This window comes from Brachionichthys hirsutus, chromosome 11, assembly GCF_040956055.1.
Source record: "Brachionichthys hirsutus isolate HB-005 chromosome 11, CSIRO-AGI_Bhir_v1, whole genome shotgun sequence".
Classification (NCBI taxonomy): Eukaryota; Metazoa; Chordata; class Actinopteri; order Lophiiformes; family Brachionichthyidae; genus Brachionichthys; species Brachionichthys hirsutus.
Window position 1 is genome coordinate 3,150,997 of NC_090907.1, and position 68,688 is coordinate 3,219,684.

General features: G+C 46.2%; 8 protein-coding genes across 8 annotated transcripts in view; 3 read left to right on the forward strand and 5 right to left on the reverse strand.

Annotated features, from left to right (window-relative positions):
• Positions 1-226: 226 nt before the first annotated feature.
• Positions 227-7,261, forward strand: rinl (Ras and Rab interactor-like). Its single transcript, XM_068745718.1, has 11 exons — positions 227-231; positions 635-800; positions 2,758-2,869; positions 3,337-3,409; positions 3,670-3,758; positions 3,845-3,927; positions 4,389-4,620; positions 4,972-5,658; positions 5,780-6,097; positions 6,205-6,336; positions 6,849-7,261. Exons 1-11 carry the CDS (start codon positions 227-229, stop codon positions 7,259-7,261), a joined length of 2,310 nt encoding a protein of 769 aa, XP_068601819.1.
• A 7,136-nt stretch (positions 7,262-14,397) lies between these two features.
• On the reverse strand, positions 14,398-21,343 carry meis3 (myeloid ecotropic viral integration site 3). The gene is made up of 12 exons (XM_068745239.1): positions 21,332-21,343; positions 18,644-18,783; positions 18,285-18,444; positions 18,152-18,202; positions 18,001-18,051; positions 17,523-17,672; positions 17,258-17,366; positions 16,505-16,650; positions 15,931-16,007; positions 14,913-14,971; positions 14,687-14,773; positions 14,398-14,597 (listed from the first exon to the last, which is right to left on the reverse strand). The coding sequence occupies exons 1-12, from the start codon at positions 21,341-21,343 to the stop codon at positions 14,398-14,400; spliced, it is 1,242 nt and encodes a 413-aa protein (XP_068601340.1).
• An 8,174-nt stretch (positions 21,344-29,517) lies between these two features.
• On the reverse strand, positions 29,518-33,222 carry itm2ca (integral membrane protein 2Ca). The gene is made up of 6 exons (XM_068745301.1): positions 33,130-33,222; positions 31,895-32,038; positions 31,556-31,744; positions 31,241-31,351; positions 30,498-30,648; positions 29,518-30,393 (listed from the first exon to the last, which is right to left on the reverse strand). Exons 1-6 carry the CDS (start codon positions 33,220-33,222, stop codon positions 30,302-30,304), a joined length of 780 nt encoding a protein of 259 aa, XP_068601402.1. The 3' UTR covers positions 29,518-30,301.
• Positions 33,223-35,129: 1,907 nt separating this feature from the next.
• cab39 (calcium binding protein 39) lies at positions 35,130-41,515 on the reverse strand. Its single transcript, XM_068745221.1, has 9 exons — positions 41,422-41,515; positions 38,909-39,064; positions 38,592-38,756; positions 38,270-38,388; positions 37,846-38,014; positions 36,992-37,051; positions 36,416-36,481; positions 35,985-36,128; positions 35,130-35,903 (listed from the first exon to the last, which is right to left on the reverse strand). The coding sequence occupies exons 2-9, from the start codon at positions 39,020-39,022 to the stop codon at positions 35,715-35,717; spliced, it is 1,026 nt and encodes a 341-aa protein (XP_068601322.1). The 5' UTR covers positions 39,023-39,064; positions 41,422-41,515; the 3' UTR covers positions 35,130-35,714.
• Positions 41,516-43,270: 1,755 nt separating this feature from the next.
• Positions 43,271-44,178, forward strand: her8.2 (hairy-related 8.2). Its single transcript, XM_068745596.1, has 4 exons — positions 43,271-43,389; positions 43,486-43,581; positions 43,669-43,747; positions 43,841-44,178. The coding sequence occupies exons 1-4, from the start codon at positions 43,339-43,341 to the stop codon at positions 44,176-44,178; spliced, it is 564 nt and encodes a 187-aa protein (XP_068601697.1). The 5' UTR covers positions 43,271-43,338.
• A 2,727-nt stretch (positions 44,179-46,905) lies between these two features.
• her13 (hairy-related 13) lies at positions 46,906-48,156 on the forward strand. The gene is made up of 4 exons (XM_068745504.1): positions 46,906-46,953; positions 47,070-47,156; positions 47,282-47,363; positions 47,750-48,156. Exons 1-4 carry the CDS (start codon positions 46,906-46,908, stop codon positions 48,154-48,156), a joined length of 624 nt encoding a protein of 207 aa, XP_068601605.1.
• A 5,101-nt stretch (positions 48,157-53,257) lies between these two features.
• On the reverse strand, positions 53,258-63,146 carry per2 (period circadian clock 2). Its single transcript, XM_068745319.1, has 21 exons — positions 62,740-63,146; positions 62,399-62,491; positions 61,968-62,122; positions 61,717-61,838; positions 61,394-61,595; positions 59,678-59,729; positions 59,163-59,305; positions 58,997-59,075; positions 58,781-58,887; positions 58,507-58,660; positions 58,291-58,399; positions 57,916-58,192; positions 57,670-57,829; positions 57,448-57,581; positions 57,200-57,382; positions 56,919-57,125; positions 55,750-56,804; positions 55,403-55,619; positions 55,014-55,251; positions 54,733-54,883; positions 53,258-54,516 (listed from the first exon to the last, which is right to left on the reverse strand). The coding sequence occupies exons 1-21, from the start codon at positions 63,144-63,146 to the stop codon at positions 54,367-54,369; spliced, it is 4,395 nt and encodes a 1,464-aa protein (XP_068601420.1). The 3' UTR covers positions 53,258-54,366.
• Positions 63,147-67,978: 4,832 nt separating this feature from the next.
• Positions 67,979-68,688, reverse strand: part of pik3cb (phosphatidylinositol-4,5-bisphosphate 3-kinase, catalytic subunit beta) — a 15,166-nt gene continuing 14,456 nt past the window's right edge. The window contains exon 22 of the mRNA XM_068745086.1: positions 67,979-68,688. This exon is cut by the window's right edge and continues 856 nt beyond it. The gene's annotated coding sequence lies outside the window, so the exon portion shown is untranslated.

Here is a 68,688-nt window from a genome sequence, read left to right on the forward strand (position 1 = left end):
CATCATTTCTGAGCAGAGGAGAGAGTGCTGCAGGGAACACACGCAGCGTATCTGCCTGTGCGGTAGGTTGAAAACCACATGTAGACAGACGCGGAGGGCAAAGGTGACGCTGTGATGAAAAATCATTTGAATATTTTAAAACCAAAAGCACGAGAAGTGTGGCAAACAAGAGAATTGTATTTTGGAATGCATGTTGGTTCTGCTTGATGCTCCAGGAAATGTGTCAATGATGTAAGTGAGCTCCCTTTTTAAGCTTCATTCGGGTTTTTTAGCTCTTGAGCAACAGCTTGCCGTTAAGTAAAGCGAAGAAAGGAAGAATTCAAGCGTGAGAGAGAAGATTGCAAAATTTGGATATATGTGCTAATAGAGTAGAGTCGGGAAGAAACATGATCTGGAGCAACACATGTAAGTATCCACAGTATCTTTACGTCATTAATAAGCTTGTGATTAAATGTTCTTAAAAATATCTGATTTGTTTTTAAACCTTTTTAAAATACATTTTCCAAAATCCATTGTGCATTAAACTCTACACTTCCACAAACATCTGAGAATTTTAATCCTAATTTTGTCTCGATCTGGCATGAGAGCATCGACTGCCTCGTTTTATTTTGTTGCCATATCTGTTTGCACACAGGGCGGTTCACAGTTCAGTAAACGGGGCGACAGCCATTCCGTGGAGGAGCAGCAGGAAGAGGCTGTCGCTGCTGGAGCAGCTGAGGGTCTGCCAGGATGCCTGGTGCCCCGGGGCCCGCTGGGATAGAGAGGGGGCCCACTCTGCTCTCCGTGGAACACCTGCGGGGGTGAGTTTCCTCCTCTTCAGCGCACACTTACCTTCGTTGCACTCATTCAGGGGTTCAGTTGCTGTAAATCAACACATTCAACGTTTTCTCAGTTAAATCCAGCAGCAATTAAGTGACAAACAGAATACAAATCCGATGTAGTGCAAAACTCCCAGAAAAATGAAGATGATTGTTATATGTTGCATGGCTCAGAGTAGATGGCTTTTTCCTGACGCATAGATAATTATTTAAAGGACATCCAAATCTTTGTAATGTCTATTATATTGTCACTCGTCTCATAAACAAACAAAACATTAATTTGGAGCGGCGGTGGTTTATTTCTGTTTTCTTGAGAGGGCTTTTTTGTATTGTATCTTGCTTTTTTCATCACTCTTTGTTTCCTCAATCGGATGTTCTCATGCATCACATCACCGTTCCCCTCATTTCTAAGTTGCTCCTGTTGTTAAACTAAGTAGTTTCAGCTTCGGTTTCAAACAGGAACAACAGATATGCTGTAGTGCATTTACTTTGACATCTACATCTCTGCGGCATGACAGCAGTTCCCTTTTTGTGGGAGCAGCCCTCCTGAATGCAGAAGTGAGGCTGAATAAAACCTCCTGCATGTCAGAGAACGGGTAAAAGTGAGGACATCCTACTTTCATTGTCATTTCTACTGATTATTCCATATGCAGAATTCAAACTAGCTTCAAAAAGGTGAGTATTTGTGGATATATAATATCGATTGTTTGTTTTTAATGCAAACACATTTTTATGAATATTAACTATCAGAGTCCTTTGAAACACTTTGGTTGGAGGTTAGCTCATTTAGTTTAGTTGGTTTCCAGTATTTAAACTGACACAAATTAGCATTGACGTTATGAGTCATCTGAATTTAAAGCAGTATTTTCTTCATGTAAAGTCTTCACTTCCCTGCTGCGTGCATTGAAATTTTAGTGACTTCCATAGAACTTGTCTCTATTTCTGTGTGCACAGAGCATGAAAGCCACATCCTGCGTGCGAGACGCTCTGTGCTGGTGCTTGTTAGCACCTCTGAATGGTAGTTGTGGTGAGGTAATCGAATGGCCGAGAGGCTGGTTTGCATCTGCTTAGTTTTACCCGCAATCATTATGTCTCAGCAAACTGCCTGTTCTGTTTTAGTCACGGTTTCCAAAGGAGACGTGATCCAACACCGAGACTTCACCAACAGAACACCGACACGGCTGCACAGATAAAGCAAATGTAGCAAGAGACAAACAGCGAACACAGAAATGCAGAAAAACATTTTGCTCACATTGTTTTTGACATTGTTTGCAATCTTTAATGTTTGTGTCCATTTCACATGAGCTGCATTCGACTTTCACGCTGCATCAACGTTGTCCCCTCTTTACATCCTCTGAAGTTTGAGGAACTGCCTTCCAATCGTATGAGGAGGACAGCGTGCAGGGCCTTAATAACCCTCAGTCGGGCAGAATCAGAGGAGTTTATGTGGTCACTCATGTTTGTGATTGTCCACAAGATGCCTCAGAAGGTTCTGATGAAAGGTTGCATAGGAAGGAAGACTTTAAGGTGGATCCACGAGAGATTCTGGATCATTCCTTATGTGGACAGCTCATGATGGAACCCCACTGTTGGTACAGTAACTGGATCCAGCGGAGGTAGAGACATGGGACGGCCACCGATACGAAGCTGATGGATTTCATGTATCTGTAGCTACATCAAAACAAAACAAAATAGATCTGGATGTGTCATTATAGAAAATCTCTATATATATATATATTTTATAAATCCTGAACTCTGAATGTTAGAAGTATTTTTTTTTTAATCATCAGAGGTATCCTCACGTTAACAGTGGGCACAGGAGTTTTGACATAGCTGAGCCTGATCTTGTACACAGTTCAGAAGAGTTCTGAAAAATCCTGCTCAGCCAGCTTCTGTACGTCTTCAGGTCGACTAATGACTCACTGCCTGTCTCCTCAAGAGTTTCCTGCTTGTTCGGGACTCTGCCACATCTCAGCCCAGCCTGCTGTGTGTGTCTGCTGGAGAAAACGATGACGCGGTCCTTGATTATGATATCAGAAGCACAGACACAGGTATGCACCACCGGACGACTGTCTGTCATCTCTCTTTCATCTGCCCGAACGTGTTAAGAGCTGCAGAAACCCAATAACGGCGTGTAGTATAGTCGGTACTTTCTGCTGTCAAACCTGTGCGTGCATGCAGTACAAACACAGCAGAGTGGTTGCATCATCGGATTCACACGTCTATTTCTGCACTCAAACTGCACATTCTGGTTCCCCAAACTCCTTTTCCAGTGACTAATTAGGTCAACACCTATCATCACTTTGGTTATAATGCAGATGAATGATTATAGCTGAAGCCGCAGGCTTGAAGACAGAAGTGAGTCTTGAAAGCACACTGTGGGGAAAACAATGAGTGCACAAAATAAACTTGAAAAGCAGTCAAACTTTCCTTCCGACACTTAATTACATTTCCAGGCATGCATGTTGTTGACTGAAGATGATATTAATTCTTTCCACTTTCCGTTTCCATGTATCAGTCTTCCAACTGTCAGAGTCTCGTCTCTCATTCTCCGACTTGGCTCAGTTGGTTCTCTTCTATTCTCTGACCAGGTAAGAACCTTTTTGCTTGATGTGTGTTATTCAGCTAGCAAATAAAATACATACAAACTACTGCATGTGCTAACATGCACGTACAGTGACCCTGCATTAAAAAAGAATGTGGCATTGATGCTTATGTGATTATCTCTACATGTTGTCCTGATTATTCTAACTCATTTTCACATTACTTGACGAGACTGCATCCATTTGAAGGCCTGTCTATTAATGTCCTTGCATGTTCTTTTGATTTCTGCTTTCTTGTCCTCTTTCAGGGATGTATTGGCGCTTTGTCTCTCCATTCCTCACTGGATCTGCAGCGTGACTGAAAGGAACAAAGACTATTTTTCACCGCTTAAACCCAGTGAGTCCTTTCATCTCTGCATCTTAAATACTAACAGAAAGATAAATACTTTAACTGCCTTAGTGATGATAACCTCTCTCGTGTAGAAACCTGGCTCTGCACACCACTTCCCCAACGAACAGAGAAAATGACCCAGAGAGAGCCGAGCAGTGTTTTGTGGTCCATACAGGTGATTAGTGATGGTTTTGTATTTTGGCCCACGTTCTCCAACCGCATGATCCTCATTTCCACCAAGGCAGCTGTAACTAGAAAAACAGTCGGAGAGCGCAGACCTCCGCCAAGCAGCTCATTCACCTCCTAATTGGATTTACATTGACTACATGGTGATCTGGATCAACATTAAGTTTCTAAATTGTTCTTTAGACACCAACCATGAAAAATAAAAGTGAATCAGAGTTGATGTGTATTTCTTACTGATTTTGGAATCCATAAATGGGTTTCAATGTAAAATGTAGTATTTTTCCTGACCTCATTCTGGATCAGAACCAGAAGACATTTTGCATGATAGTGCATATCGGACTCCTTTAAGACTGTGATATTTGGTGAATGAATTGAATGCATATTTTACAAGATATTTTTATGTGAACACATGTTCCCAGTACTTCACTGTGTGTCTGCGTGTTCCCGTAGATGACCTCCACCACCGGCGCCCTGTGTGTCATCAACCCTCTCTATCTTCATGAACATGGAGATGATTGGTTGACGCACAGGACATCGGCTGCTTGCTGCACCAATCAGCCACCAAATTACAGACGGGAGCGACGCCTCAGCTCCTCCAGAATGTGGGCAGGGGCGGGGTTACAACGCAAACGAGCCATTTCATTGGATGAAGAACAACCTTCTTCTAGTCAGGAAAGTTCTGGTGAGGGCTCGTTTTAATGTTTGAAATAAGATTTTTTTTTTTTTTTTTTGAGAATGTTACGAATACAAAATGTTGTCTTATTAGCAAATCTGAAGATTAACAGGTTATGTTTAATTCACTTAATCCATCCAGAAATCAAGTTACATATCTCTTTTTTGGAAAATATCTAAGTTGCGTGTGAATTAAAGAAATTATATGAAACCTGTTGACTCATAAACTCTGCTGGCCTAGCCTTAGTTTTTTTTTTTTTAACAGAGAGGGCTTGCAATTTCCCTCTGCCTCTAACTTTTATGCAAAGCTACATACTGTAAATTCCATTCAGTGTTCAACATTCATTTTTTCCTCGTCTAGGTCCAATCAGAGCCAAGTCAAGTCATGATTTACCAAGCGCGCCCCTGACGCCGGCCACACCAAACCCTCCGGATGGGGTGCTTCTCAGGGAGACCAGCAGAAACTCTGCCTCTAGAAACCTTCACAGAACAAGCACAGGGTCCCTTCATCCATCTTCTCACGCTACCCCCGGGCTACAGCCCCAGGTATGCCCGGTTCTTCAGTCTCCACACAGAGTGTCCTGGATCGAAGACGGCGTTTGGTTGCCTCCACCCAGGCCTTCTTCGGTGCTCGAGCCACCATTGCTGGAGCTCGACTCATTTTCCCTCAGCAGTGTGGAGGATGAGCAGGATTCCCAGCTGCACGGCCCGAGCCTGCAGCACTCGTGCGCACAAACGTTGGCAGATAAAGTCAAACACAGACTCTCGGCTGTGGGTCAGGCTCTCAGTGGGCTGCTGAGTCAGAGGAAAAGGCTGACCAATCGTGTGCAGGAGCTGAGCGAGCGTAAAGGGGAAAGGTTTTGCGAGGCTGCGAAAGGATTTGTGGAGATGGCGCTAAAGAGAGGGGCAGATCTCGACGGGGTCATCTTGGCTGAGTTCTTACAAGAAGTGAGGCTGGCGTTCACTTCACTGATGGAGACGCTGTTGGACTCCCAGGAAATCCAGGCATTGTTGGACAGCCTCACGGACATAGAAGGCTCAGAGATGGGTGAGTTAAGTCTAATAGCAGACCAGGCATTTCTCAGCATGCATTCTGGGGATTTAGCAGTTAGGATCAATATTTAGTATTCCTGTAATTTATTTCTGTGCACCTTTTGACACTCCTGCAGACTTGCTGGTCGAGCTTTCCCTCCAAAAGGTGGCTCTGAAGCCTGTCTCTGCACACCTCTACTCCTGCATTCATGCCTTACGCACTGATGATGGTACCGTCAGCCGTCTCCAGAGCAACCTGTGTGTGCTGGAAAAGAAAGGGATTGACGAGTTAGGGGGTTCAGGAGGTGTTGGAGTCCCCGACCCTGTCAACATGAAGATGATCCAGCAGAACTGGACTAGTCTGCATGAGGCATATTCCCCAAACAAGAAGGTCCAGATCCTTCTTGATGTCTGCAAGATCATCAGTGACAGCATGAGCGCTAATGCTAACTCAGGTAACCAGGTGTTTTTCGTTTGGTTTGTTTCTGGGTGTGTCTGGATTGCCACTTTGCTTGCATGTTTTTTTTTTTTTTAAGCCACATGCTCCTCTTCTCTCCTGCAGGTACAGTGTACGGAGCAGATCATTTCCTGCCCTGCCTGACGTGGGTCCTGGTACGTAGTGATGTGGTTACCTTACAGGTAGACACAGACTACATGATGGAGCTGCTGGATCCCGTACAGCTGCAAGGGGAGGGTAAGGCCGATGCAAGCTAACACACCGGAGCGGACAGAGTGGCTGATTGGTTAGTTGTCAGTGTTTGCTGGTACCAGTTGCACCAGGACTTCATAATTTAGTCTAGTTTTAATATATTTGGACTGCTCTAAATGAAGGTTGCGCCGCAAAACCTCATTTTCACACAGCGATTAAACAACGTATTTTATTGCCTTCCACAATTAACTTTATTCCTTCATCATTTCTCTTTTTTTTTTACAGTAGAAGTTCCCTAAATCACGTTTCCTTGCTCTGATTATTATTGTATTAATGTTATACAGCTGCATGTTAGGGCCTCCATTGGCACAATTAACCCCTTAAAAATCCCGCCTTTGCCTCCCATAGTCTGAGCACCACTATATAGCCACGTGGCTACAAGCAGCTGGTGTAACTCGGTCCTCACAAGATTATTTCCAGCTGATCTTAAAGATATTTGCACTTTTCTGTTACAAGTCACGGATCATTTCCCTTTCTGCACCCCCTCGTGTCAACAGGTGGCTACTACCTTACATCTTTATACGCCTCTCTTTACTACATCAGCAGCTTCCAGCCCCGACAGGCCGCCCGTCAGCTCAGCGTAGAAGCCGAACAGTCCATTAACCAATGGCATCGCAGGCGCACTCAGCACTGCAGGCAGTCACGGTGCAGCGTGCGCAAACCGTCCACTCGCAGGCAGCTGCGTTGTGATGAAGGGATGCAGAACCCAGAAACTAGAAGCAAGGAGGAAAGAGAGAAAAGGTCTGATTGTGTTTCAGACGATGAGGGTGGATCCCAGACGGCCACTCCAGTGTCAGACTGGGACAGAACAGATATGAGGAGGGGAGAGGAGGAAGAGAAACAGGCTCTATGGACAGTAGACGAAGAGGACAACAAAGGAACGCAACACCGAGAAGAAATACGGACGTGAGAGGAAAGGATCTGTCGGTCGGTCGGTCTTCACAGATTATATATTTTCATTGATGTCCGCTAGGTGACATTTAGCAATGATAGCACTATTTATTTATGGTGATAAAATAGAATGAAATGTGGGTCATGCAAATAAAATTGATTATAATCAAGACAACCGCCCCATCCCATAATGGGAGATGATCTTTTAAATTAGTTAACCTACTGTTGGAGCTTAATATTTTTATTAATGGAGTTTATCCATAATTTCCATTTATATTTGGAAGGTATTGGATTTCAAAATAAAACTCAATCGGAATCATAGTTTAATATTTTTTTATTGCATAAATGAATAATACATGAATTAAAAATGTTGGTTGTACAGTTTGCATCTGTCCTCATCAGTTCCAGCACCAGCAGCTGCTGTGACTCATGTATTATTAATACAGTAGGTCAATAAATGACCTACTGTAGACAGACATATCCAACTCCAGCCACTAGAAGGGGCTATCAAACCTTCGGTGAGATTTTGCTGCAACTTGCAGTTTGCATCATCAGATCCTTCCTGACGCTGTAGCTTTTGTATGGGATGTATGAAACATTCCACATGCAGAAACGTCAGCACATGATTGGCACACGCGTTGAATATATTACTCTCATGTCATGAAAAAGTGGAGTCACAAATACCAAATACTTTTGAACAATGAATGCTATTAGGCTTATTATTGTCTTTTGTAGTGTTAAAACAAGACAGAAAATATTGATTAAACAATAAATATTTCTTGTAAATTTTGATGTGAAAATAAATTGTCAAATTACACTTTAATAAAGTAATGGTAAAGACCAACCATGCAACCGCCGCACTGAGGCTCTGATATCCACTAGAATATTTATATCTTATGTGCATAAATCATTGACTGAGTTTCCAATCATGAAAATGCATATTAATGCATGTATTTTTCGATTTTTTTACCTTCTTTTTAAATATAATATTTAATATTTCAGTTTTTCTTTCTGCATTTTTTTTTAATCCCTTTGATTTCAGTTTCACATAAGATGCTGTGTAAATTCATTTTACATCAAGTCTATGCTGATACATTAAAAAACTGAAATGGAGGTGAAGATAAAGATATTTAAGCTCTGATGGGCACATGGAACACAATTAACCCTACATATGAACATGAAATGCTTTAAAAAAAATAAAAATAATACCAGCTGATTAATAAGCATCAAAAGTTTCAGTGCCACCTAAAGTTTAAGGCTGATCTTTAAAGTTGAAGCCCCAAAAGGGCTGGTCAGCCATTTAGTAATAAAACAGGGAAGCTGTATAGAGGATCCACATGAGAACATTATTAAAACATTCCATTCATCATTAAAAATATGCATTAATGGATTAGTTGAGTAAACCTTTAATTAGATTAGTTGAGTAAACCTTTAAAGACTAGTAGCAGATTAGGATTTTGAAGGGCACACAGTAGGTAGCATCAGAAACAGATTTCTGAAAACCGCTCAAGGAGCTGCTGGAGTGCTTTTAAAACACTGATGCTAAAACGAGCTAAATTTGAAGGCCATGAAGTAAATGTTAATGTTAATGCAGTGGACAATAAAAGACGAAGCAGGATCTGAAGACGTTCAAGCACGAAACACTCGAAGAGGATGAAGGGTTTGTAGAAAGGAAGCAACAAGTTCCTCTCACGTCTGTGGTTCCTTGTTTTTCCTGTGATTGTACAAACGGTTTCTTCTCTACCTCATTACATGTGACTCAACATATTTAACGAATGCACATACATCAAACACATACATGCGTACATACACACACACACACACAGAGCTGCATGTACACACACACACATATGGCATTGTATCATCGCTGCATTTCAAATGACTGAGCCAATCAAATTTGCCTAATGAGACATCTGGCATTCTGCCTGCATGTGAATGTCAAACCCAGAAACAGCTGGGCCTTTCCCCCCCCCCCCCCCCCCCACACACACACACAATCATTTTCTTTTCTCACACTTTATCTCTGCAGTCAGATCTGGTGAAGACATACTTACTGGAAACACTGCGGACGCGGTCATGATCAAAACTCTCCCGACCAATAGGAAGTGTCACAGGCTTGTCCGCTCACACACACACCGCTTTCACACATGTGATATATTATGCATGCATGAGTGAATAAAACGCACTTGGTATGGTCATAAATTAGATATATCACAGTGGTCCGGAGAGAATGGGAGTGTGTGTGTGTGTTTGTGTGTGTGGCTTGATAAGGGGGGCACAGATGGTTGTAGCCTCAGGCGGTTGAAGTACTGCAGCTAAACACACACGCACACACACGCACACACACACACTGAATATCAAGAGTGGGAGGAGGACACTCACACACTGTATACTAACACTAGACATAGACTGTAACAGTATATAGACAACACTTCCTACATTTATTTGACATTTATAATTATATACTTCCTTACTATTACAGGCTGAGACTTTATATGCTAAACATGCTGCATGCATGAATGCATCTGTAATAGCGCAACATTCCAAAATAAAAGCTAGTAGCTGAATTTGAAATGCCTTTACTTCTGATTCTTCCTGTACCAACATGATGCATCGATAATGGAAATGTATTCATACTCAGAATATAATTCACATTCCCCTTTAGATATTGATAGAGCACTGTTGTTGTCCTAACGGAAGCATATATTAAAATACTTTCTCCACCCCTTATATTATTTCATGTTAACACATTAATTTCTTTTAAACAAACTGCAGTAAAAGATAATCTCGTTGACAAAAATATTTTGTTTTATTGTAGTTAAATTAATTTATTTTAACTACATTCGATCTAAATGTGATTGTACTACAGTAATTACCTTTTTCTGAAGCTGTAAAGACACGCAGGCATCACAAACCTCTGCTCTAACGTGAAACAGCTGCATAAATATTCTCCTGTCTGACACATCAAACCTCTGTTTGTGGCATAAATCTGTGCTGATGCTTTGACTTCATCATCCCTGTGCTGGCCTGCCTCCTCCTCCTCCTCCTCTGTCACTCCGTCATCTCCATCACCATCCAGCAGCTTTCCTCTGTCACGCCTCATTCTCACAAAACAACACAATAAAACTTTCACCCATTCATGTTCGCATCTTCTCCTTTTCCATTCCTCGTCTCTCTCATTCAGCTCCTCCTTTCTTCACTGCATTCCTCCATTCCTTTCTCTTTCGCTTGCTCGCCCTCCCTCTGTCTTCCCAGCCCACCACCCCTCCCTCTCTCCCACTTGTCTGAACTCTGACAGGTGTGTAATTGAATGATTAATGACCACCAGAATCCCCCCCCCCCCCCCCTACAGACTCACGATTTATGTTAAAATGGAATTGTGCATATTTATGAACACATATTCATGCACAGACACTCACAGGTGCATGCGTTTTCACATTAAACATGTGTTTTCATTTTTGCTTCAATAGCCCAAATGGTCAAACTCAAACCAGCAGGACTCTGGGAATGATGTGAGCATTGCTCTGAACGCAATGTACGTTATTCTGCACAGTCCGACGCTGTCCAAGAGGTGCAACGGAGGTTGTTTGAAATGTCGCTCACACACGAAACATTTCAACATGTGCGGATTTTATTCAATGCATTTGACAGAAAAATCACTTTTTCAGACCCAACCATCCCTGATTTGTGACGGCCGTGCAGCTGAATCGTCTTCTCACACTCCACCTCGCCACACGACCTTATCTTCTGACCACGGTACACAGACGTGAAACACGATCCATGCAAATGCGTTCAAGCACCGTTTCTTCTCTGCCCGTCATTTGTCAACATAAAGGCAACAGATTTAATGCAGATTTAATCCCCACTGTCTAATAGGGTCGTGTGGTCGGCGAGAAAAAAGGACTGGCATTCTATCCGAGCCAATCATAAGATGAGCCTATGGGCTATAAATTATACTGTGTGAGTTAAAGGGCGTATAAATAAAGGATGTGTTGTAGATTCTCTGATGAGAAACTGACTGAACAAGAACATCCACTATCATTGTTTGAAGCAAGAAAGATGGCGGAGTGTAAGGTGATGAGGGATTTCTGACATTGGCTAAATTGAAGACTAGATCAGAGCACTTCCCAAACGAGTCCGATCCGTGAAGGACTCGCCTCACAATCAACAGGACTTACAGGATCCTTTGCTAACGTCTCACGTCTGGAAGGGTACGACTGTTAAAGCGTGAGATTTAACACACATCTTCATGGTCCCTGTTGGGATAAACGCATCAGCACCATCACTGTGAGTGTGGTAGCATGCTGTCGCTAGCATTTAGCCTTTATCCTGTTTAAACAAAAACAACTTGTAGCGAACGATATAAGGAAATAGACAAATCAATAAGACATCAAAATAGAAAGTCAGTGTCCTTTATATTATAATACTTTACACAAAATTAAAATATTATGATTACTATTCTTTTTTTTTGATCGAGGAATTATTTATTATTTCTGGTTTATTTGAATATGGACAAAGACAAAACATAGACACATGTAGCACAAGTATCTGATGTTTGCATTATAGCGCTTATAGCTGAAGCTAATTTGCAGCACTTGTCCATAGATGATTTCAAGAGACTGATAAGCCAATGGTTAAACATTGATTAGCATTAATTATGTGTGTTTGTAACTTGTGTGTGTGTAATCATTTTGTCAAACCACTAAAAGAGAAACCCCTCCTTGTTTCCTCGTGACTTTGCCTGAACATTCACCCTTGAATGGAAATTTGCACTGAAACAAAGGTTGCTGTGCTGTTTTACACGACGTGCTACATGATGTAAGAGAGGTGGAGAGGTGAAAGAGTAAAAGTGAGGGGCCCCTACTGACCAACATGGACAGAGTGTGTGTGTGTGTGTGGAGTGACAAAGAGAAATGAAAAGTGGAGGGGTGCTGAGGTCAGGACCTGGGGTGCCAGTGAGAACAGCCATTTCCTGTTGACCTCTGTTTGCACTCTGGCCCCTGACCCTCGCCCTGCTCCGGGGCAAATCGGGGCAGGGTGAGGGGTATTCAGGGTTTGTTTAGGGGTTTGAGGGTAAATGTTGGGATCATGTATGGATGTTTGAGCGCTTTAAAGAGATTACGGTTATGAATATGTTGTGTCGATCAGAAGCTGCAATGCCAGGACAAGTAACAAGGAGGTTGTTTCTAATTTATGGTGTTTGCGTTAGCATGTGATACCTCCCTTATTTAACGGATAAACAAGTAAGACGCACGGATGCGATGGCTGCAAGGGAGGAGTCTGTAAGCCAGTAAAGAAAAGACGCCTCTATCTCTCCTGCAGCCTGAGGCCTGTGTCAGAGTTTAACAGATAGTCAGAGGACTGTCCTGAGGAGCGATTGCAATATTTGTCAAAAATGCGGCCCTGCAAATGTTAGAATATTTTATGCGGAGTTTATTTTGAGGGTCTGCGTGTCTCGAGAGGAAGCCGGAATATTCCGTAGCGGTATTGATGATGAGAAATGAATGCAGAAGAAGTTTTAAACTGTCTTTAATCATTTCTCTCTCCTTTTTTTGATGTGTGTCTGAGAGGCCAAGAGTTAGGATAGTGCTTGAAACATGTTGTATGTCTTCACACCTTATCTTACAGATGCACGGGACTGATTTCAAATATAAACAAAAAGCAGTGTTACCCCCCCCCCCCCACAGCAAGATGGGTTCAAATCCCGACCCAAAGGTCTGTGTCCGCGTGGCATCCCTCCAGGTTCAGTCCAAAAACATGCAGTGCAGGTGCATTTTTCTTTGAGGGACACGTTTGCTCATCCTGGGATGGACTAAAATGTTTTGTTTGTAAGGTCTCGATTGAGCATGTATGGATTTTGTCATGGGAAATGGCACAAAGCAGGCTGCAACAGTCAAATGTTTTAGTTCTAGATTGAATAATTTTATTTACAAGATCTCACCATAAAAATGCAATTTATTGTGTTCAGTGAGCAGCTTTGTGTTGACTGCGCACTCAAACATGAAGTACACACGTTGACACGTCGACTGGCCTTCATTATACGTTTCATCATGCTAACGCTCCACGTCTACATGCAACAAACAAATGACTGTTGCTGCTGTCAGACACTTCACGTCTGTCGCACCAGGTCAAAGTAGGCACACACACACACACACACACACACAGATGACCAGTGACAAAACCTAAAAAAAAAAACTTTTAATACTTTTACTGTATTTCTCATCATCACTCAGAAATGCTTCAGCAGTCTGAGCAGGACAGAGAGAGAGAGAGAGAGAGAGCTGAAATGTTTCAAAAGTCCTTTGGCTGCAGCTCCCCTCACGCACTGCTGTGACAGACAAATGTATTAGAAATGCTTACAAAGGATTGTGTGTATATGTTTGTGTGTGTGTGTGTGTGTGTGTGTGCATATGGCTTTCCGTGCAGTGTGTATGTATGTTGCAGGAAAGATCCTAAGGTAATGAGGTCAGCGGTAGGAGAGCGAGGCAGACTGGAAGTCATTCATAGTGTTTAGCTTCATGCTGAGGAAGCGCACTGATATTTCAATAAGCTTGCATGAAGCTGCATCCGCCTGGAGTGGCACACATAAATATAAAAATAGAATTAACAAAACTTTAAATAAAGTGGGTTTGGAAGGTGTGCGTGTGTTTCTTTGACAGTCAACGTGTGAAGGAAGACAGGAGGTGAAGAAGGCGTGTTCGTGGGATCAGGTCCCATCCAGTTACAGTCCACGTGTCATTGCAAAGGGATAAATGTCCGTCTGTCCCTCGGATCTAAGGGACCGTCTTCCTGTGGTTCAGCAGGCATGATGGGAAGTGTAGTTTAAAGCATGTGTCTCACCCACAGGCCACAGTGGAGACCTCGGAGAGGAGGAAGCACTTCTACTCTGAAAGAGGTATGGCTTAAACATGTGGGTCAGACTGTGTGTGTGTGTGTGTGTGTGTGTGTGTGTGTAACTGCTACATTGGGGTCAGTGTCTTTCAGGGGGGAATGTAAACGTGTCTCTTTTTCTTTAAATAGTGTTCTGAATGCGTCGTTACACATACACAGCAGCACACGCAGAAGCACATCCTGTCACACACACAACACACACACACCAGCATACGCACATTCATTCACTAATTTGCGCTAACACCCTCTCCCCCTCCCCCACAGCTAGTGTGCATGTATGTCCAGTCCCTGGGCAAGGAGCGGCTCTGCAGGGTGTGCGTGTGGCGGCGGGTGGAGAAGCATGGCTGCGTGGGGGTGTGGACCCGGGTAGGGGTGGAGGGAGGTTCCTGGGTGGGGAGGGTAGCCTGGTTGGGACAGCAGGGCACCGGGGTAGTCACCCTGAAGAGAAGACATCCCCTGGAGACCTGCAAGGATTCATATTAGCCTATATCGCCAGCTTTATTTATGATTTTCACTGTTGGTTTCTTAATTGTGTCCATGTGGGCCACCGTACCTGCTGTGCGAAGCCCAAGGTGGGGTTGACCGTCAAGCCCATAGCCCCCGAGAGCTGCTCCCTCTGGGCTGTAAGGACCGCATTGTCCTGAGAGACAACAGTCACCATCAGACAAACATACAAGGCACCAACACACACGCACACACACACACGCACACGCACACACACGTGTAGACAGACTTGTTTACCTAGCAACCAAATAGCTGTCTGACTCATAAACACCAACCTGAGCGATTTGACTGGTCAATCATTGGCTGAACTATCCTCCTCCTGGCGTTGATGAACCTGTGCAGGAGTAAAAAAAAAAAAAAAAGTGTGTTCAGAGAGAGAGAGACAAAAAGAAAGAGTGTTCAGAGAGAGAGAGAGAGAAAAAGAAAGGGTGTGTTCAGAGAGAGAGAGAGAGGCGAGGCCACTGTTTAATGGAGAAAAAGCTGACTGGGAGACTATTAACCTTTTCCATTTTACAACCACTTAACCCTTTCAGAGGGCAGAGTAAATCAACATTAGGGCAGAGCAGATATTGGCCACCCTGCGATAATTGATTGATCTGCATTGATCGGGTGACTCCTTGTGTGATGCGGCGGAAGTACACATAATCAGCCTATAAAATCTGTTGATTATCACGTAGCACGCGCTGCATATTTGGTATTTGGAGTGTGTGTTTCTTTATCGGCATCTGAAATACAAATCTTTCACATTATCAAAGAAATTATTGATCGGCAAAACGGAAACCTCTGAGTGTTACGTGAGCGTTTCAATCGAAGCAGCAACCGGTGAAGCCACATGGTCGCCTGGGGAATGAACAGAGGACTTAGAGCAGTAAACCATCTGATTATTGGATATCGATTTGCGATTCTGTTTTATGAACATGGAGCAAATTGATTTTTACCCTCCTGCAGTTTCAGAGAAAAAAATGCTCAGTATGACATTTCTTTTCCCTCTTTAAGCTTCTCTCTAATAAACCAGATTACAGTCCCCTCTCAAAGTCTTATAAATGTGCTTCCTTTCATTCACCTGACATTTATGTGCACAAATGTCCTCAATAAAGAGACACTGAGGAGTGAATGTGACTTTTGTTAGGTGTAAAACGCAGATCGCTGTTCATTCCTGCAGCAGCCGACATGTTATTGATGCCACAACGGCCCCTTCTGCTAAATTGGAAGTTCCACTCAAACATGACAGTTTAACGGCTTATTGACACGCCGCAGAGATAGAATTAACATATTGATCGAGAATGCACTGACCAGTTGTTGACCTGCAGGATGGTCAGTCCTGTGTCCAGCGCCAGCTGCTTCTTCTGCTCCTCGGACGGGTACGGGTGCTGGGAGAGGACATGCGGAGCTTTGGGTGAATGTTTGACGCTAAACAAGGTAAATAACCTTGAGGCTACTGCTAACGTAACATTCTGCAATGAAATAAATGTTTTCATACTGAGGACCTTCCATCTGAATGAGCATCACGATTGCTCCACTCTCACACACTGCCTCATTTAGGAGCTAATTACCTCACCAGCAGTTACCGGCTCATTTCTATCACTTATTCAGCAGTGAACATATTCACATAATCTCCTAATCCCCTGCTTTTTCATTTAATTGAATTCACCTCTATTATATCCTCGCTTCCCCGCTATCTGCTGGCCGGTGGCATTTTGCCTCACATTAAATCCCCTCTGCCAGTAATTATTCTCCCTCACAGCTGAACACAATCATTTGTCTTGCTGCAGCACAAAAGGACGTCTTAAATTATTGTCTAGATTCAATAATTATGTCTATGATAATGTAACGTGACTGCGAGGAGCACGTGAATAAGCTCTCTCACCGACAGATGCTGGAAGAGCCACGCTCTCATGATGTTTGTGGCCACTTTGGGGAAGATTCCTCTCTTCTTGTTGTTCCTCCGATCTCTGTCGGACTCATCCTCCTCTCCTGTGCTCGGGGAGGCCATTCCTCCATCCAGACCATCACCTGCAGGGATACCCGTGTTATATGTCTTTATCAAAATCACTCTGATGATGAATGCATTGCTCTAAAATCTCATACTTCATTTTACACAACTTCCCATCGAGTTGCCATTTCATTTATTCGGCTTTTGGACAATGGCTTTCTTTTATATATCAAATGCATGTTTTGTTTTGTTTTTTTATTCCTGGATCCACATGGTGATCTGGATCATCATCAAAAGATTCTAGCTTGTTCTTTGTATCTTTATACACCAACCATGAAAAATAAAAGTGAATCGGAGTTGATGTGTATTTTTAACTGATTTTTGAATCCATGAATGGGTTTTCAATGTTAAAATTTAATATTGTTTTTCTTGAACGGACTCTGGATCAGATCCAGAAGACATTTTTGGACACATTTATGACTGTGATTTTTTTTGGTGTGTGAATTGAATGCATATTTTACAAGATATGATCTTTTTTTTAAAATTCAATTACAATTGTTGTTTGATTTCAAAATTTTATGGGCTCTAAGTGAGACCAAGACCCATCTTCAGATATTTTTTCCATCACACAAATCATTTGTGTATGTGTGTCTCTCTGTGTGTGTGTGTGTGTGTCCGCGCATGCACCTGTGTCACTGCAGTTGTCTGCTGTGCTGAGTGAAGGCAGGCCACAGGTGCCCGGCGTTCCCAATGGAGTCGTGGCACATTCATCTGGCTCCCGTAACCATGATGCATTCTGCAGGAAAACAGAGAGGAAGGAGGTTGGAAGTAGAGCGATGGGCGGATGAGCGACTGCCCTCAGGGGACCGAACCAGGAATCGGTAAACACATGGTCACTATTCAGACATCAGGGGCGTGCGGCTGGACAGGTGAATGGAGGGTCTCATCTCACCTGCTCCGACAGACTGGAGCAGGATCCAGTGAAGTCCTCCATGTCGGACTTAGAGCCGCCCTCGCGTTCATCCAGGATGAGGTCTGTGGGCATTTTGCCCTTCAGACAGGTGATGTAACGATGGCAGAAGTTATCACACAGGTCGTGCACCTTCAGAAACAGATGTTTTTAACAGTTCATCTCATTAATAGTACCTAAAAAGGTCATGGTGGTGCTGGGAACGTTAAAAGAGAGGCATGCCCATGGCCATTTTTATACAGAAGCTATTTTTGCTTGATGTTATCATTCCTCATGTTCACACTGGCCATTAAAAGAAACAAATGCATGCCTGTCCATAAATATCTTTCAAAATCCGTGCCAACTCTTCACATTGTAGGGCGAGAATTGTCTTAAACCTTCTCAACAGAAGAACGCAAGTGGTCTGGAAACTCTAAACACTGATATGTGACATCTGACATCACGCTTCTCTCCCACCAACCTTCTCTAACTCCAGCAGATGAAAGCGGAGAACCTGTATGGCCTGGATCATCTGTGGGGTTGGAGATCAGGAACATATTATCAACACATTTTCCTCCATGCATGCAAAGAAGTGTGCTTCGATATCAGCGTGCTTCCTGCGTTCGTCATACCAAGTTGTCCAGCTCAGGGTTGGAAGAAAATATCGGCTTCGCCGAACGGATCTGCGAACGAAACGAGCAAGTGATTAGAAATCTGAAATCTTGGAGCGCTGTTCTGGCAGTCGGCCCGGACGCTTTGCCTCACCTGCTTGGCGAACGCGGCAATGTCGTCATTGAAGGATTCTGAGGAGCAGACGTCGCTGTGATTGGTCATGCCGGGGAGGTTGGAGGTGGAATCTCGAGGGGAGCAGGTGGCGAGCTCGCACTTTTCAAACACTAAGGCCAGCAGTGGGAACAGTGGGTGACTGCGCACACACACACACACACGCACACACACACACACAGTTAACATACACTTCACTCACATTTTCACCAAACAAATACATACCGCATGCTAATCTGCTGAACAAGAAGAAATGTTAAATGTTCAACTGTTTTGTCATCACTAAAAAAGCTCCATAAATGATTGTTGGCACCATCGAATGTTTCAAACCAGGCGCTCACCCATAGATCTGGTCTTTGTGGTGTTTGAGGGAGTCGGGCACGGTGGGTCCATACTGTGGGGGAGGAAATGGCCTGACATCGTCCCCGTAACCCCCCACCGACATGCCCTCCGACCCCGAGTAGTGCACCAGCTCTTCATACTGAAACACAATTAGATGGAGAGACAGAAAGCATGAGACACGTTGGACATCTGTGCCCGTCCGACATTAAATCATAGCGTGATTTTATTATGAGGCTGAGCAGTCGGGGGCACACTGAGGACTGGACTGTGGCTTGATTTCTGATTGGCTGTTGAACACTTTTAACAGTTTTACTCAAATGAATATTACCCCTCACCTGCAGTTCTCACAAAGGTTTTAATGGAGCTTTTCTCACGTCCAAGTTTCTAAAGGTTCGAGGATTTTACTCTGTACAGATTGTAAAAGCCCCTCAGAGGTAAATTGTAATTTGGGCTACACAAATAACATTTGATTGATTCAACTACAATGTCGTCTCCTCCCTCCTAAACACCGACCAGAGAGGAGCCGTGCTGAGACTTCCCTCACTGGAGACTCCATCAGTGGATCTCACACACACACGCATGTCACACACACACACACACACACACAGCCAGACTGACGCAACATGTCTGACTCCGTTGTTCCCACCTCTCCTTGTGTTACAGGGATCATTTGTGCTTCACTGCAGAGGAAACATTGTCAAGTCAGCAGATCTTCCGTTTCTCTTTCTGCTGGATTAAAGAAGCTTCTTGGAGAAGTCCCGCGGGCCCAGCGGGATCACAGGCAGCACCTGCTATAGGTGTCCTGGCCCAAAACACCTTTCACTTCTGTGTTCTTTTGACCAAGTCATAAAAATGATGATCTGCTTAGCTATAGTTTCTGTGGAGAGAGACTATTCCCAGCAGGCTTCCTCAAGAGATGATGATTTACTGCAGTGAGGCGAAGGATAACTGTACAAAAAGAGATGCGTCTTTACCTGTTCTTAGCAATGATGAAAGCTTTTTTTTTTTTTTTTTTGCTTTTTGCAATGCTGTCAGACACCAAGATTTATTGTGTCCAATTTGAAATGAGTTTGTTGTCCTTTGCGGAGCACATTAATACCTGAAGTTTAAATTGTGCTTTTAAGAAAACAGACGTGAAAGGAATTCATCTCTCTCAGCATTGAAACTAAATGATCCAGCTTTATACGTACATTCATTGTCTCTTTGAAAACCCATCAGCCCTGGAGGTCTCGTAGTTTGGAACAACTGTCCTAAATAGTTATCAGATTTTTGTATTTCAGAGTCCCATATGGCCACCGGGATCACAGAAAGCACCTGCTCTGAGGCCCTGACAAATTCTACAGTTTTTATGGAGGCCGACTATTAACACAATCACCACTATCAGATTGCGCGTCTCTCTTTACGCACGGCCCCTATCGGGTTTCCGTGCGTCAAGCGGATCAAAGCCTACAAGTCGAGATGACAAATTCCACAAATGTTATATTAAAAGTCACGGATCCAGTAAACAGGCTTCAGAGGACAACATTTCCATTGCAGCTTTTAGTTATTTTAAATGAGACAGACGTGTAAAGGCTGGGAGAGTCGATATTATAACATATCGTGTAAGAATATCATCCTTTTTCTTCATCGACTGGACCCAAAACGAGGTGGAAGGTTGGAGGTTATACGTTTTTAAAAAGAAAAGAAAAGAAAAGAAAGTCTATAGAAACAATGGCTACACAGCCTCGTGTAGGTCAACCCGAAATCAATAAAGCCTCGTTCACAAATAATGAAAAAGGATTATTTAATTTTACATATATACGTTTAGAGTTTAATATATTACAGATTAGTGACAAATAATTCCGAGTTTTCTGTGTTGAACATTTTACTGTAAACTTAGTTGGACTAATATTTTTCTAACTGCGTATTTGTGGAAAATGAAAGTGAAATGAATCTGTTTGAGAATTATTTTTTATTTATATAAAATACTGTTAAACCTAGACACATCTCACAACAATACAACAACAAAAGTCTATTAAAACACTGTGACGTGTCTCCAAACAACAACAATCTTTTTAAAGACGCTTTCTTACATCCATTAATTAAATAACATCTAGAAAAACAACTTGCGTTTTCGCATGAATCTGTGTGCGCGTGTGCGCGTGTACAGTGATTTTCTGTCTGCACATGTCTAATTATTGCTCTCTTTCACCCAGAGGTCTCAGTCCGCCTGCTGCCTGTTTCTCCTCCACCACCATGCCTCTGAATCACTGTAGCAAAAACACTGACCTACTTACAGAGTCCGAGCCGCATCTCCTTCCCCTGACGCTGAATGATAAATCCATATTATTCTGAAGGGGATTAAACATCCCGATAGGAAGTTCTCCTTATATGGGCTGATCGATCGCCGAACACACGCACCACCTCCAGTGAAAAGCGTCGGGAGGTGATCTTGGAACATTTCTGAGCAGCTTTATCGCAGTTCTGATGCTTCTCTGTAAACACCGAGCCCCGTGCCAGACCAGTACGGTCCACTGGTCTGGGTCCAGTTGGCCTTGTGTTTAGTACGGCTGCAAAATCCTTGCCCAAGAGAGCACGCAGAGGATTCCCACCCACCCCATCCGCTCTGTGGCATGGACCACGCGGTCCCACTATAAGCTGCTGGTGTGAAACCATCTCTTTAACACGCACTGACGTGCACCACCTACCCTCTTCTCCATGCGACTCGACAGCCAGTCTCACACCGGAGACGTTGATGCTCGGCTCGGCTATTCCAGCGAGCGTCGCTCCCTCCCTCTGTCCTGGAAAACAAAAGTAAAAATAAAATAATAATCTTTTTTTTTTTTTAGGAGACAAGATGAACATGCAAAAAGCTGTCTGAACAAAAAAAAATTAAAAAAAATGCAAGTCTGTGTACAGAAAACAGCGAGGACCTGCTTGCCTGCGCGTTTTCTCCGCGCGCATCGCGCTTTATGCCAAGACCGGAGATTCTATGGACCTCAGTGCGCGATCAAAGCGTAATGGCTTGTAATACACTTAGCGCTAATAAAGCCTCCATCCTATTAAACGCTATCGGCTGATGACGCGCGGAGGTTCCAGTAAATGGTGTGAAATATCCCACCGAGCCGTATCGATCCGCCGTATCCCGGTCCTGTTCGGGCCGTGTCCGGTGTCGTCCACCAACCAGCCCGGTGAACGGGAGCAGCGGCTTCTCGCAGTGCGTCGCCTCCGCCGCGGGTGCGCCTCCGCCTCGCCGCCGTCGGGATGCTCGGTGATGCGGGAGACAGGGTGAACGCGTCCCCCTCCGCGCAGCGTACGGCGACAGACCGGCAAATGTCAGGAGCGGGATTGAGCGATGATGCTTTCGGTCTCAAGAGGAGAGGAGGAGGAGGAGGAGGAGGAGGAGAGGAGGAGGAGATGGTGCGTGCAGTGTGCGGGGAGGTTTCGGAGGGTCAAAACGCGACGGGGTCTCTTGGCCCCCTCCCTCCCTTCTCTCCTCCTCTTCCTCCTTTAGGCCTTGTCCTCCTTATCACAGACACAAAACGCCAGAGAAGAAGAAGCCCCCCCCCCCTGTTATTTTATCGGGGCGCACCTCGGAGCTGATATCGCTCCTCAATCATCATGTCCTCCTTTCTCCTGACGCTCCAGCGGAGATAGAACGTTGAACTGGGATTAACCCGGACAATCAATTCATGTGATCAGAATACGAATATAGTCTGTATTAAAGAAAGACGCACGTTTCAGCTTGTCAAGAAATATTAAAAAGGGAAGTCAGTTAATTTGCTTCAAATGTGAGATAGAAAAGAAATAGTTACAGATAAACAAGTAACTAAAGTAACGAAACAAAAGTATTGAACAATTTGTTTTGCCTGCTGCTGAGTTCAACGTAACGGAGCCGAGATAAACCGGATCATAAATCCGGATGACAGGAAGGCTGCCGGCTGATAACAGCTTTCAGTGTTTCATTGTTTGCGTTGACGTCCATTGTCGCTCCTTTTACGCGCCCCAAATGGCCCCCCCAAGTTTTACTTTAACGAGCCTTTCACGTGTTGGTGGTGGAATAAAAAAAAAAAAAAAACGAAGTCTTGTTTTGTAAATGACGCCTAAGTAACATAATAATTATTCAGAACGCTCCTCTTCCCCGGGTCCCGCTGAGAGGGGCCAACAGGCGGCTGCACTTCAATCGGCAGCGGCGCGGCGGGGCGGTGCGGGGCGGTGCGGGCGGCAGTGGCGTTTGACCGTGGGGCGGTTTGTGGGGGGGGGGGGGGGGCGCACCGTCCTTCCAGTCTGGGGTCTTTTAACTCCGGACCCCCCCAAGCCGGTATTAGAGCCGTGACGCAACGCGAGAGATGACCTCACGCGTGTTTTCACGTTAACAGGTTAAAAAGGATTAACGGCGAAACGCTGCTTCCACTGTGCTCTTATACATGCTGACTTCTGGAGGCCATTTCAGTGCAAGGACTCCTCTACCTATAAATCATATTTATCTGTACCATATATAGCTAAAATACTCTTAACATGTAGATTACATATTTACATACAAATATGAGGTGAAATATGACAAACATTGAACCTGGCTGGAGAGAAAGTGTCTCATTTTAGGGGAAGAGCTGCAGTCAGAAGAAACACATCATTAAAAAAAAACAAGCCATTCTGCTTTATAGTGTCTTTAAAGTTAATGGACGCTCCTTAACAACATATTTAAAATTGATTCCATGATAATCGGGTTCATTTTGCTTCCAAACACATAAGAGAAGGAAAGGATCATTGGGATCATATAATCAGCAGGTGAAGGATGTTTAATTGATCTGCTCCAGCATGAACGGATCTCGTTTCGCTGCCTTTGGAAGATTCTCCTCACATCCGTGCTGTTATCTATCTGTGGACGCTGTGTGACGGCTGATTTAAATAAAGACATGGATTCCTGTCTGGGGGATCATTTCCACGTCAAATCGCGTTTTCATGACCTCCACTCCAGTCGTGGCGCTCTCCTGGTAAGAGGCCGACTGTTTCCCCGCAGCCCACAGCGGAACCTCAGTCGTAGGCAGGCTCACCGTGGGACCGTTCTGCATGTCAAGGCTGCTGCAGTTATTTGTCACTCCCTGTCAAGAATCAAATGCCCTCTCCTCTGCCCCCCCACCAAGGCCTGTCGAGCACATGCATGCAGATTGCAAAGCGGGTTCACGGTGGCAGACACAATGGCGTGTGTGCGTTTGCAAGTTTGTGACTGAGCGTGCGCGCTGGAGGTTTTTCAAAGTTCTGCCTCACTGCAGGCGACGCCTTGGGCTGCAAGACAGGAAACAACAAGCAGGGGAGGGAAACCGTGTTCGTGATCGTGTGTGCGTGACCGTGTGGCGTTTAGCTGCAAGACAAACTCCTCGTATGAAATTAGTAGAGCAGTCCTACTTTCCCTCGGCTTGCCCACAAAGACTCATTTCCTTGCCTCGACCAGACAGAGGGGAGCTGGAGGAAGGTTGAGAGGCCACCTCCCCGCATTGTTGACATCAGTGACTCCGCCATTAAGAGAATGTGCATGGCTGCTGTGACCTTTGGCAATCCCACGCAGCCACCCAAGACATCAGAGAGCGGTGGCTGCCTGCACGAGAGCGAAATGATGGAGGGAAGGGAAGAAGAAAAGAAACTGAGAGGGGTACACATGAGGGGTATAGCTGGGGGTGCCGAGAGCATTTTTATGAGCGGGTGCCTCTCCGCTTTCTTTCTGGGTCCTCTGGCTGCGGACACATGAAATGTGTATGACTGTTTCTCAGTAAACCCCCCCTTTTCTACTTTTGCAGCCTGTTTGCAAACTTCCTCTCCAGTTTCCCTCGTTCCTCCCCTCCGATCGCCCCTCCCGTTATTTCCCTGCTGCTATTCTCCCTTCTGTAATTTTCTTCCTCTCCTACTTCGCCCTTCCTCCTCCTCCTCCTCCTCCTCCACCTCACTCCATCCCACCCCTTATAGATGGAGATTAACTTGGGAGAGCAGCGCCATCAGTCCTCCTGACTGTTTGTTGTTAAGGAGATGGATGGAGGCTTACTCTGCCAGCCTCACGCAGCCGCAATTACACCAGCCGCCATGATGGATGGAGGGGAGGGGAGGGGGCGGGGGTGGAGCGAGGGAGACACAGAGAGGGGCATCTATCACACCCCTTAATCTACCTGTCACTGCAAGGGCTTGGATGAAGGGGGGGGGGGCAGTACGTGAGGGGAGATTTATCCCGACTGTTGGTCAAAGGTTTATTCGTTTTTTTCATTTTTGTTTTTAGCTGGAATTTGTTTAATTTGACTTTTGGAGAATGAGGCCTGCAGGGACCGGACTCATTAAAGGTCCCAGTCACACCAGAGCTTATTGGATTCTGTTGAACATGTTGAGGTGTGTGTGTGTGTGTGTGTGTGGTAAAGGGGTACCTACAAGGGGTAGCTACAAGCCTGCAGCCCCCCAATATTTTTATTGATCAAATATTATTTCATGAATTTGCCAACAGGGAACGATGCCGTTTTTGTTTTCCATTTTTCAAAAATGTGCAATTTGAATGTGAGACATTTTTGCACACACCCCATTTTGAAATATACACACATGCATACTGCAAAAACATACAAATAATACGCACACAATCACACACTACGTTGTTTGCCATCCCATCTGCAGTTATTGCCTCTCCACTCCACCAACACACACCCACCCACCTCTGCAGCATCTTCAGCTCATCCTCATACCTGTGGAAGGTATCAAGGCGGTGACCTATCGTCTAGGAAATTTGCATACATTGCCTGTAATGTTTCTCCATTTTTCCACAGTGCTGCAGCAATATTATGAAAAGTAATCTGAGGTCTCCTACCCTCTGCCCCTCCTTCTCCCATCCCCATCTTCCTCCTCCACCTCCTCATCTGTCCATAAGAAGTGAGAGATGGGATGGAGGGATTAATTCTCTTCCGCCCAAGCCAACCCTGGGAATGATAGATGAACAGATGCAGGGAGGGAGCAGAGGAGGGGAGGGGGGAGATTAAAGGAGAGAAGTCTGAGGGTTCATAAATTCAAAGAGGGAGACCTGGTCCACATCAAACACTAATAAGATCTGCAAAAAAAAAATCCATGATGAGGGAGAGGGAGTCAGAGGTGGAGTGTGGAGGGGAGATGTAATAGCATTAGATGTAATCTAATCACGACAATAAGATGTGAATGGATGAGTGTACACATGGTGATTATGCAGAAGAGGGATGGTAGTGTGTCGATGAAGCTTTGATGCACGAGTTCAGGCTCCAGTCTTGGTCAACGGATCAACGGATGAAAGCAATGGTGACACTGGTGACGCTACGAGGATGCAAAATGCCTCCGATTGTGAATCAAGAGCAAAAAAAGTGGCAATTTAAGGGGCTCGCTCTGTGGGTGTCGTCACGAAAGGTTTTAAAAAAGTGTTTTTGTGTGAGATCATTATGGTAAGAATCAGCGTAAAGTGTCGTCGTGCAGCCGTGACCTGACTCGGATCAGATAGAGTGCCCCTTCACCTCCTTCACCTCCTCCTCCACCTCCTCCACCAACCACCCCCAGCCTCTCCTCAATCCACACGGGCCACATTTTTCATGGGCCAGCTGTCGGAGAGTCGTGATTGGTTGGCTCTGGAGACAGATAGCCGATAGGCTCTGATTAATAGTTGAGGCCCAAGAACTTCCTCATTGATCAACAGGACAGACCGGAGGAGGAGGAGGAGGAGAGAGAAAAAGCATGCCCTGTCGCTCTGCTAGTGCTGGCTGATAACCCTGATAGTGGCTCGTGGCGTGTGTGTAAATGTGTGTGTGTGTGTTTATTTGCAGAGATGGGAAGATTTTGGAAACAGGATGAAATGGAAGCGCTGAGGTGAAAAGGTGCTTCAGGTTTCCTCTCCTTTTTTTAAAAAGCTCTGATTGATGCAGTGTCCCATCACCTGCGAGTTTTGTATGAATAAGAAGGAAATGTTACACACTAACACACACACACACACACACATACGCTCGTATACAAACCGCTTTGTTGGTGGCAAATATGTGATATATATGTCTGAGGTGGAAAAAACAATGAAGGTCCAAAGGAGGATCCGTGATGTTCTCCCACCTTGGACAGGCAGAGTAAAATATTTATTTAAATATGAAGCAGATGGGCGATGTATTATAAGAGATAAAAAAGCAGCTAGCAGCAGTTAGCAGCTACCACAAAAGAGAAGAAAATCAAGCGGGAATGACCTGAAATTGGGGAGGGGAGTCAGTGTGAGCTCCGGGGACTCTGGACAGAGGAGCTGACCGTGCTGCAGGGAGGGTGAGTGAATGCCGTCGCCATGTTACTCCACAAAGCTTCACTCCGTGCAAAAGATCACGCCAGACGCTAACGCCGCCGTGTCGTGTGATTAAGTCAAGCCTCATAGCGGAGAAACTGCTCGCTATTTAGGAATCACACACTGGAGCAGCGATGACATCATTCTGTTGGGTGTAAACAAACAAAGGCATCACAGAGAAGGGACGTCTTACAGTGTGTGTGTGTGTGTGTGTGTGTGTGTGTGTGTGTGTCACCTCCTGTTGTTCTGTTTAGCCCACAGTTGATTGATGATCTCCACTCCCACAGGGTCAGAGAGGTCGTGACCTCCCACTTTTGACCCCCTACTGAGAAGGTCACACACACACACACACACACACACAAACAGATGGCCCTGGGACAACTGGTTCTTCCTCACACAAATACTCTTCATCTGATTTGTCTCACATTATCAACACAACAGTATCACATCCACAGACAAGCCAGCAAACACGAACTCTTGAGCAAAGATGAGCCAGCCAGACGTGAACAATTCGTATTCAGCTTTGAAATAATGGGTGCTTTAAGATTCTAAATATTTTTCCTGCATATGTTTGGGAACGTTGCGCCACCCAGGTTTAGTTCTTTTTTTTAAGGCTGGTGATGTAAAACTGAACAGCCTTATTTCCTGATGTTCCTGCTGCACTTCTGTTGATTCAAAAGCCACCAATGCATCACGCAGAGATCATCAGTTCTCACACTTTAACCCAAGCCTCCGCACCCATCAGAAAGGAGGAGCTAACTCTAGTAGCTTAGAGGCTACCGTTCTGAGTCGTGTCCGCGTGTGTTTTCTCCAGGTTCTCCGGTTCTCTTCCCGCCTCAAGAAGCATGGAATTTAGTGCCTGAGTTGCTGTCTGTCTCTGCCTGTGCGCTGGCGACACATTCGGGGTGTACCCCACCTGTTGCCCATAGCAAGCTGGGATAAACTCAAGCAGACCCGTGAGCTGCAAAGCGGAAAGGTGGTTGTGGGTGAGACAATCGTCTCATGTTCAAGAAAATGGATGGATACATTTGGGATAGATTAATGTTTTCTAAACTAATTTATTTTATTACATTTTTCATCTCCTCCATAATAAGTGTTTGTGAAGGCAATGCGACCTGCCAGGGAATGCTGGGAAATTCCAAACAACATGGCACAGAACTCACCCTCCACCTGCAGGGTCACCCTCCCAGAGAATAGACAACTGGCATCTTCACATGTCTGGTTTGCACGCACACACACACACACACACACACACACACACACAAACACACACGACTCCCTGCCGGTGGAACGGTAGATCTGCAGAGTGCATAAACACAGGAAGCACACAAACAGCTGCCTCCTGGGTGCTACTTTGTGAAGGTTGCATCTTTTCTCTCATGAACTTGTGGAAATAGCTCAACACTGGCATCTTGTGGTTCTACTGTGCACGGAAAGGACAAGCAGGACTTTGTCTTTGCAGTCAGAACTCGCCCTGGTATTGAAAAGAGACATGAAGGGGAGAGAAGAAGCAATGACGTGTCATTTTCTGCATAAATAGTTATGCCTTTTGCCAACATTTGAAATCCCAGATCAGGAAATAAATCAGGAAACATGACATTAATGTGTTATAAAAGTTGTTGTTTTTTAATCAAGCTCTCTAATTTCTCAACTGAACCAACTTATTTTAAGATTTTTTGCTGCATGTATCCATTATTTTACTTGTATTTACAGTTTCTATTTATTGCATTCAAGCGTCTCTTTTTCGGTTCAAACCGAGTACTCTCTGGTGGGTGGCGTTTCAAAAGTCTGACTGACCTGCCGATCCGCATGCAAAACGAGACCCTGACAGCACTCTGTGGTTCTGTCATTGATAAAACACCAGAATGCAGCTACGTACTTTTCATCTCCGCCGTTTGGGCTTCCACTGATTCCACTGATGTGATGGCTGACAGATCACAGATCTGTTTCACAAACTGTCACACTCTAGCGTCCGGCATCTCTTTGTCTTGTTGAAGCTCAAATTCGTCAACTGCAAGAAGAATAAATACTTTGTTTTTGGAGCGTTTCAGTTTTCAAACTTATCCTGCCTGAATGTGCTGCGTCAGCGAGTTCTGACAGAACCGCTGCCATTCAGCCAAGAGATGGAGAAGGGAGGGGGTCGGTCACCAAAACAGCTGACCTCTAACCTTTGTGAGTCACACTTCTGGCTTGCAGCACCCCTAGTGGTGGCAATGATTGGTACACTTTAGTTATGTCATCTTCTCTGCAAGGCAAGGCAGAGCAAATATCCTGGAAGTAAATGTGCGTTTTGAGAAAGCTGCAGCAAACAATGATGTTTTAAGACCTAATTTAAATTGGTAGATAGTATTACAGCCTGCTTGGATCTGACTCCATCCCGGAGTCCCACACTTCGGGTTTCTGGCTGTCTAATAAGATATAAATACATCAGACCCAATGCCATTTGGTGCTGTACACACCAGTAGCAGAATTTTTAAACTCAATTTTAAACTGAAGTGTAATAATGTTCTGAGGGTCCGAAAATGAAGTGTCAACCGATACCTCATTATTTTTTCTCTACTTTATTCACAGACAGAATTCATTGCCAGACAAAATATGCAGTTCAATGTTGTTTTCTCATTTGACTAACATATTATATAATATGCACTGACTTTAGTCCAGTCTCTGACTCCAGACTAAGGCTTTAAATCTTGTTTAACAAAGCATTCTAAGAACAATGCTCTTGTCTTATAGATAACACATGCAAGGGAAAACAAAGTCATCATTTCAAAAGTGATTCGCAAAAGGCATAAAGAACAAAGTGAAAACCAACGACTTTTAATAATAAATATGGACACCAAATAAAGAACGTAGTAACAAGTCCTTTTGAAAAGCAGAAAGGAGAGCGTGTAAGCAGCGGTCAGGCAAGAGTTTAAAGACGCAAGCAACGAATCATCAGCAGTTACATGTCTACATTAGGGAACACAAGGAAGCAAGAGGATGATTGAGATTTCCTCAGGAAGGCAAGGATTTAACAGGTGAGTAAAGAACAGTCACCATGATGACACAGGCAGGCATCGCCCCCAGCAACAGTAACCACTGTACGAACCCCCCCCCCCAAGAGGAAGAGAAGAGGGCCTTGAAATCATACTTCATTACTGGCCAAGAGACTTTGCTACTCAGGAAATCCACGCAGTAGTTAGAAATGCAAATTAAATTAGAACAAATAAATAGGCGGATAGTGGAAAATAAACTCCGACACAGGAAATTAGAAACCAAACCACAAGTAAAGTGCGACTCAGACGTGATCCACGGGAGGATGCTACGGTGGCTGGGGAGGGACTGGAGATGTGCCTTTTGTGTGGGGGTGGGGGGGGGGGGGGGGCAGACGACTTTACGCTTCATCGCAGATAACCGTCTCCACCACAAACGTGTTCTCAAAGTGACGAATGCGGCGGCAGTCTTCTGCCTCGCGCTTGTTGATGCCTGGGAGAGGGAACGCAGAGCTCAGATCAGAGACGGACAGAAACAGTGACACCCCCCCCCCCCCCACCCCCCTGTCACTGATCCCTCCTCCATCCGCTGCTTACGTCTGCGGGTGACGCGGCGGGTCAGGCGGTACGTGTCCTTCCCATTGCACAGGCGGTAGATGAAGGGGCCCAGCTGACGCATGTTGTGCACTTTTCCAGTCACCACCATCTCTTCGTGGATGATGTAGGTCTGAGGCAAGTAGGTCCCCTTCTGCAAGAGACAGAGGCAGAATAGCAGCAAGCCCCAGGGGCAGTGTTCTTCCTACAGCACGGTTGAACAGTCAGAAAAACAGGCGCTTTTATTCAACCCGCCTCTGTCAAAGTAAACAAGAGATGGAGTTCTTCAGGCCGTTATAGCTCGACTGAATAATAAGCTGCATGCTGCTCCCACTTTTAAATAACTGTACTGAATTAAATTTTACACAAGTCTTACAGAAACATGGTCAGAAAACAGAATCTTCAGGGCCTCTATAGCGTCGGCATAAGATCACTCCATCTCAAAGCGTGTTTCTTGGTACATTTGTCTGTGCTGAAGTCAGATGCGAAGATCTTCATCTCATAGCAACTGGAAACAGCAACGGCTAAAAGAAAAACCACTGCTTTCCAAGAGGTGGCCTCACAGTGTGCATCAATGAGGCTGTGATTCTGCAGACCCCCCCCCCCCCCCCCCTGCAACATTCACAACCCAGGAATCAGAATACTTTAATAATCCCATAGGGAATAGTGCTGGGTTCACGTTGCTCTCACAAGTGACGCAAGCGAGATTCGGTATGAAGAATTGAAAATATATATACATGCTATACCTTCACGTTGATAAGTAGCTCCCATAGGTTGCGTGGAGGCATCACGATCGTTGTGTTGAGCTCAATAACGTAGCACTTGTCCAGAGCAATGTCATGGTATGCAGTGAGTCCCTGGAAAATAAAGCACGCTCCATAAAATGTAACGCATTCAAATTGTGCAAAATGCAAGCCATTCTAGAGCCTCACTGCTAACGGCGTTAGCATGCAAATACTCTGAATGCTGCATACCAACGGTAGCATCACGCGCTAGGCGGGATCTATAAACACCGCCCAGCGTGTTTCTCTATGTTAAACAACGCGAGAGCTTTTCCTCACTCGATGGAAGTCGTGGATTATATCAGCCGGATCGCTGCCTCCGAAGTGCGGCACGGGCACGGTGATCTTCTCGTAGTTGTCAGCCAAGTAGATGCCCACATTCTCCTCCAGCTCCTGGCGCCCACGCAGCGGGGCATACACAGAGTCTTCATAGAGAACGCTGCAGTGGAACAGGTTCTCCTCTGGGATCTGCACAGACGCGAGAATCAGAATGGAGAACAGGGCACCGGCCGGGATGTCCGAAAACAAGAAGTACGGCAGCAACGCCATCCTTCTTACTCGTGAGCGGCTTTGTTTGATGATCACAGACACAGACAGCGCGCTTTACTTGGGTCTTACGTGAGGTATGAAGTAGTAGTGGTAGACGTAAATTGAGGCCAGGACCAGACCGGCCATGAACACAACCAGCCCAAATGTCAGGCAGCACAGACCATTCAGGGGAGGCTTTTTGCGTCGCAGCGGCAGAACCAGCTCCTCTTCCTCCTGGAATACACACACACACACACACACACACACACACACACATCTTACTTCACAAAGGACAAGCAGGTGAAAAACGACTAAAATAGAAGTAGGAAAAATGTCGGTGCCTCATTTCCGATGGGACTTGGCAGAGGAAAGCATGAAGGCTGGACTGAGGCGGTGAGTAACCGTCCGACGCCTCCAGTCTCGCGGCCCATCTGCTGGTGCCACGCGCCCCAACCTGGCGCCACACACTGGTAGTATAGTAGTAGCCACTCACTGTGCACTTCCATCTACAAATAACCATGACTGGAGAGGAAGTTCTGAAGCAGCGGTCCTATGGGAGAATAAAATGATGGCTGCTATTCTCGGGGGGGGGGGGGGGGGGGGGGGGGCTACAATGACAATCCAGCGGAATGTTTCACTTTGAAAATGCGATGACACAAAGAGCTTGGAAGCTGAACGGCGTCTTCATGTAATCTTGTTCTTCTCAGCTCAGAGCTGCTCTGTTCCTGTGGAGATGTCTGAGAACAGAGGGTGCATAAGGGCAAGGCGATAACTGTATGTGTGAGCATGCACGCACACACGCGCGCACACACGCACGCACGCACACACCCTTCTGTGGGACTCTGTGTTCTCCCACCCTGCTGAGAGAGATAAAGGCTCCTCACACGAGCTGACAGCCTTTAGCTGCGTACACACAAGTCCCAGTGCGGGGGGGGGCACACAGCTCCTGCACATCTGATCAGAGTGTCCCAGTTAAATCAACAAGCTTAAAAAAGGCTGTACGGGGGGGGGGGGGGGGGGGGTTAAGACAGTTAAGAGTTAATTTTATCCTGCACAATCCCAAACAAAGAGCATGCATTTGTACAATTTAATAACTCCCATGACGCGCGCAAAACACGCACCGGCGCAGAGCAAAGCGTCACAGCAATGTCATGCGTCGTCTCCATATACGCATGTCGAAGGACGCTGTCCAATGTCCCCCCGGATGGTGCAGGCTGTCCCGCAGAGAGCAGCCGGGGAGGGGGGGGGGGCAGCAGGGGCGCGTCGAAATAAACGTTAAAATGAGACGCGGGGAAATAAAGGACACCGCGACACGTTTATCTCACCATCGGATGAAGGACGAGGATTTCTGTCTTGTCGCCGTCATCTTCCTTCTCCGCTTTCTGCCCGGCGACGGGCTGGAAGCTGATCTTCACCATGTCTCGGTCTCGGTGTCCCCGGTTCCCGGTTCCCGGTTCCCGTCCGCTGGCGATGGATGGATGCCTCTATGGAACGAAGTGTCACCTTGTCCTCTTCTCGCTGGGCTGCTCTGTTTTTGTCTTGATCTACCGGAAGTCTGCTTTCTTTATTATATATATAAATACGTGCCGTTAAAGGACCGCTCCGCTGTTTTCTGTCGCAGCAGTGACGCGAAAGGGACAAACCGGGTTCTGTGACGGGACGCGATGCCGTTTGTTTCTCCGGTACCTGAATGCTGCTTCGATCAGCGTGGTGCATTCAAGGACCGGTAGGAATTCACAAACATTCCAATCGGGTTTGTTTTCTCCCAGAAATTGAACGTGTCAAATTACCGAATGAATTATTAGACTATGAATAAACACATTAATAATGTTCTTAAATCTGATTTAGTAACGTTTTCTGGCTTTTGTCAGGTTTTACAGCAACTTTATTATTTATTTTACAATGTTCTCAGTAATCCCCGTCTGAACCGACGGGGAATCGTTTTGTAGCAGCCCTGCACAAAAAGCAGACTAGCTGCTGCTGCTGCTGATACCTTTAACGGAAAGATAGAATTAACAATTATTTGACAGCAAAGTAGATCATTCTGACAACATTCCGGTTCCCCGACTATTGCAAAACGTAAGTTTTTAGTTCAGAACGTAATTTCTTTATAGACCGTAGGAATGCAAGGTTCTGCTTTAAGCGTTGTTAAAAACGACCACAGCTTTATTTCATTCCAAATGTGTTTTCTTTATTCTGATTGTAGGGCCCAGGCCTCGGACACTTCTGAAAGCCACCACACGCTCTAACGCTGAAACTGGAGTCAAAAACAGCAAGACTTCAACTTGACGTGGACAAAATGAGACAATTCCAGCACATCGGCATGCACAGCCAGTGGAGGAACATGCATGCTCAATGCAAATGGAGGGGCTGTGGGCGATCCGGGCAGTGCTGTCGTGTGCAGAGACGCCTTCTAATTTACTCGAATGTACGCCGCAGGACTTTTGCTTTCACTGTCAATGTGAAGTTCACCAGTTTTGATCAGCGCCACAAGAACGATCCGACAGGCCCAGAGAAGTCCGGCATTCGTCACACTCATAGCTGTACTGGAATTATAACCCATCGGAAAGGAAAAGCTCATACATGAGGAGAAAGAGGGAAATGATTCATCAAAGTCTTAATTTAAAAAAAGTAAAATATGGGGGGGGGGGGCTGCTATCCTCGACTCCAGTTAGGTGAGGTTGATCACTCAACACCCGACAAAGTGCAGAAACACACCGGCTTCAATGTTTTCGTTAATGCTCTCCCTCCCTCCTGCACGTTTTCAGCAGTCTAAGATACTCAAAGTGTAGATGGAGAATAAAAAGAGGATCAACCGATCCAGAGCTAATACCATGACATTCCTCTGCTGTACAAATTGTTAATATCCTCTAGGTTAGCTAAACGTGAGCAGGCGCTTTAATTTATGTACAAAGAAACCCACCAACACCCATTTCAGCAGTAAAACGCAATGCAAAAACAATGTCACTTGTTTCTTTTATGGTTTAGAAATTAATTTGATTACAATTAACCAAAAACACAATTTTTGAGGTTTCTCTTTTTTTTTCATGTCAAGATTAAACAAAAATCTACAAAAAAAAAAAAAAAAAAAAGGTATATGTACATTTTCACCCTGATCCAGGAAACAAAAACAAAACCCTCCCAATTCTTGGGCTTGCATCCCTCCCTCCGTTCCTCGCGTGCCATAAAGCACACAGGAAGTAAAAGGTTCTGTGTGATGGCATCAGAGTGCGCCCACGCCAATCACCTGAACAAACCACGGCCACGTTACTGGATGAAGGCGCGGAGAAGAGCTGTGCGGTTGCTGACCAACGTGCCCCCCCCCCCCCCCCCCCCGTCTGTGGCACTGAAGCGTGGGAGCCAGACTGGGCAGCCGCCACAGAGCCGAATGGTTACAGCCAAAAACCCGTCACATTTCAAAGCACGCCACAAACGCACCGCCGTTCAACTGGCTCGTACCATGTTCGTCGCATCACTCAGCGGTTATTCTCGCAGCGTGTGCGTACGCATGTTCTCTGTGTAAACGCGTGTGTTTCTGTTTTATTTATGCGTTTGTGGGTTTTTTTCTGTGTACGAGGACGCCTGTCCTACTTTGAATGTGTTTGATGGACTGTGTCATTATTATACCTTACATGTCTCAAGGTGCAAGAAAGCAGCAGCATCTATTATTGTCTCTTATTTCTGTTGAAGGAAAGGAGAATGGAAAAATGAAAGGAAATATCAAATGAGCAGAGGAGCTGGCGACTTCCTGATGAGCTGACGGGGGGAGGGGGGGGGGGCGTTTAGTTTTTCCATTTGTTTCCTCAATTTGTGTTCAGAAACCAGAACAGCAGCTGCTGATGAGTCCGTTAAGCTGACGTCGTCCGGGTGGCGTCCGGACACGGTCCTGATGGCTCCTCCCAAATTGGATTCAGGCCTCCTGGGGAGCAGGCCTCTTGAGTTCCTTGATCTGTTTGACCAAGTAAGTCTTTTCATCATTAAACTGTTCATCATCCGTTCTGTCATTCTGGAACTTGCTGAGAAACTCGATGAGTTTCTGCTGGTTCTTCAGCAAGATGTCCAGGATGGGCTGTGTCTTGTTGGGATTGGCAACGAACACCTGCGGGTGCAGGAAACTCACGAGGTCAACACGCATAGCCGAGCACCGCGTTTTAGTTTGACAGCGTCTCGGAACGCTCACCTTAAAAACGTGGAACGCCTCGAACTGGATGTTGCGGCTCTTGTCCCGCAGCAGGTTCATCATTAGCTTCAGATTCTCAGGTTTGCTGATATATTTTGTCATTATAGTGAAGTTATGACGGTCAAGAAGTAACTCCCCCAACAACTGGAGGGATTTAGAGTGAGAGACAGGAAGAAAAAAAACATTTACTCAAAGTTTGTCAAAATGTATTCAATTTACAAGGAACTGAAATGCAGCATCTGCAACGAGCGCTAAATAACCTGCTATACAAATTAAGATAAAAGGAGGGGTTGCTTTTCGGTAGATAACACACTCCACCACTAGATGGCAGTCACACCGCGGTGACGGAGGCAGAGCGGTTCAGAGACATCCAACACTTTAGATGCAGAACTGCACGAGAGGCGCTTCCTGGTCGGCCCAAGCGCTCTTACCTTGAGGGACTGCCTTTTCGTCACGTAGTTTTCTGAGTGGAGCAACTTCTCATATTCGCTGAAGAACTAAAGAGGAAGGAGCACGAGGGAGAAGAGAAATAAACCGAAAGGGTTTGAGGGCGAGATAAAAAAAAGTCATCTTAATGCGTCACGCGGTGATTTTCAGTCTGCGTCTCGTATCGAAACAAAACGACAGGAAAATGAGGGTTTGTTTTACACAGATCTGACAGCTTGTCTCTGTTCAGTCTGCTAACCACGCCCCAAATCACAGGCTTCATGCTTCAGCGCTACACACCCAGGCTAGCACTTCTCATTTACATATAAACCATTGAAAAGAACATAGTTTCATTTCTCTGGAGCATCTCAGACAGGATCATCTCCAAAATATTTAATTCCAGTCAAAAGCTTAATGCTGAACAACCCTAGTAAAATAATGGACTATAGTTTGTTCCATATTATTATAATTTAATCATAAAATAAATGCTTAAAACTCTCAGGCTCGGAATTATAATTGATTGTAAACTATAAGAAGACAGCCCTTTTTTATGATGTTATTTCCACACACAATTCACTCACTCTGTCGTAATGTTGCTCCAAAAACTCAGCGCTCAGTAGCTTGTGTCTTGTGAGGAGGTCCTGGAAATAGAAAATGCAGACTAAATGGTTATGACTGGTCCTCGTCTTCCTCCTCCTTGGGTGCTGCATGTACAGCAAACTGCAGAATGTGCAGCAATCATGAGTTGAAATGCATCGGCCTTTCGCTAAACAAGTGGGAAACCCCTTAGCTAAAACCAGACAGACACATGTGGTGGGTTACGGGGTCCCCATCACGGGTTAGTTACACTGTCCGACATATTCCTTTCCTTCACAATACTATGTCAGAGTGAAATTTACTAGGAGAACTCCGGTGGCACATGCAAAGTTATTTGTGGAATGATGAACACGCCTCACACACATCGCCATTCTGGTTAACATACCAAAGAAAGTACCATTTTGGGGGAAACACGTGAATCACATTACAAATATTACACTTGATAAAACAGATGTGATATTTCCTGGAAACTCCTGTGTCCATCATTTCCTGTTCTCCAGCTGTATTTGATTTGAAAGAACGTAATGCTGTCAAAGTTCATGTACTATGCACGTGTACTATACTACATTTGAGTACACTACCGGAAGTATAACACAGTCCACTCAGGTTAATGTCTTTCTTAGAAAGTGTTGCATTAAATAATGTTAACTAACCACCTTCGATACATTAGCAGGAAGTGGAAACACTGAGGAGAGATGTTCTGACAGTGTAAAGAGCATCTCTCCTAACCACAAACGGTAAGTCAGAGTCGGGTTTTAAATTAATTTGCAGCAGGAGTCGGATGTCCTGGAAGCACCGCTCAAAGGAAATGCGTTCGATTCAATTCGAGTCCACTTACTTTGAAAGTGGCAAACGCGTCCGAGGCGATGTCGAACGTGGACATCTCCACGTATCTGAAGAAGTCGTAAAACTGCTCGGACCACAGCGTGATTTTGGCCAAGGGCTCGTGTCTGATGCACTCCCTTAACATGATACCACAGTTTAGGGCGATCTCTGGAGACTCATACCTGCAACGACAGGACAAGCACTACTTGTCAGAATCAGTTTTTTTGGTAACCTTTTGTTTACGTTTCAACCTCATTTCCCTAAAATCGCAAACAAACATTGGGACAGTTTCCATTTTCATTTATCTCTAGACAGAGCATTTGCAAACAGACGCTCGTTTGTCCCTCCGTGTAAAAATGACCTGAATGCTGCTACATATGAACGTTGCCCTATAATGAAGTGTAGTTTAAAGGTCACACCCGTGAGGGTCTCCTTACCCTTTTAGCAGCATGAACAGGATGTTCTGCTGGGTGCAGAGGTACTCCACTGTGGGGGTCCGCGTGCCAATCTGACGCCTCAGGATGTTGTTGAAGATTTGAGCCACGTCTTTCTTACCCTGGTGGGAACAGATAACGGTTTGATGAGGCAGAGGTTAATGTACGCAACACAAATGAGAAAGAAAAAAGTATTTGGTAGTAGCTGCAAACGAAATCATCATAGTTACAAACTGAACATTTACCGTAAATGTGCAAGACCTCCTGAAATTTTAAATAAATATCTTACACTTCTTTTGGATGGTTCAGATTTAGAATTCCTCACCTCGAAGTCGATGAGCTGCAGGTCCGCTACCAGGGTGCTGAGCAGGCCGCTGTTGTAGAGCTCCTGGGCCAGCTGGGCCACCGCTTCTGTTTGGGGCTCTTTTTCATTTGTCCCATACAGGATCTCTTTCATTGCCACCAGACTTTTTGACACCTCCTCTGTTGCCTGAATCGCACACAAACACACCATAAAGCAGACATTACACTCGTTAACTTAGACAAACGCAACCACTTTATTGCTCCCCTTCAATTTTCTGAAGTGTTGAATTGCAAAAATGAAAGACAAGTTGAATGAATTTGAGGAAAAACGTAGGAAACCTTCTCTGCTTTTTTGTCAGAAATGTCATGCTTCTCAAGCACGGTCATGCTGTCCTTCAGGTTTTTGACGATGTCCGCCGGCGACTTGTGGGACTTGCCAAAGGGGAACGGCATGGCGGAGAGTTACCACGAGCAACCAGGGAGCGGACTGTCCACCTGAGGAATGAAATGGAAAACTGGATGAGGGACTGTAAAAACAGGAGGGGCTGCTGCTGATACGATACCTAAACGCATATAAAAACCTTCTGGCTTGTTCCATTTAAAAATTTTAAATTTAAACGTAATCTAACCTGAAACAAAGACAAACTAACTAAACACAAAATACACAATGTTCCTTAGATAACGACCTAACTGCATTGATAACTGGTTGCTTCAATAATTGTTGCTTCAAGTCATTCAGCTGTTATTTAATGCTGATAATATTCCATGGCATATGAATGATGATATACAATTGCACCAGAGGAAAGTGTGTATTTTTCCGAACCTGTGAGCGCCGTAAATTATCTCGATTTGACCTTTAATGCTTCACCAGCAGTTACACAATATTGTAAATCATCCTCATTTAATGATTAACCTCCCCCAAGTCCACTATGACATGTGCCTACGTACACCATAACATTTCCTCAGATCTTTGTATGACCCACTGACTGACTAGTGATGAACGAGTCCATGTATGCTAACCTTGGTCAACATATCCACCCTCCCCATGTAAAAATGTCTAAATCACAAATAAAAATAAACACGTCATCAAAAACCACAGGAAACACTAGTAATGATAAAAGAAAACAACCATCTCTCACTCTGACTCATTTAACTGTGTTACTTTACAAGTATTCTTATCTGCTAGATTCCCTGACCCACCCAACCATCTGACAAACACTGTGGGGTAAAAGCCAAAGTGTACAAACAGTATAGCTCAGAACATGCTACCTACTCCAAGAACCCAAAATGAAAATGTGAAAACAGATTACCGTGTTATATACTCTTTTTGTTTTTTTATGTGTTTGAACATGTTAATTTCGCGCCATTAAACAAACATCCAACTCGTCTAGCCGTCCGACACCAACCTGCTGTCTGGCTGGGATCCTCTGAACTTTTAACACTAACCCTCGAGCTGTCTCTGCATCTCACGTCTTAGCTGGGAGTCTACATTTAGAAAACAGCCCTGGGGGCCAGGACTGTAGACCAAGCAGCAACGTGGAGTGGGAGGTGCAGTACCCCCATATATGAGACGCGTCATGTGTGACTGAGCAGACATTTAAATTTGTCCCAGGCGTCGCTGTTGACAGAAGAACTCAGGTTCACACCTTTATTCATCTACAAACTTCGCCAGGTGGCCGAATCCGGTTTCCCCCCCCATTGGCTAATGCCCGTTAATGTAGCCAGCAGGCAGGAGAACAGCTCCCGGTATCAATGACGCAAACATGGCCGATTCTAAATCAGATGGTCGCCACTAACACAGAATGACTCGGTTACTAATCAGATATTATTTGCTGGGGTAACTTTCGATCCACAAACAAACATAACATGGAGTTTTAGCCACGGCCAGAGTTAAAGTCCAAACACTGAGTCTGGACTATCATATTAGCCAGAGCTTGCTTTAATCGCTTGCCATGGCTACCGTTCCCAAAAGCAAACAAAAGAGTATTTGTAGCCAGCTCAAACGTCAACATCACCCCCCCCCCCCCCCCCCCCACCACCACCCGACCCACCCTTCATCTGCCAGGAACAAACTGCCAGCAGCCGGCACGTCATAGGTTCTATGCACGTCAGAAACCGTTTGAAGCACTTAAAGTTAAAAGCTGCAAACTGGCAGCGCCGGCCCAGCAACACGAAGCTGCACGTCAGCGCCGCCCCTCTGCTCTCCATGCCCGGTTTGTGATGGTGAAGAGACAGCCAACTTTGCGCAATGCTAACAAAATGGACCCTTGCTCGCTGAGTAATTCTGGGTCTAACAAATGCAAGGCAACTCACACAAGCAGTTCCAGTAGGTGACTGGGATTAGGGGACACTTACTCTGGACCCGCAGCCAACTTTGTTTTGCTAATTTTACGCTAATATGGCCTAAACAGTTAAATCACAGTCCATTAAGCAATGCTACTTGGCTCTGAATGCTAATGTCCTACCGACACACAGGGGCCTCGGAAGGCATGATTCTTGCAAACCCTTCTTAAATGTTTGATTTACCTTTAATCAGACAGTAATGTTAGAAGTCAGTAAAAAAAGATCGCGGTGAGCCTTTTCATCACGTAATGTTGGCACCGCTAGCTAGCTTAGCATAGCGTTAACCAGGCCTTAGAAAAGGGTCCTCGAGCAATGCCTGACAAATCATCAACACCAAGTTAGATTCCGCTAAGAAATATCTACACCCTGAGAACATTTGTAAAGTGAGAAAATATTAGCAAAAATAGCGACGTTAGCTGCTAATTTAACTAGCTTACTCTAGAGAACCGTTAGCTAAAGTAGCTTTACGCCACAATACACGCAATTGTTAATCAGTAACAACGAAATACCTGGTAAACGACGTTATCTTTCGTTTCTTGCTATTTTTCCAACACAGTCAGACAGACTCAGGTGGTCTTTAGAACAAAAGCTGCTTTGTTCCCCTTGGCCGTAAGTTGACTGTAATAATAGTGCGGCTCCTGTCTGAGTGTCTGTCGCAAGATCTCGCGAGAGAAACGTAAGCACGTCTGTTGAAAAAGAAGAGACGGTGATAGATCGATGATGATGGTGATGATGATGATGATGATGATTATAGATAGATAGATAGATAGATAGATAGATGTCTGGATGTGTGTGTGTGTGAGGGAGAGAGAGAGAGAGAGAGAGAGAGACTGTGTGCCGGTAACGAGCAGCCTCTACTGCCCCCCCGTGGCTGTATCATGTCGGGCACACTCCTCGGGTTATGACGTGTGATGGCCGTAGGAGGGCGCGCTCTCGCTGTGAACACGTCTTCAGGTCGCCGAGGAAATTGTGAATTTTATTTCGGCATCTATCAAATTGAGTATTTCTTGTTTGCTTGGCCTCTATAGACTAGAATTCCACTACAACTCAAAGGAAGATATGATGCCAACAATTCATTCCAAAAATAGACTGCTTTTAAGGATTATGATTAAGATAAACTTTTATTGTCTTTGATGTTATTCACTTTTCTACACTATAAACACGTTCCTTTTTTTCTTAATTAGGAATCTACAGGTTCTATGGGTTCAGCTGTCTGTGTTGAAATCACTATCAATCTACTGAAAACCTTCAATTTATGTCAAAATCTTGGAAAGCTGTACTGCCTTAAACGTTATTGACTAACTAGTTAATTAGTTACGGTCAAACTCTGATATTTTTTACTTGCAAAGAAATGTTGGTTTGTCCATATGGTTATGAATTAATTTGATAACATTTTATGAGCATGAACTATTCATTGTATTTTTGTGTTGATTTGAATCATTAATCACATTGTTTTAAAATGTTTGTTTTTTTAACTTTTGCGTCTAATATTATTGATTATTATTGAGGTTTGCCCTCTGGGTGCTAAACTAGTCAATGCAGGTACTAAAAAGACTCAAAGCTGTTGACAGACAGACAGACAGACAGATAGATAGACAGATAGATAGATAGATAGATAGATAGATAGATAGATAGATAGATAGATAGATAGATAGATAGAGTTATTCCTCCCTTCATGCTGATTAGGTTTGAATGGACGCCATTGTTTGGACCCGGTTCCCACGACCCGGCATTCGCCTGGCAGTCGCGTGGCTAAATAACACGGACTCTTGTTAAAGGACTCCGAAGGTTGTTTTTTTTTGGGGGGGGGGGCATCTGGTCAACCTGACATCTGCTCGCTAACAGATGAAAACACGGAGTGATCAAAGCGGACTAAACGCACTGGGAGCTCATGCTGTCTGACTCTTGCGCCTCGGACAGCTGCTCAATGGAGGAATTCCGAAGATTGGAATTAATAGTTCACATGTTGAAAATAAATGCAATAACTGACGCACATTTTCTGACACCCGAAGCCGTTCTCGGGTGTCTGACGTCTTTTCCTTCCGGTTTCTGCAGGTTGTGTATTGTTGCTCCTGTAAAGCAGGTGAGGCTTTCCGAGGACTAAAGTAACTTCACACTCTTGTTCATGTGAGAGAAGAGGAAACGACGGTTTATAGTTGTGTTGCTGGGCCGGGTGGGAGTGGGAGTGTTGTGCGTGCAGGTTTCAGCCTGGACATCTGTCTTTTTTTTTCTAGGCCGGGTCTCTCGGTTCTTGAATGGAGGCAGTGACCTGGTGGGACCCCGTGTGTGGGAAAATCCCACAGCCAAAGAGTTTGCGCATTCACATGCTAATCGCGCTCCATAAATAAGACGGGCGCGCCGCGCCGAGGGCCCTAGAGGCGCGCCGACGCGGAGAGGCGAGGAGGTCCAAGCCCAGGGAAGGAAACATGACTGCGCGCAACGTGGGGACACGTCCCAGTGCGAAGGAGGAGAGGAAGGTATTTTACACTTCAATTTCTCCTTTATTATAGGAGCTCTGCGTGCGTGCGCGCTGCGGCGCGTGCATGCCTTTAACCGAGGCTTTACTCTTACAGCTGAGAAAGCCGCTCATCGAGAGGAAACGGAGAGAGAGGATCAATCACTGTTTGGATCAGCTGAAAGAAACCGTGGCGGGAGCGTTCAGGCTGGATGTGAGTATCTTCCCTCCTCCAGAGACTCGTCCAGAGAGTAAATGTGCAGAAAGAAGCTCAACGCCGTCGCTGCTCGTGTCTCAACAGCAGTCCAAACTGGAGAAAGCCGATATTCTGGAGATGACTGTGAAACATCTCCGGAACGTCCAGAATGATAAAGTCAACGGTAAGGAGCGCGGCGGCTCTGTGTGCATGTTGCGCCGTCACCACCAGGGGGTGCTATAACCTCACACCTCCCACGTCCTTCTCTCTCCTGCAGACCCCCCAGTCGGCCTGGAGGCCCAGCAGAAATACGGCACAGGTTACATCCAATGCATGCACGAGGTCCACAACATGCTGCTCGCCTGCGACTGGGTGGATAAAGCTCTGGGCTCCCGCCTGCTCAACCACCTCCTCAAGTCGCTGCCCAGGGCCACCGATGAGCGCCGTCTCCAGTCACCCCCCAGGCATGATGCCCCTCCGCGAGGCCTGGGGATCCCCGGGACGCCCCTCAGAGGAGACCCCCTTGCTGGGAGGGAAGCGGATGGGTGTCCAGAGAGTCCAGGACTCCACAGCTTCCCCCTGCAGGGGATGCTGGAGATGTGGAGGCCCTGGTGAGCCGGTGGATGGATGATCTTGTTAGCCCTTCCTCTGTTATGTATCTTATAGATATGCTGCTCGGAAAGACAAACGTGGGGCAGTTTTGTTCCAGCGATTATTGTTATTGTAGGTGTGTGACGATGACTGCAGACCTTTTCTGAGTACTTCCCTTCAGAAGACAACTTCCTGTAGCCTGCATTATAGAAGGCTCTTATTAATCTTTCGTGTATTTATTGTATTAACAGCATTATTTATTTGATATTATAAGGTGTGACTTTGCTTCTTAGACCATTTGTGTGGTATTAAATAGATTTTATGTCTACCCCCAAGCATTAATGATAATAAAATGTATTGTGTACTCTTGTGATTTTTATTGCACTTTATAAATAATGTAGCTCACATTTATTTGTTCGTGTAATCTCAGCAGCCATAGATAATTGGATCTAGCTATAAAGACATATACTTTTGATTAGAGCTCAGCGTTTCCTTTCAGGCTCCTTTAGCTCTGATGGTTGCAGCTGAAAGGAGCCAACAGTTCCATTTTGCTTCATTTTCAGCAACAACAATAATTCCTGATTAAATTCACAAGAAGCACGTGTTGATTTGTCAAGCTCACACTTTGTCAATTTAACTTTAGGCCTGTTCTAATCGTGCACAAATAGGACGGTGAGATCTGCTCGGCTAAATGGAAATGAAACCGTTGTGTTTTTAACTAGGCCTCTTAGTGTCATTTTGCCTGCCGGCATGTTATCTACATCAGTGTAACATGGTGCCATGCCCCCTAATGAATGACATCCTCAATTCATGCTATTTAAAAAGCAATATCTTCTTATTTGCAGGCCGGTTTGTTACGACGGAGCTGAATGAGACCGAAAATGTGGTGTAAAATGAAATGCGTAATAAAAATTACAGGCCGAATAAGATAAAAACCAACATTGGTTGATTTACGCACTAGTTATGGGACACTTACACCGAGCAGAACTACCATGTCACGTGACACAGCCGGGTCCTTCCCACGATAACTGGTCCCTCGGCGGGTTCACCAACAAAAGCGACGAGAAGCAGCTGCTCTCTCTCCATTAAGATCTGGAGCAGGGAGGTGGCGACGTGCCAAAGCCGCTAAACCCGAAAGCTCGGAACCTCCTTCGCGTTGGAGCACCGGAGTCTGGGGGCGCCTTTTGTGTCAAAAATGAGGAATACATGTGGAAATACTATGCGTGAAAGTTCACCTGCGTGGACGCACCTTTACCTGACAGGTGGCTCACGTGCGATTGGAGCTGATTCAATTCAATTCAAGCGCTAGATCACAACAGGAAGTCATCTCAAGCTTTACAGGATTAGCAGGGAAAGACAGAACCCAACTTGACCCACAAGAGCAAGCACTTTGGAAACGGGGGCAAGGAAAAACTTCCCTTTAACAGGCAGAAACCTTGGACAGAACCTCGGATCATGGTGGACGGCCATCTGTCTGACCGGCTGGGCTGAGAGAGAGAGAGAGGTCGGAGGATAGTCAAAAACAAGGAGATGGATGGGGAAGTGATAGAGAGAGAACAGGAGCAGACAAAAACCAGACGAATAAAACTAGAAATGCCAGCCAGTTGATAAAACTGATATTCTGCAGGTGATTTGCATGATAATGCATGTTAAATTAAAGTGTATCATAACGAGGAGCGTGGAGTTGGAGGATGCTATTATAAATAAAATAAAATAAATCCATGCAGTGTGAAACCAAACGCAGGAAATCCCAAAGCTATACTAATACCACAAGTACCAATAATTTAAAGCTGAAGTTTCTATAAAGGAGGAAAAAGTTTGTATCTGCGACTTCACGATCAGAAGTCACCAGACAGGAGAGCAGGCGAGGCGCAGCGCAACACCTGCCGTTCCCTTTGGCTGGGGGGGGGGCGCCGGCAGCAGCTGCCCTCTGCAGGCATCGCGTTACATCCTCAATCTGCCGAGGCGCAGACACAAAGGCCGGCGGAGCCGCGAGTGGGTCGGCCTGAAAAAGGACGGACAATAGCCGCATAAAAAAAAAAGAAAAGGAAAACCACAAAACTCTTTGTGGTTTAAATTTACTTTACATCAGAACTCACTTTTCTAAACATTAATCCGGATTAAGAAAAGCAATAAAGTCCGTCATTCTATTCTAAATCAATTTATAGGGAACCAAATTAGAGATTTTATTCAAATTAATATCCGAGTGTTGTTATTAAGAACGGTCTGCGTGATAATGAAGGGTGCGCGCACACACACACACACACACACACACACACTTTCCAACCGTGGGGCGGGGCGGGGTGCGTGTGGGGGGTCGGTCCCCTAACACAACCAACCGTTTGTCAAAGGCCATCCAGCTCCTCGGGGCTCAGACCGGGGCTGACCGGAGACAAAGGGAGAGGGCGCTGATTGGCTCCGCCCGTGCGCGCTCTGTTGCCCCCCCCCCCCCCCCCCCCCCCCAGCTCGAGCAGCTCGGCCCCCATTCACATGATAATAAGCCCCTATAAATACTAACAACAGCCACTCAGCGCCAGCAGCGCGTCTCACCCAAACACGGGCCGCCTCGCCTCGGCGGAGAATCTGGTTTCTTGTTTTGTTTTTTTTTGTCAACCCGAAACCTTCCGTTTGCCAGCTGCCCCCCCCCGCCACCCCCCCGCGCTGCCGACTGGAGAGGAGAACGCAGCATAGCAGGGAGAAGCCAGAACGGCGCGGCGGCGATCCGACCATCTTGGCTCCACCGAACTGGAAATGGAAGGAGATGAGCTCGAATGCGGGCTCGGGAAAGCGGACCGGAAGGTGCGGGTTCCGTTCTGGTTCCGTTCATTTGACAGTGGCGTGTGCGTGTGCGTGTGCGTGTGCGTGTGCGTGTGCGTGTGACGTCAGTGACAGCGTGATCCTTGTGTTTCCAGCAGATCAGGAAACCTCTGGTGGAGAAGAAGAGACGGGCGCGCATCAACGACAGTTTGACGGAGCTAAGGACTCTGTTGGCGGACGCGGACGTGAGTACGGCGCGCGCGCGCGCGCTCACGCGGCTCACCTGTCCGCCCCCCCCTCCCTGTGATCCAGACTGCGTCCTAGAGGTGCGGTTCGGTTCTGATGGAGCTCTGCTTGGTTGTTTCCGCAGCTTCATTCCAAGATGGAGAACGCAGAGGTGCTGGAGATGACGGTGAAGAGGGTGGAGGAGCTCCTGAAGAATCGAACCCAAGGTCTGAAAATCGAATCCCAGACCCATCAGCCTCCCGAATATTGCAGTAGAGAAAGAATGTATTGATTTTTAGTCGCATGATTGGACCTTTTGTGGTCTAATAATTACAATAATATAATTACATCATATTTTTTTGGTTGAATAGTCTTCACATTTTGGATGAATAAATAAATACATTCATGATGTCAGTAGAACCCAACCTGTGGGATTCTGTTGGCTGGTATAGGTTCATGACCCGATAAGGAAAATGTCACATCAAAGGACCTCAAAGCAAAGACGTTGGAGTGATCTCAAAGCTGTGAAAGTCATTTTGTATAAAACATTCTCTGTGTTCTAACCTGGAGCTCCAGGATTCAGTAACTTATAGTGCCGTGCCCCCCCCCACAGACGCAGGCGTGCTCAGCCGAGAAGCCAGCGAACGGTTTGCTGCCGGCTACATCCAGTGCATGCACGAGGTCCACATGTTCGTGTCCACCTGTCCCGGTATAGACGCGACAGTGGCGGCGGAGCTTCTCAACCATCTGCTGGAGTGCATGCCCCTCAACGAGGACCGCCTCCAGGACGTCCTGATGGATCTCATCGCCGACACGTCCGGCGGGAGCAGCGGCAGCGTGACGCTGCTTTCCCCTGGAGGAAGGGGTCTGTCCAGCGGCTCGTCCGCCGTCCTCTCCCCGGCTCCCTCCGTCACGTCCAGTGAGGACGTGTGCTCGGACCTGGATGAGACCGACAGCGAGCACAACCAGAGTTCCTCTGAGGCTCTGGCGTGCAAGCGGTCCATGTGGAGACCCTGGTAGGGCCCTGGAATTTAGATCGGAAGCATTTTGGGATACACTGAAGCAGGAATTCTTTTACAAGGTGTGCTATACCGGAAAAGGAAATTCCACCATGCAACACGAGATCTCACGTTAAATTTAATTCCTGGGCTTATTGGCTGGATTTTCTTCTGGATTCCCCGCATCAATGTTCAATAATCCAATATTCTGTTCAGCGAGAGCCGCGGAACTACGGATCAGTCTGGGTTTTTTTTGTTTGTTTTTTTGTCTGTGTGACTTCACACCTAAACTAAAGCAGAAGGACCCTTTCCTTGGCATTCTGGGAAATGTAGGATTTGCTGAGATAGACAGTTAAAGTTGATGGAGAGTCCATTCAGATATAGAAAATAAAACTCCTGATGTGCTCCAGATGTTGAAGGAGCCCGTGGCGTTCTCAGGCCTCTGCTTTCCACTTTGCTTCGAGTCGTCTGTTCGGACTTCATTTTACACCTGGAGCAAAATGAATCTTTAATTCCCTCCCAAGACAGCCAACAAAGAGCAGAAGAGTTAACGCTTTTTCTTTCTTTAATGGATATGACAGATGAAGAAACTGACAGGAAATAGGAGAAACGAACCTGCAGCCTTTGTGCATGGGGGCGTAAGTGCCTAAAGATCTGCCCCCCCCCCCCGTTTTACGTTTTTTTTATTGCGTCAACATCTTTGTGTGTAAATATATATAGGATTTGTATGTGGAGAAAAGCTCTTTTAGAAACTGAGACGTCTGGCAATGCCTCTGATTAATATAAATATTTCTATTGTATTTCAGAAAACATGTAGTTTATTGGACCAGTATAGCCTCCTACGTATTGATCACTTTATGCGTAATAATGTTTAGAAATACAAGTAAAATATCTGAGTTTACAAAATAAAATAATGTTAATGAAAAGCTGGTTCTTGATTCCACTCGGTGTGCAGAATTAGAATAAATTAGAATAAAGGGGGAAACGTGCGTGCCGACTTATCTGTGTGTGCGTGTGTGAACACCACGGCATCCGTGCACAGCAGCCCGTGCACGTCAGAGGTCCATCGTGGGCACCTTCCAAGTATCAGAGCCAAACAAAAAACAGGAGTAAAGACTCTCACCACGGGGACGCGCGGTGCGTGCGCGCCTATAGGAAAGAGTCGCACCCTCCAAGTGTCTCCACTCGCACCTCCTCCTCATCCTCATCCCCACGGAACTGTTACATCCTGTCTGGTCTGGACCAGACGACCCGCAGCCACGCACCGGCGCAGCAAAGACGCGCAGCGATGCTGCTGGGTGTGAACGTCGGAGGAAACGCACGGAAGTGGGCGCGGAGACGCGCTGATCAAAGCTGCGCCATTTGACAGAGGAGCGTCAAATGGTCGCCCCGACAGGGAACACAAGCAGGCTGACATTCTTCAAAGGGATCAGAAGGCTTTTGAGGGACACGAGGTGCAGATCGGTGGGACGTAGTGACGCAGCCTTGATTTAAATATACTGTAACTGTAGTAAACACTCCAAAATAAAAGTACTGTAATACTTCAAAAGACCAAAGTGTGTTTTTTAATGTGGTTCACTTTATGCTGTATAGTTTGATGTTCACATTTATAAGCTATTTTTGTTCAATTCTTTTAAGGAATGGCAGATTTCCCTTTCCTTCACTTTATTTTGGAGGATTATGCACTCACACATCTTTCCATTGGAGCCTATCCCAGCAGCGCACACCCTGGACAAGCTTTCCGTGCGCTCTCGCCTCGAATCGGGCCGCGGAGATAAATGGAGCCTCCTCCTCCTCCGCCTCCTCCTCCCTCTGCCTCTCCTCTCCTCTCTTGTAGCATCCTCCTCCTTTGCGCCTCTCCTCCCCCCCTGTACTGACTGGAGCGATGCGATGAAGTGAACGCAGTCAGCCAATCAGCTGCGCGTAAAAGAATCCATTATTATTTATATGTAAAATGTATTTCGTGTCAAAACCGGAAAAAAATATGGAAGAATTAAAATGCTGGAAGTTTAATGTTCTCTATAAACTGAAAAACATGGATTATTGAGTCACGTCCGGTTCCGCTCGTCTTTGTTCAGGAGGGCCGGGATTATTTATTAGAGATTAAGCTAGAACCTTCTGATGGTCTGGGTTCCAACCAGAACCTCTCGTCTCCAAGGATGGTTGTTGGATGGATGAATGGATGGATGCATCTGAGCCTCTTTAGGGGTGCTTTCACACTGCACCAAGAGGACTCGGTTCCTTTGGGAGCAAACTCCTGCATTTATAATTCGCTAAAAAGGTCTGCGTTGCCACTGTGATTTATTCACAAAACGAACTTTCGGAGCAACGTCGCGTGGCTGAAAGGGGCGCTCGTCGATTGGACAAAGTAGAAGGGGAAGTCCCGCCCTCTCCCATGTTAAATGTTACACAACGCTAGTCATTTCTAACAAAGACAAAGTCGCTGGAGACTGAAGTGGACTCCAGGACTACAAATAGTTAATGAAGTGGACTCCAGGACTACAAATAGTAAATGGAATGGACTCCAGGACTACAAATAGGGAATGAAGTGGACTCCAGGACTACAAATAGTTAATAAAATGGACTCCAGGACTACAAATAGTTAATGAAGTGGACTCCAGGACTACAAATAGTGAATAAAGATACAGTACAAGACTTTTTTTTCTTGTTGAAGGTTCATGTAAATATTTACACCATCAATATAATAGACAAGACAAAGGTAGACATTTTCTAATTTTTATTCAATAATTCATTTATGTTTGTGAATTTTATTGTTCTAAATTGTCAATACAGTATGTGTGGCGACATGTTCAGGGTGCACCCCGCCACTCGCCCACAGCCAGCGGTGATAGGTGCTGCAACACCTATGACCTGCAAGGCGTGGGGGGCGGGGGTACACGATGCCGGGCCGTGAATGGTTGTCTGTGTGGCGACATGTTCAGGGTGCACCCCGCCACTCGCCCACAGCCAGCGGTGATAGGTGCTGCAACACCTATGACCTGCAAGGCGTGGGGGGCGGGGGTACACGATGCCGGGCCGTGAATGGTTGTCTGTGTGGCGACATGTTCAGGGTGCACCCCCGCCTCTCGCCCATAGCCAGCGGTGATAGGTGCTGCAACACCTATGACCTGCAAGGCGTGGGGGGGCCGGGGTACAACGGACCTGATCGTCTCAACGAAAAGACTTGGATGGGTCTTCGGATTTCTTTGACCTCCGAATGAGGCCACAGAAAGACCTGAAGACCCGAACAAAAGCATTGCTCTTCTGTGTCTTTGTGTTCTCCAGACATGTCACCAGCATGTCGACGACCAGCGTGTAAATTGGCACTTTCTTCCCCATCAGGATCATGCAGACTGTCCACGTGTCGTCCATCAGTTTGCAGAGCTTCTTATGGACAGCTTTGGCGAGCTTTTTGACCTGTTGCAGGTCCATCTCCAGAGAGATGCTCGACTCCTGCATCCTGGCGACTAACAGACTCGTCATCAGCTCGGTCATTTCCATCATGTCCGTTATGTCAACGTTCGTCCCCTGGAAGATCCTTGAGAAGAGCACTGTGACAATCCAGCGACAGCGCTTCTCCAAGTCTTCAGGCGACGCTGCTGTTTGGACGTCACTCCTCTCTTCTTGACCACAGACCCTTGCAGTGGGGAGATCTTCCTCTTCCACAGGCACCAAAGGCACCCCTTCCATGATGGCCTCTGGTGGCTCTGGAAGAAATTCCTTTTTCCTTTCTGTGGGTTCACAGACGACATTTTCCCTTTTAAAATCGGTACTCTCTATGTCTTGGACGACGGCATCGGCGGCATTTTTAATGGAACATCGCACGTCGTCTGGAGGAATAAAATCTCCCACATTCACTGCCGACACTTCCTCCGCTTTCTTCCTGCAGAGGAATTTGCGGACCTTGGGTGCAAATTTCTGGAGGAGCACCTTGAAGTGCAGCAGTATCCTCAACCAATTGTTCCCGGGATTTTTGAAGACATGCGGCCCACTTGCTTCCGGCGTGTTCGCAGTTTTTACGGGGCTGCTGTGTGACGAAGAGCATAAGCTCTTCATCACCTCGTTGGATAAAAGCCGTGACATTTCATACGGTGTCATGACCTCAACGACCTCTGGAACACCCATTGTAAAGGCAAGGACCGGTGGAATCACGTCTTCCAGCGCTTCCTGGACTTGCTGGTGTGCAACAGCAAAGCCGGTCCCTGACGTTTTTGGTTTCAGGGGAGAATTGGGAATCTCTTCAAGCAGTTCTGGAGCTTTTTCCAGAACTGCTTGACGCACATCATCAGTTACGACTTGAACTAAATCTGTGAACAAATTCCCAAGCTGTGCGTCAGTATTCGGATCAACGGTCCCTGACTGAAGACCTTCCCACTCTTCCTTGGTGAGATTCCCAAGGAATCCTGTGAAAAGCTCACCGAGCTGTAAAGTGGATTGTGCATGGAGGGCCAGAGCCTTGTCCTCGGAGTTCTGTGGTGATGATTGCATCTTCGTAATTGTCATTGATCTTTGGAAGATACCTGAGAGTGTTCGTGTGTTCGTATATATAGGTTTCCTCCAGATGACTTCAACAGCACATCAAAGTGGAATATCACATCAAAAGGTAACCCTTTGATGTGCACCCCCCCCCCCGCCACCATCAAAGACAATAGTATGACACGTTACATCAAAGACAATAGTATACATCAAAGACACAGTAACACAGCATGGCAGCGATTTCACCACAAACATGGTCCCAAGAAAACTCTGATCTTGATTCCCATTTACAAACAAACAATCTCATTTTTAAATGCTGAAGTCTTAAAGCAAAAAAACGAGAACACACGGGGGGGGGGGGGGGATGAATGGCGTCTTTCTCTGTGACAAAGACGCCATTCATTTTCTTGTTAAAAGAAATGCATATCAAATTTAAAGAGCACATCTCTGCAAATGCTGAACAGTCAATAGTCAGCCATCTGTCCTCAGGGCTCTCCTACCAGCAGGGGGCTCCAGACTCCTGTAAAGGAACTTCCTTTCTTACAGCAATCATCAAGAAACTTTATGTTGAACGACCAAAACAATGGATCATCAGAGTCTTGTAGGTAGTAGGTTCTGTAATTTTATTACATCATTGAAATGTCTCAAACACATCGCACCTACAAAAACAAACAAAAAGGCACAGAACTGTGCTAGTTTTATTTTCCATAGACTCACACAGTGGCAATGAAACATATTTACATAACCGTCACCCCGCTCCAGTAACCTGTATGCGTTTGCAGCCCCGGGTGCTTCAAACTCACTGGTGTGTATTTATATATATTAAAATAAAAAGATCCTTACATGACATGAATACTCATACTGCAACATTTTGGCACCAACTCTGTCCTCAGTTCATCTTTACATTTCCCTAAGAAAAAATCTTGCATGACCTGGAATTTATTAGAGGTAGGGTCTCTCCCCGACAACACTCAAAGCTCTTCTGACAAAAGAAGCAAAAGCACACAATAGAAAATATACAAAATAGAACAAGTGGGAAAACAAAAAGACAATCGGGCATCAGCAGTCCGGTACATTCACCACCGGTTTCTCTGCTGTAGCACCACAGTTGTTCCCAATTTACACAAGTCTAAGGGGCTATAAGGAGCCTTAAGTGATACGAGTGGAATGTTTTTGAACTTCAATCATAATCTATATTTCATGTGCTGATGATTGCATCATTTGACTCGGTACTGCTGCTAGAAGTGCAAACAAGCGGTAAAAAAGTGATAAAGATGTATTGATGTATTAAAGAAAGTGTGTGTGTGTGTTAAAAAAGTGTGCGAGAGAATTTTCTATCTGAAAAGGGTTCAAGTGGTGACATTTGGCATATAATGTATAAATTACTACAACATTGGTTTGTTCTAAAAATTGTTTCCCTGCAGCATATTGACAGATAAAGAATGTTAAACAGTTTTCTTTCCAAGTTTGTGCCATTATGACGCATTGGTGCATTTTATGCATTGTGTAAAAAAAACAAACAAAATAAACCGATATTCTGCAGCTTCTTAATCTATAATGAGCATACTCTGTGGCAGATTAACGAGCAGAGCTTTGTGGAAAAAACCGACAATCCTGGTTTTTAGAAGGGACAAACGGCAAAAGAGACACAAAAGACATTTAACTGCTTGAGTTAATAGTGCGTGCGTGTGTGTGTGTGTTCTCAGGGCCCCCGTCTGGTTAGGTGTCCCCCCCCCCACCCTGCTGGTGTTTGTAGTCAGGTCTCAGTCTGGGGCGGTGCCTCCTCTGATTGGCTCTGAGAGTTTTTGTCCTCTTGGCCGGTCCCCCCATCCAGCTCCCCCATGTCCATTTCCGGTAGATCGTCCTCACTGCGCCCCCCTGCTGCGTCCTCGCAGTATAAACATTCCTAAACACACAATTAAAATAGATTAAACACAATGCAGATACTTAAATACTCCCGTTATTACAGCGGGAATCAGCAGTAATCTAATCTAATCTGGAACAGTTGTTGTAAATACAGTACAGAGTAAAGTTGCTGAATTTTTAGGTAACACTTATTATTTCAGGATGACAATTATATTGTTGGACAAGGACATTCCAGATACAGGCTTGTGGTCCTCACCTTCACGTTGACGGCAGCAGGCAGACCCCCCCTCCTCATCCAGGGGTGCTCCTCCACCAGCTCTCGTCGCTGCTCTGAGGAGAAATGAGGCTGGCTCTTCTGCATCTGCCACAACCTCTCCTTGTCTTCTCGCAGCACCTTCTGAATGTCCCTGAAGTACAGATATTACAGTTCAAAGAAAGCCCGGTAGACACAGCAGTAGAATATCAGGAGTCAGTCGGAAAGAAGAGCCTCTAAAAATTCTCACAAATGTCTAAAAGAAATCCCGGTCAGTGTCTGACCTTGATGGCATTTGATAGGTCATCATGACCTTGTCATCGGCATTGGCCATCAGCAGCCAGAGGGGCTCCTGGAGAAGGCACTCGCTGAAATGCTCTCCGTCCCCCTGGGTGAGGACCTCGGCTAGCGACAGGCCGCCTTCCGATCCTCCTTCGCTTCCTGACTTGGCTTTGACCTTATCCCTGGCGTCATGCTCCAGGGAGTCGACGCTGCCAAAGTATTTGCTGGAGTTGCTGCTCCCTAAAACGCACATACAGAGACAGGAAGTCAGTCAAAAATAAAACTAATAATTAGTCAGATTGTAGTAACATATGAAGTACCGGTAGTATTAATAGAAGTTCCTTTTATATGCGCTTTGGCTCTCAACAAACCTGGACATTCTTTAACTAACCTGATCTGCTGCCAGAAGCTCTGCTAGCGGATGTGCCACAGCCGGAGCCGGATCCTGATCCTGATCCTGATCCTGATCCAGATCCAGACCCCATGGAGCCAGAGGTGGCTGATCCGGTGCCAGAGCGGGAGTCGTCCTGCTCCTGCAGGAGGATTTCCAGCAGGTCGCAGGTGGAGGAGCTGCTATCGCTGTGAGCTCCTGGTCCCGGAGAGTCCACCTACAACCGACGGCAGGAACCATCAGCAACGTGCAATTCCTCGTGACAAACCTCACATGGAAGCGTTGTCGCGTCTACATGTCGGATCGAAACCTTCACAGAGAGTTCTGAGGTTATATCAGACCCTCACCTGCTGGTGGTTTTCAGATACGGCTGCAGCTCGGTTCTTCTCCCCTGCCGCTCCGGCGGCTCCCGACGTCGCCGGCGGCCAGTGCAACGGGCCGGCGGCGAGCAGCGCCGTGCTGTCCTGCCATTCCAACGAGCGCTGCCCCTCCTCCATGCTCAGCAGATTGAGCTGCAGCGGCGAGCTGCACCGCGACTCAAACAGAGGCGGCGGCGACGTGGCGGGTTCCCTCGCTCCGGAGGCTGGCGTCGACGGCCGTGAAGCTGCTCCCTCTGGGAGGAGGCTTTTTGGGGGTTCCGAGGCCAAGCTAAGGAAGGTCGGGGCCGGATACGGGGCCTGGCCAACAAACTGAGTCTGTGCTGGAAAAGAAGGCTGGGTGGCAAAGGGCTGCAGGGCGGGGTAGGAGCTCTGGGGGGCTTGGAAAGGCTGCTGGGCGGCGTAGGGCGTTTGCGCCGTTTGGAATGGCTGCTGAGGAGCGAAGGCGGGCTGCACAGGAAACGGCTGCTGGCTTGCGAAGGTGGCTTGTGCTTGCAAGGCGTAGGCTTGCTGTTCGGCGTGAAACGGCGGCGGCGTCGGGTACGCAGGTTGCATCTGCTCGGTGAAAAACGCTGGTCTGGGAGCAGCTCCCAGCTGTCCCACGTGGGAGAAAACGTAATTGGGGAGCACCAGAGCCATCACGGGCGCAACAATGGGCGCGGGGAATTGAGCGGCAGTGGGCGGAGCTTGGGTGCCTCGCCCATCCGCGACGCCTGCGGAAAGGGACGGGTCAGGGAGGGAGGCGATAGCCGGGGCGGGAGGCGCTGGGGGGTACAGCGGATAGGCAGGCGCCGTGGTCGGGTAGGAAACGTTAAACGCCGACTGAGACGCTTCTGACAGAGACCACGAGGTTTGGTTGAGGCCCTGGAGAGGAGGTCTGCGTTTTCGGTTCGACACGGCGCTGTCTGACGAATCGGAATGATTCACCATTGGTTTCTTGGACTTCCTGCTGCGAACGCCCTTCCTGGCCGTTGTCTGGGGCCTGGCGGCGCCCTGCTTCGCTGCCCCTCGTGGGCCGTTTGGCTCTGAGACGAAACACGCAGACGGTTATTTTTCAGTTCAGCCGGTCTATTACTACAACGGTAGCACACGTTTAATGAATAAAAGGACAAGTCAACGCCAAGTTCATCCTCGCGCACCTTCGCCAGCGACCGGGCCGCCTCCGTGCCGCTGCAGATACGTCGAGTAGTCTCTGCAGCGGGTGAGGAAGGCCTGCTCCTCCTTCTGAGTGTGCGCCGCCAGCACCTGCTCGGTGAGTCCGAGGCGCTTGTAGGCCTCCTCCGTCTGGCTGGGCGGAGACAGGGGGGCCGGCGCCGCGGGGCTCTCCGCCACATCCTCGATGATCTCTGTGGAATGAGTCAGAGCCGTGAGACTCAACCGAACCGAACTCAGACGTCGTTTCATTATAGCGAACACCCACCAGGCTCCGGCCGAGGCTTCTTGTCTCCCACGTGGACGATGGTGCTGCTGTAGCTGCACAGCGACGTGATGGACACCACGCTCTCAGTCTTCCTGGGAAGGGCGAGGGGTGCCAGGGGGCCCCCCACCACAGCAGCTGGCCCAGACGCGGGCGTCTTTGGATCCTTCATGTTTGGCAAACGGTCTGGAGAGGGACGGGCATTACAATTACAAGCCAATTCTCTTTAGGAAGTGAATGCAGGACACGACACGTCCAGAGGGGGGCGCGCAATGAGGACGTGCCTGGGTTTGTATCATGAGGCGCTTGGATGCCATCGTCCGAGTTGGAGGAGAACCGGTACTTCCTCTTCGCTGTGACGGGGATGCTGCAACTCTCCAGGAATCTGAAGAAGCAGGAAATGATCTCATCAGAGGGGTACGCCTCGCAGGTGTGATCTTCAGCCGCCATTGTTCGCAAACGCCAGCCCTTACCTGACGACGCTGTCGAGGCAGCTGATCTGCTGGTAGGAGTGGACGGCGTGGTCTTTGCAGTGGAAGTCCTCCATGCTGGCTGAAGTACCGTCTCTGCCCTGCGGAGGCACCCCGGAGTCCTTCAGACGTGCAGCCGAACTCCTCCTCTGCGTTTGTGCTGCTTGGAAGAGATTCCAAGGATGAATGCTTCAAACTATTTCGACGTAGTGTTGAGAAAAATGTGATTTGGCATGAAACTGAACTCACAGTCGGCAGACTTCTTCTTTTCAGGCTTGGATGGCGACGGCGACGGTAAAGGAGAAGACGACGGGGAGTGCAGGCAGATGTGGGAGTCCTGGTTCTTCAGCATGTGGACCCCTTTGCAAATCTCCTGGAAGGTCCTGGCAGGCCTGGACTTTCCCGTCTCCTCGGCCGCCGGTCCTTTGATCCCGTTGCTCTCGCCGGATGAGCTGAGGCTCACCATTTGTTCGTGGGAGCCGCCGCTACCGTGGCTGCCGTAACCGCTGGAGCCCGCGTGCACCGGCTGGAGAGAGAAAAGGTGGACGGTCGTCACAAACTGAATTTCGTCGCAATGGAAAAACACGTTTCTGAGTGCGAGGGGTTAACTCTGGGCGTACGTACTTGGAGGAGCATCCTGTGGATCTGCTCACTAATTTCCTGGATGTCTGAATCCATGATTTTCGCCGCACGGAGAGCTTGTGCGGCAAAAACATCTTCGTTGACGGGACCCCTGCAAAACAAACGTGACCGTCACGCAACGCGGTCAAAGTCCGACACAGTACATCCTTCCTGGTGGACACAGAACCTGAGGTTAACTAACGCATCGCACGCACTCACGTGCGAACTTTGTGACGGCCGATGACAAAGGAGACCTTGCGGCTCCAGGGATTGACGAAGCTGGACCAGCTGGTGTCGACGGTGACGTATTCGCCGTTTCTTGCACAGAAGCGGATTGAAGAGTGATCGAAAGGCTGGCCGGCACATTGCAGAACTGCAGGGAACAGAACGCGGCACACAGGTGAGAAGGGCTCCGATCGTTAATAACGTATATTTGAGAGTGAGAGCCTTTCAGAATCTCAAACTAACAAGTTAAGTGGAACGACGTTCTTACTCTTGCGATGAACCGCCAGCATCAGCGGTCGGTCGCTCGGGTGGAGATTGAGAAGCACAGAGGTTCCGATCAGGTCCTGGGGGAGGTAACCCAACAGCGGAACAGCCCTGATGGAGGATCAAACACATTTAACGCATTAAGAGACGTCCGCCTTCCGTCAGCTTTATACCCCGCGCAGCGAAGGAGGCGTGGCGTTCGGCGCGAGAATCAACCCACCTCTCATCCACATCCTGGAACACACAGTTAGGCGTGTGTGTGGTGGTGAAGATGCGCTTGTCAGAAGGGATTCTGGGTACTGCAGAGAGAGAGAGAGCGAGAGGAGTTAAAGCGTAACGCTGAATACTTCACTTCCAGGCTGAAAAGCGTGCGAATGTGGTCTCACCTTCATATCCAGAGTGGACCCTCTCAGCCAATAGGAGGCAGCAGAACTGCTCCTCGCCCAGCTCAGCATCCTGAACCTTCATCAGGTAAGGGGTCATCCGGAAAGGATAGTACTGGAGATCCCCGTCACGCTTCTTACCACCACTGAAACACACCATTACCACCGTTTAACCAACAAACCGATGCTGCTGTGTATATAAATAGTCACGTTCAGTCATAGCAAGTTGGGTTGAGGAAGGAAACACATGTGTGTTGACTTTACAGAGGTGTTGGAGACCATGTCATAATGTTACACGACAAAGTTCTTAATTGCACATGTTGATAAAAGTACATTTTCTTGTGGTCTCGGTAAATAATTAATAACAATTGCATTATTTTTTGAAAAATAATACAATGAGATTTTAGTCTCAACCTGCAGTACCACCTCCTGTCACTAGATGGAGGCGGTTTAAAAGCTCACGGTTGCTGACTTCCAGAACCAGCCCAAGCCGACTGCGGATCAGAGGAGCCTCTCACCTGATGCGGCAGAAGAAGGACTTCTCCTGCATGCACTCCGTGGGAGACGACTCTGAGTGGGCGAGAGGGGAAAAGGGGAGATAAATACACCAAACGCATCAGGTTGCCTGTTTCACACCTGAAAAGTCTGCCTCCCAACCAAAAGGGGAAGAAGGAAGTCAACACCGGAGGCACGCGGAGAGTTTTAGATATTAATGTAACGACAGTTTGAAGATCGATTGTCATCAAAGCACAAGGACGATTTGCAAGTGCAGTACGATCGTGACAAAATAGTGAGTCCTCGTACTATTACAGCACATCCCTCCATCTTATTGAAGTATATTTGTCAGAGAAGCGTACGCGGATCTGCTTTGCTACACCGACGACCAGCGTCTCTTAGGCAACGCTCATCAGTGTTAGTCTCCTCAGCTTTGATCGCCATTATGAATAATGCCACCAGGGTGCGATGTCACAGCTTCCGTCACTGGCATGCAAGGACTGTGGGCGGGGTAAAAGGTGCGGTCTAACACGTGAACGCGCACACACACACACACACACACACACACACACACACACACACACACAGGCACAGGATGTGTAACTATATAAAACCGTTATATATAATCCTGCAGTTGATCAAAAACACACAATATATACTGGGCTCCCTCCCAGTTGGTGTTTGTCGGTATATTACATTTTATTTATTAAATCTAATTTGCACAATTTCAATGTTTATTGAAAGTGTTTGGTTGGTTGTTTGGCCAGTTGAAATACAACTAAGCTGCTCCCTTAAAAAATAAAATAAAATCCTTCAGAGCTTCTGAAGAGGTTTGCATGACGAGTTCTTAATAGAACTCAGAGCCTCCGACCGCACCGGAACGAGAAGATGGAAACATGTGACATGAGGATGACTCGTGCTTATTGATGCATGATTAAGCATGCTAATGAAATATGTGTTGCGTGTGTGTGAGCATGTGCACACGGGGCCGGGTGTGTGTGCCAGACTCCGCAGGTGCTCCGTGCATGTGCGAGGAGGGTTGGCGTTGTGATTCACGTTTTCTCAACGTGTTCTTTTGCAAATGAGGAAAATCAATGTTATAAGTTTGGGTTCACGTGTCGGGCCCGGTTAAAACGCAGCAATAGCTCGACACACGATCTGGTTTTTAACATTGATCGTGATCACAGGTGGAAAACGTGAATGAACAGAAGACACAATATTCTCAGATTCCCCATATACAAAAATGAAAAATCAGAAAATCCTAAGTGTGTAAACTTGTCAAATTTTACAAATTTACTATATACTATTAATAAAATAAATAATAACTAAATAACCCTTTCCGGGTTCGTCACAGAACATTAACTTTCTGGTCGTATGTGATCATCATTAAAATTGTCCCAAACAAAAGGAAGAATGCTTTTCTTCAGAATATTAATATATTCTTCACTATCAATAGTATTTTTAGGAAACAAAAGATTGAATTAATCAATGAGCCCTCTTAAATGCACTGAATACTATTATTGATCCCCCACCGGCTACTCATGTTGTACGGAAAGGAAAAAAAAATATATATATATATATATATATTTTTTTATCTGGGATTGTTCAGGGGGCCGGGCCAAATGTGGCGGGGGGCCGTATCCGGCCCCTGGGCCGTAGTTTGGGGGCCACTGTGTTAAAGGGTGCACAATAGACATTTCATTTTCACCGTAAGCGTTGCATTTAGAGGCAGCCTTCACCTGCTCCGGTGCACATGCTCCACGAGGGCAGGCGGTACGGCGAGGTGAAGCTACAGAACACGCCGACATCCTGAGGAGTCAAGAACTCCACGAACTTGGCGTTGTTGAACACCTCCCGCTTACAGTTCAAGATGGACGCCACCTGGTCTGAGATGTAAACAATCTTCCCTGTGGTGAGCGAGACGGCCACAGCGAAGATATCCTGCGGGTAAAAAAGACGAGGCATAACCACATTAGAAGCGCTCGTATCGAGTTCAGCAAAGTGCAGATGAATCTATTACGGATCTGCAGTTCTGTGAAGGTGAAAGGTCAACGGAACTCACGGTGTTTTTGAGGGTGTATTCGGAGGTAATGCTGTCGATTTCCTCGATGGTGTAAGAGGATACGTCGAATCCCGGGGGGTGACTGTCATTTATCATCAGCATTTGGGAGTATTCTTCGTTAGCTGTAGAACAGAGAGACACGGATCAACGCCCTTTTCCATTTCAGACGCATCAGTTCATCCACCAATGGCGTGGCCATCATCCTCCTGATGTTCACACACAAACATGCATGGGAACAAGTGCCGACTCACCTTTCACCTGCTTCACACATCGCAGCGCGTACTTCAGCGCGTTGATGGTGCTGCACTTGCCCTTGCTCCTCTTTTCCGATGGCAGGTGCATTTTCAGCTCCTTCAGGGTCTTGAGGAGCTCTTTCTTTGTCTTTGCTTTAGCCGACTGTTCGCTGCTGCAGGGGGGGGGGGGGGGCACAAGACAGATACACATGCGTCAAAAAAAAAAACAGACCAGGTCTCACCAATGCCGTCACCCCTTTTTTTTTTACGCTAGCGGAAGCTAAGCTTTCCACTGATTGGCAGTGGGAAGCGGGTTGGTAGTTGTCACATGCAAGTAAAAAATAAATATATTAAATCCATTGAAAACCAAAATAATGGCAGTTTATTTTTAGTGCGAGCTGCATCCGATTCAAATACCGGGCGCGTCGGATGGGAGGGTTTACACCAACCTACAGCCGCTGGTTGACGGGTTGTCCTGCTCGGAGCTCAGCAGGCTGAAGGCGTTGGAGCTGCTTGGTGCCGAGGTGCTGTGAGAGTTAGAGCTGCAAGAGTTAAAAACAGAATACGATGGCATGAGTGTTCAGAGATCCAAAACAAAATGGTCAAGGAGGCCGTGTTTTACGGCGTTCCCTGAACGCCACAGACATACAGACTGTGTTCTCTGTGTAAATAAACCTGTTAAAGCAGGCGAGGCATCGTGAAAAACATCAACTAATAGAGAAAATGGGCCTTCTTTTAACATTTACTGGGCCTCCCTTCCGCGACCTCGATGCAGGATCTAGTCTCTCACCTCTTGTTGCTCCCCGATGACTCCATGAGAGCGGAATCCTTGTCGTTGCCGTTCGAGCTGCCTGCAGACTCGTTGCCGTGGGAGTCATTACCACGAGACTCGTTTTCAGGGGACTCGGTCCCGCTCCCACTGGAGCCACTGCCCCCCATCTCCACGTCCTCGTGCGAGGGTCGGCGCAGCCTCTTCCCATCATCGTGCGGGGAGGACGGGCGCTCGCGGCCGCTGTCGCTTCCCTCAGAGGCCAATCCCAACTCGCCGTCCGCGCCGCCATTGCTGTAACTGCTGGCCACGCAGCCACAGGAAGCGTGCTCCTCTTCCTCCACCTGGAAGCAGACCCTTCCGCGGTTCCCTTCGCGCCCGTCCGGGGTCGAGTAGAGGTAATGCTCTGGGTCTCCGCTCTCGGACATGGAATAGGCCATGGGTTAAAGGTGGGAGGTGATTTTTATATATGTGTCCGGGCCATGAAGAGCACGGCGCCGGCAGAGAAATGAAGTCGAAGCCTCAGGAGTGTGGAAGAAATCTAGAGGAGGGGAATAAAACGGGTGGAATTACTCGAGCCCTCATCCGTAGCGAATAAAAAGCTGAGGGACGGTCTAATATAAGAAGCAATCGATATGGATCACAAGCAGACGTCCATTGCTGTTCCAGGGGTGCAGCATTTTTACAAGTTGGTGACAAAGAAAAGAGCAGGTAAACAGGAAGTGACCTTACTGATGTTTGAACACACACACACACACACACACACGACCTGCTTAACATTTTTTTTTTTTTTTTTACTAGGGCTGCATTTTTCCACCCGTCTGGATGGACAATCCACTCGACAAGATTACGAGTGGATTTCTTGAAAAACTTTATGCAAAAACATATAATCAAAGAAAGGAGAGCGGGAGGATGACATCATGAAACCCGACTCCCAGCCGCTTTCAGCCCAACACACGAGCACAGATCTACAGGATTATACAACTCTGCTCCGGTCACACGGGTCCGACTCTAAAGCAGCAGCAGCCTCGCCGACGCCAGAATTCAGCTCTTCACTAGCTAAAGATTGAGTGTAAAATAATTCAGACACACTGCAGCTCATTTATGTAATCTAGTCACATGACCAATCATAATGGTGTTGCTGGTTGTCATGGTTTTCAGGTTTTAAGTGTGTAATAGCGTGTCCCTTAAGCAGAACCTCAAATCTAACACGATTCTACCAAAATGTTGAATTTAAAACGGTTTTGTCAGGGAAAGCATAAGGAAGCTATGACGTCAGAGGGGGGTCAGGAAGCAACACTCCATCAACACTGAAGCAAAAGCTCATTTAAACAAAAAGGCGAATTTGACATTTTGCACAAAAGACAATGATGAGATAAAATCAACAAACTGCCACTGACCTGCTATACAAAATCTACACGCACACGCACACGCGCACACGCACACACACACACACACACACAGGCTGACCTGCAATCCAGCGCCACGGTACACTGACACAGTTATGTAAAAGTCAGGAGAACGCTCACAAACAGCCGCATATCAGCACCCATTCGGCCTCCGAAGAGCCATATCACAAAAACAAACATCTTACTTTCCCCACGAGTGAACAAACCCCCCCATTTTAGCATTCTTTAGCTATTAAAATACAAAAAGTAGAGCAATTAGAACTTGTGTGCATGCGCACATCAAATTTCGTTATGCAAGTCATTTTTAAAACTCTGTTATTCCTTTTTTTTTTTGCTCAAACTACCGCGGATATATTAAGAGAAGCCAACCTGCGTAGTTGAAATTCAATAGTCTCTTCCGTCGTTCTCTGCTTCGGTAAGAAATAAACCGGAGAGCCGCTGAAACGTCGAGCTGGGACAGCCGAGCGCTCCTCAATGAGGGGAGCTCTCAGTTCACGAGTGGACACAGTCGTCGGTGGCTCCTCCCCCCCGGCTCTCCCCCGCGTGAGCCCACCAGCGAATCAGCGAGCCCGAGGAGCGACCTCAATTTAAACCCCGCCCTTAGCGTCTAGCAATTGGCTATAAAAAATATGTTTCCATAGAGACCGTGACGGAAGTGTAATAGAGTATAACCATTGGTCCAGAGCGCCGTCCGTCGTTTTATATAAACAAGCCGTCTCTTGCACGTGGAATCCCACGTTGTCGTGTGTTGCGCGGCATGAGGCTGGCCTGGGAATGTCGAATATCGAAATTACATAAACGCAAATGTCCGAGAATCAAAAGAGGGGACAAAGAAAACATTGAAAATGTGTTTAACTATGATAAACACAACACGAAATATTGTGAGATATTCATTCATTATATAACACCTCGTGAGTTATCTCAAGTTATCATACTCATAACTTTGCAAAATGCGTCGACTGAGGGTAGATCGTTTATCGAAGCGAATAATGGGAAAAGTCGACCTCCCAGTTTGCATAGCAGACACACAGTGGGGAAATAATAATGTGTTCCCCTGCTAAATGTGAAAATGTACCCACTTAAATTAACAGACTCAATTTTCTGTGGTTGTTCACTAATTGTGGCAATAGACAGAATATTAATTGAAATTGCATAAAACATGATTAAAAAATATAAAATTTGCATTTTATTATGTCATAATAGAAGTATTTGATTATAATACTCAATAAAATGAACAACATTTTATTTTATTTTTTTCATTGCGTGTTCTTTTTATGCATTTTCTGTCTTTTGCCATAATCAGTGAACACCATACAAATTTAGGTCCGTTACTTTCTTTGTAAGGCAAATTAACACATTCAGCAGGGGTCAAATAATGATTTCCCCCACTGCATGACGGGGATCAGGCCTTTCATTGAGAAAGCACGGAACGTTTGATATTACGTGGGAGTAAATATAGTGTTTCAAATGTTTGAACAAATGTGCAGTTTTACAAGAGAACACAATTGTGAATGATATGGAGGTTGGAGGACTGGGCTGTAAAACCCTCTCCAACCCCTTTCATCACGCCCAGCCTGTTTGAATGATGATGACTCGCTTCCTCCTCTTATTTCTACCTTTGTTCAACAACCTATCCATTAGGATGCTGCCTCGTTTCAAAATTATTCCTTTCAGTATTTCATGAATGGCTGAGATTGGAGAGCTGGCAGTCACGTCACCACACCATATTTTCTCCTCTGCAGCCAAGAGCCTCCTGAGATTAGGCTATTTTAGAAATCTGCACGCTACGAACCTCATACTGAGGTGGAACTAATAAACACACCATGCAAACTGTCTGCAACAGACGTTTTCCAATATTTCTCAAGAAACTTTCCTCTGCTACCAAAAGACCAACGCGATGATGTGTGGAGAGATTGAAGTCCTAAATATTTATCTCAGCTGCAAGGGGATCTGAATTTCAGAGATGTATTCATGGCTCACCTCCACCATCTTAGACAGCCACACTATCCTCTGCATATGATGTGTATTCATTGCCACCATCAGCCAGTGTGAATACATCAAGTCAACTTTTGCTCTTTGTTTGGATCGCAGTACACACTAACGAGAGAACAGCGGTGATGTCACAGGGCCATTGGAGCCAGAATTATTCAAAGCCAAATGTACCTCGTCAGTTGAAATTAAATAAAGAGCAGGAAGTGGGACCAGAACTGGTAAAATTTTCCCCCTACCATCAACCAGGCCTGCAGGAAACTGGATTCTGTCTCAGTCGGAATCACTTGGAAATTTGAATCAGGGCTTTGACGTAAAAGACACAGAAACATGTCAGGAAAAAGTAAATGTTTAGTGAATGGTTGCAAGCATGTCAATTCAAATGCTGAACATCAATCGCTAGGAAATGAAATGGTATCAAGAGACATGCTATGATCACACTGCCGCAGTGCACTTTTGTTCCTGTACTGCCAACATTCATCTTTGTATGTGACTACATGCGTGACATCAATGCGAACCAGACATCGTCCATGAGCCCCCACAGACAATGAGAAAAGCACTGAATAGCAGAAAATATTGTTGAAATGCCATCTCATTATTATAATTTGTAAAAAAATATTGACCAACATTAAATGCGTAGCACAAATTCTGAAAGCTCTGAAAGTAGGCCAGACTCAAAACATGTGAATTGAGGTTAAACAAGCGGGAATTAAAGTCACGGCTGCGTCAATGGAAGATTGGAACAGCTGGTTGCCTACTGTGTATTTGAAGGGCTGCGTGTTGGATGCAGCCACCATTTATGTTCATGAATGCCAGGAACCATCTGTTACCCGTTTCCGAGTTATGCAAAGGACAAAAGGGATGACAGTGCAGGAAGCGTCAGCAGCGAAACACACACTGTGTTTACCCTTGTTGTTACTCTGTCTGTGAATGCATCTTTTATTTTACATCCTAGCCGGGTATCCAGGTTATGTAACTGCAGCAAATAACAGGAGAATCATGGGCGATCAAAAGCTGCAGCTTCAAGAGTGCCTAAAATTATTACAAGTACCGGTAGGTTGCATGGAGACTTTACTATTCTCCACATGATGAATATAATTTGACTTCCTGTGTCACAGAACGATACACTTCCCACACGGAGGAGCTTCATGATGTGGTGCGTAGCATCCGCAGATTAGATTCTAAAGAATAGATGGAACAACGTGGGAACACACGTTGAGAAAGATGCCAATTTCTATTTCCTACTTCAGTCAGCATTTTAGTTAGAATAACTTTTCTTTATTACCCCCCCCCCCCACCCCCCCACACATCCAGGTGCAGTTAATCAGCTATAGTAGGTAACATGACATTCATAGTGATGCACCAGAGTAATAACAACAACACATCAACTTTGTATAAGTTATCAGACATTTTCTATGCAGAATTCGATCATCTCACTTTCTATTTAACTGGGGCCCGACTGCAGCACATGAAGCAGTCATTATTTTAGGGAACGGAGCTTTTTCACTTCATTATGTATGAAGGGGCAGAAGAATTCAACCTGAAGTATTTTTGTGATCCAGGCAGGATTTATCAGCAACTGACACGGACGTCTCAGTGGGTTTTCTGTGGGGAGAGCAGCGAGTGCGCCGGCATGAAGCGATTCCCTGCAATGGAGGTGTATCGACTGAAAGAGTGTCTTTTATGTGGATCAGCGTGAGGCCCAATATTTTAAGCCCTACACACTTTGCTGATGCATAAAACGTAGAGGAAATAATTCCTCCTGTCGGGCACAGAGGGTAAATGTTGGAATATATGTCTGAGTGGGATGCAGTCAAACCATCACCCACCCACACCCACAAGAAGACGGACATCAGGTGGAATTATAGTGGTGGAAAATAATTTTAATAGACTTTCATGAAAACAAAAACAAAACAAAAACAGCAAAACAATAAAAGCCTGTACATCTGACAATATCCAGTGTCTGAGACTTGTGAAGGCAAAGTGGTGCAAAATGCTGCTGCGCCACACATAAACCGGCAGAGAAACCATTGAAGGCTCAGCCCAAGGCCCCACGTCTATACAATAGGATATGGGTCATATACTTGGATATTGCACAAAAAAATCAAATGCGTATGCAGATGCTGAGGGGCACCTGATGTCAACAACAAGAAAGTAGCTTTGCATTGCAGTGTGAAGTCCCTACTGATAAACTTTGCCCACATCTGCTCATATGAAAACAAAATCCACTTACAGAGAGCGGCACGTAGTTTCACATTCATAAACAATCAAAAACGGCACGGATCATGACATTTGGCCTCTAGTTTTGGTCCACACACGTTAAAAAGCGTCAGGCGTTCCTCCGCGAGCTTATTCACCACGGTTACTAGCGCACTAGGCCGAGATGGCGCCTTAAAAAGTACGACATCCTTTTAGGCTTTAAGACAAAGCTGATGGCGACAACTCATTCTCTATTTTAAAAAATGTACACAAAGTATTCAGTTCAGTAAATGTGTCCTTCGTGAAAGCATCCCCGGGTTTAAAAATATAAACGAACAGATTACAAACGAGGGTCACGAAGGCTCAGAGGGTC

What these genes read in the sequence shown, in the direction of transcription:
- rinl (XM_068745718.1), top strand. An exon ending in TTTTTCACCGCTTAAACCCA is followed by an intron (nt 3,759 to 3,844) that starts GTGAGTCCTTTC and finishes TCTCTCGTGTAG; the next exon opens with AAACCTGGCTCTGCACACCA. An exon ending in TTCTAGTCAGGAAAGTTCTG is followed by an intron (nt 4,621 to 4,971) that starts GTGAGGGCTCGT and finishes TTCCTCGTCTAG; the next exon opens with GTCCAATCAGAGCCAAGTCA.
- meis3 (XM_068745239.1), bottom strand. An exon ending in ATCCTGCAGGTCAACAACTG is followed by an intron (nt 14,972 to 15,930) that starts GTCAGTGCATTC and finishes ACTCCTGCACAG; the next exon opens with GTTCATCAACGCCAGGAGGA. An exon ending in TGACCAGTCAAATCGCTCAG is followed by an intron (nt 14,774 to 14,912) that starts GTTGGTGTTTAT and finishes GTTGTCTCTCAG; the next exon opens with GACAATGCGGTCCTTACAGC.
- itm2ca (XM_068745301.1), bottom strand. Translation starts at nt 33,222, where the DNA reads ATGGTGAAGATCAGCTTCCAGCCCGTCGCCGGGCAGAAAGCGGAGAAG. An exon ending in AGCTACTTATCAACGTGAAG is followed by an intron (nt 30,649 to 31,240) that starts GTATAGCATGTA and finishes TGTCTCTTGCAG; the next exon opens with AAGGGGACCTACTTGCCTCA. An exon ending in CCGCCGCGTCACCCGCAGAC is followed by an intron (nt 30,394 to 30,497) that starts GTAAGCAGCGGA and finishes TCCCTCTCCCAG; the next exon opens with GCATCAACAAGCGCGAGGCA.
- cab39 (XM_068745221.1), bottom strand. Translation starts at nt 39,022, where the DNA reads ATGCCGTTCCCCTTTGGCAAGTCCCACAAGTCGCCGGCGGACATCGTC. An exon ending in CTGTTCATGCTGCTAAAAGG is followed by an intron (nt 38,015 to 38,269) that starts GTAAGGAGACCC and finishes CTGTCGTTGCAG; the next exon opens with GTATGAGTCTCCAGAGATCG. An exon ending in CGAAAAGGCAGTCCCTCAAG is followed by an intron (nt 36,129 to 36,415) that starts GTAAGAGCGCTT and finishes AAATCCCTCCAG; the next exon opens with TTGTTGGGGGAGTTACTTCT.
- her8.2 (XM_068745596.1), top strand. Translation starts at nt 43,339, where the DNA reads ATGACTGCGCGCAACGTGGGGACACGTCCCAGTGCGAAGGAGGAGAGG. An exon ending in GTGCGAAGGAGGAGAGGAAG is followed by an intron (nt 43,390 to 43,485) that starts GTATTTTACACT and finishes TTACTCTTACAG; the next exon opens with CTGAGAAAGCCGCTCATCGA. An exon ending in CGGGAGCGTTCAGGCTGGAT is followed by an intron (nt 43,582 to 43,668) that starts GTGAGTATCTTC and finishes GTGTCTCAACAG; the next exon opens with CAGTCCAAACTGGAGAAAGC.
- her13 (XM_068745504.1), top strand. Translation starts at nt 46,906, where the DNA reads ATGGAAGGAGATGAGCTCGAATGCGGGCTCGGGAAAGCGGACCGGAAG. An exon ending in TCGGGAAAGCGGACCGGAAG is followed by an intron (nt 46,954 to 47,069) that starts GTGCGGGTTCCG and finishes TGTTTCCAGCAG; the next exon opens with ATCAGGAAACCTCTGGTGGA. An exon ending in CTCTGTTGGCGGACGCGGAC is followed by an intron (nt 47,157 to 47,281) that starts GTGAGTACGGCG and finishes TTGTTTCCGCAG; the next exon opens with CTTCATTCCAAGATGGAGAA.
- per2 (XM_068745319.1), bottom strand. Translation starts at nt 63,146, where the DNA reads ATGTCCGAGAGCGGAGACCCAGAGCATTACCTCTACTCGACCCCGGAC. An exon ending in GGCCGTCACAAAGTTCGCAC is followed by an intron (nt 58,400 to 58,506) that starts GTGAGTGCGTGC and finishes TTTGTTTTGCAG; the next exon opens with GGGTCCCGTCAACGAAGATG. An exon ending in GAAGCCTCGGCCGGAGCCTG is followed by an intron (nt 57,126 to 57,199) that starts GTGGGTGTTCGC and finishes CTCATTCCACAG; the next exon opens with AGATCATCGAGGATGTGGCG.